The sequence below is a fragment of the Emys orbicularis genome, chromosome 1, assembly GCF_028017835.1.
Source record: "Emys orbicularis isolate rEmyOrb1 chromosome 1, rEmyOrb1.hap1, whole genome shotgun sequence".
Classification (NCBI taxonomy): domain Eukaryota; kingdom Metazoa; phylum Chordata; order Testudines; family Emydidae; genus Emys; species Emys orbicularis.
Window position 1 is genome coordinate 354,261,782 of NC_088683.1, and position 71,773 is coordinate 354,333,554.

At 45.2% G+C, this 71,773-nt stretch overlaps 1 protein-coding gene across 8 annotated transcripts; it reads left to right on the top strand.

The window, feature by feature from the left end:
- The first annotated feature begins 805 nt into the window (after positions 1 to 805).
- PAK1 (p21 (RAC1) activated kinase 1) lies at positions 806 to 52,558 on the top strand. Of its 8 annotated transcripts, XM_065407098.1 has the most exons (15): positions 806 to 995; positions 6,341 to 6,478; positions 7,304 to 7,311; positions 9,357 to 9,504; positions 11,178 to 11,215; positions 17,868 to 17,984; positions 18,672 to 18,849; positions 22,281 to 22,344; positions 23,257 to 23,305; positions 26,312 to 26,424; positions 36,715 to 36,832; positions 40,401 to 40,500; positions 48,257 to 48,453; positions 50,633 to 50,770; positions 52,472 to 52,558. In XM_065407098.1, the coding sequence occupies exons 1-15, from the start codon at positions 806 to 808 to the stop codon at positions 52,556 to 52,558; spliced, it is 1,683 nt and encodes a 560-aa protein (XP_065263170.1). The 8 variants fall into 8 exon arrangements, with proteins under 8 accessions (XP_065263170.1, XP_065263180.1, XP_065263188.1 ...); XM_065407108.1 differs by lacking the exon at positions 7,304 to 7,311 and having other exon boundaries at positions 6,341 to 6,441; positions 9,324 to 9,504; XM_065407116.1 differs by lacking the exon at positions 7,304 to 7,311 and having other exon boundaries at positions 6,341 to 6,441.
- Positions 52,559 to 71,773: the final 19,215 nt, after the last annotated feature.

Below are 71,773 nucleotides of genomic sequence, written 5' to 3' on the forward strand. Positions count from 1 at the left end.
TCATCTGCCGGAGCAACTCAGAGATTTGGAAGCTGTAAATTAACTTTGCTCTGATTTTATTTTATCACTTTTTGGAGCTGGGCTTTTCCTAGGTATTTCCTGCTACCAAATAAAAGGACTCAAATTAGGAGTTGTTTTTTTTTAATTGTTTGTGAAATTTGAAAAGTTATCTGGTTATTCTGAGGAATAGGATTGGTTTGTTTTACAGCTAGAGTTGGTCAGAAATTGTTTGAATTTTTAATGAAAAATGTCAGCATTTTTCAACAAGTTCTATGTGCAGTTGGGCTGTATAAAGATTGCTTTTGGTCTCACTTGGTGAGAGGAATGAGTTAATTGTGCTGCTAATGGTTTATTCTGCAAGTACAGTAGCTTCTTTGTTTAAATCTACACTTTAAGGATGATTTACATGAAGAGTTACTGTGTACATGTGGAGGATCCAGTTTTATTTTACCAGCTCAATGAAATGAAATACCCCTAAAAAGGCTGGGCATGATGGTCAGTAACTCTGGAAGAACCTTTAAACTTTGTCTTTGTATGGGAAATAATTAAGAGTTGTGTTCCGAGTGCCAAATCCTGATTGCTAGTGAATAAATGGGAATTTTGGCATCCACTTCAGTGGAACCATGCGTTGGCCCCCAGAAGAAATTTTTTATGCAAGTTTTGTTATCTGCAGGTAATTAACATAAACTAAAAGACAAAGCTGATGCACAATTTATTTGAAGGATCAATTTGCAACTGTAATTAAAAATGCACAAAAGTGATTATTTCTTTTTCCTGGTCCTAGTAACAGCTTCTTTTGCTGAAGATGTCTAATAATGGTGTTGAAGCCGAAGACAAGCCTCCAGCCCCTCCAATGAGAAATACCAGCACTATGATTGGATCTGGAAGCAAAGACACTGGGACTTTAAACCATGGCTCAAAACCTTTGCCTCCCAACCCTGAAGAAAAGAAAAAGAGAGACCGATTTTACCGATCTATATTGCCAGGAGATAAAAGTACAGTATTTTGATCTTCACTATAGTTTCTTCTTTGCATGTTGCTGGGGAATGATGTTAATGATTCTTTAGAATTTAGAGCATGGTTCACAAGGTCTAATACTTCACATAATTTTTTTTGGCCATACTGGGAATATGGGCTGCCTGTGGTGGCTAGCTGGGTATCTGCTTTCCTAATTAATTCCATTCCCCTCACAAACTCCCCATTCCTTCTCATAATCTGTTGATTGTTAAAGTGTGTGTGTGTGTGTGTGTGTGTGTGTGTTTCTGTGAGATCTGTGATTACCAGTGTTCAGGGACATAGACACTGTAATGTCCCTGTTCTCAGGGCCTGTCACAGCTACCTTTCCAAAGTTCAGTGAGATTTGTTTTTTTTTTTTTGGGGGGGGGGGGAGGGTTGGCCTTAGTTTTTGCAACCATTGTAGATGGGCCTTCTGAAGAAGCCCTGCTGGCCTTCTGCGTTGGTGAAACTGAAAGCAGGCTGGAAGAGTGCAAGTATGTCTAAAAGACCATTTCTTACCAGTCCTGTCACATGTTGCTATGTGGTCCATAGCCCTGAAGAGCTTAATGTCTAAGATGAGTCTTTGTCATCCTATTCTATTTCAGAATTTTGGATCCAACATTGTCCACTGCTAAAAATAATCTATCTCTATAACTTCTTGCACATTAACTTGTATTGAATGAATTCTTTCAGCTATAATAAGGAATGTAACAGGCAAGCTGGGAATAAGGGACAGAACTGATGCACTGTACATGCAATTTTAATTTCTACCATTAGTATATTTTGAAGGTTGTACATTTATCACATGAATCAGTTGCAATGATGCAAGAAATTCTCTAGTCCTTAATCTGTGCCGCTTCCTTTTATATCTCGATTTACTCTGTTTGTAAGGAACCCATCTCTGTGATATATTTATCTCCCTTTTTCAGTCTCTTTTTAAGGATTCATAGTGTTCATCGCCATGGTAGTTGGGTGCTAAATAAATAAGATCTTTCTCTAATTTTTGTATCTACATTCTCAACTGTTTCAATAAGGAGTCAGTCTCCTAAATTTTTGCTAGAAGGAAAGGACTAATCCTAGTTCTGTGGCTTAAGAGCAACTTAATTGCTGTTTATACTATTTAACCTGCTCTGGGAAGCAGACAGACAGTTTCATATCTATTATAGTGCCAATCTCCAGTAAGGCTGTAGGTATGTTAAGGATGCGTGATGCTGTTAAACATGAATGCAAAGCACTTGATTAAAAGTGAGTCAGTTCACATGCAGTTAGGTGAAAATGAGCTTTGGATGTCTTAACACGTCTGTAACTCTTCCTTATCCCCCCTTTACCTGCAAAAATAACAGGAGTACTTGTGGCACCTTAGAGACTAACAAATTTATTAGAGCATAAGCTTTCGTGGGCTACAACCCACTTCTTCGGATGCATATGTCATGCTCTCAAACGTTAATAAAATATCATCTACTTATTTTTTTTTAAAACTGGCCCAGGTTTCTCTCTCCCCCTGTGTATACAATGGTAAGTACAGTGTTTGGTATCAGAGCACCAGATACGTAGTTCTTTTCTACCAACAGGCGACAACAAGGTAATGGAGCCTTTTGAGGTTATGTAACTTGTTCCAAAGGAGCTTTCCAGATCTCAGTCCTCTGTAGTGTTTGTCTCTATCAGATGGGAGAGTACCCTTGCTATTGGCTGTTGCAGCCTTGTTTGCTGACCAATATCTGCGTACTTTCCATAAAAGGGTTACGCTACCAGGTCTGTTTCTACACTGACATGATTGTTTCCTTCCTCTCCCACCCCCCCACCCCAAAACTTGGAGCTAAAGAGGAGGAGTGCCATAATGTGATGTTTCAGCAGCTCTGGGTTCTCTTTGCATCAAGGGTGTGATCCACCTCCAATTTGAAGTCAATGAGTAGACTGCCATTGAAGTCAGTGGATGTTGGCTTCTTGTAGACATTCCAACATGGTAGCCACTCAGGCAAAAGAGAATCATTTCCAAGGCCAGAAGAGTCTTCTGTTGCAATGCACCTGCTCGAACCAGAGTGGCAGCCTTCTCCTGCTGCCTCTCTGAGGCCTTTTAGCCTGATTGCCACCCTGGCTCCTGGTAGGACGACTGACAGACCAATATGTAAGTTCATTCAAGTAATCCCTGACTAGCTACCACACTCCTGACGTGAAGTGCTGATGAATTGTCAATAGAAAATCCATTGGCTGATCAGCCTTAGAGAATCTCCTAATGCACGAACTTATTTACTACAAGAACCCAGCTTGATTAAGGCTTACAGTTCAGCTACTGAGTTGACTGGAGTAAAAGAAGGGTTAATTCAGGTCGGGTATAATCTCTACTGTGATGGAACTGCATAAAGACTGTACAGCTCTGGCACACTGAGGAGCAGGCCTGACCGATAATATTGGACTTTAGATTGATTTTTTTAAAAATACTATTATAAATTGAGGATTGCAGAAAGCAATATTGGCAAATACTTCGGTAGCAAGTCATATAAAACAATTTTGCAAAGAACCTCATTGATTCCATGAGCTGAATGTAAGACTTGGTGATGGTTTCTCCTTTGCAGTGCTGTGCCTGCTGTATGACTACAGTAGCACCACCTACTGAAACGCTAGAGGGGTGGGAAGTGTTTCAGGTGACTTTTCCAAGTGGCTCAGGAAGAGGTGGTAAGATCACTTGAGATTCTATTGGGTGAATCTGGAGCTGTCCCTGGTGGAGCGCCAACTTAGAATGCCTGGCAGCTGTGGTGTTGTGTTGCTAGCTTTTCCATCGTGGGAGTCGGGTAGCATTGTGGAATTCTGGCCTCGTTGCTGGGTATTACGGCTTCTGACATAATTCTGGTGTTTGAATATAGACTTAACAGTGAGGTGGCCTCATGCCTAGACGTGCTGATCCACAGCTTCATTGTCTTCAGTGAGAGTTGTGGGTGCTCAGCATCTGTCGGGAGACATTAGTTAGCTGGAAACACTGTTATTGTCTTGGAATTCTCAACCGAGGATTTTGAGTTCGCAAGTCCCCCTTGTATTGAGAGAGAATTATTGTCTTCATCTGAGGAACTCATACCCAGCGTCTGGCACATTACAGAAAAAACTTGCTAGTTTATGAAAGGTTCACTGGGAGAATGCAATCATGGACACTCACTGAAATTTTTCAAGCATACATTTCAGTTTACTTTTATTCCCCAGAACCTTACAGTTTAATGGGGCATTAATGGAAATAAAGTAATCAACAATAGATGGGTGTTTCTAGGAAGACTGTTTTTCTTCTGAAACTCCTAAAGCGTTTTCTCTTGTCCCATATGTGCCATTACAAGGCCCAGGGTAAGATATCCATAAAGACTATAAAGTGGGATTAAAGTGTAGAGCAAGGCTGGCAGTGCCTTTAAATCTAATCCTTTTTAGCTTATACCTCATTCTGTGATATACAGTATCGTCAATGAAAAGCAATTATAGTGTTAATATTTTAATGCATTTATGCTTTGAGATCTGTTTCTCCGATTTGATCAGGCTCATATGTGCTTAGAATCAGAAAGCCTGTTTAAGCATTTGAGTGCCTGTTTATTTAAATCAGGTCTTGAAGTAGTTATTCTTATTTTTACCACTTCCAAAGGGGCTCTACTGGACAAATAGAAGAATGTGGGGCTTGATTCTAATCTTGCTCACATCAGTTAGGAATAGCACAGATTAAGTGAGATTAGAATGAGGTCCTTGATGGTTGCCCCAAAGAGTTTACAATCAAATTTGTGACGTGACGTGACGTCAATGGTGGGGTTGACAAGCAGTAGGAAGCAGGTGCTTTGAGGAAAGACCAGTGTTAGAGCCATAAGATCACATGGTTACTCACTTCAGTTACGTGGGCATCAAAAGAATCGTGAGATTCCCAAGAAAGATTACAATTCACGTCCACATGTATACAAAGCATAATCATTTTTACTATAATGAGCAAATGCGGCTTTATCTCCAATTTAATCTCTGCATGAGAGCTGGATATTGAGAGAACTATGAATTTTTAATGCAGTAGATGCAATTAAATTATTTAATTCATTACTGAAAACATTGTTTACCAGTCAGTGTACTGAGGCTTATCCAAGCTACAGCCCTGTTTATTGAGGCTTCTTCTTGAATATGCATTTTTGTATTTAATATGAATTTGAAAGCAGTAGCTGCAATCAGTGGAGCAAAGCTTGACTTGCTCATTATGCTGTTTGAAAATGGATGCTGGAGATGTTGGGTAGTGAAAAGTTGTATCCTTCCAGATGCAGAATTTAGGTATTTAGCAGGATATCCTGACCTTCAGTAGATCCAAATATAGAAGTCAAAAAGTTCTGTGCCTTGAATTCTGGACAGTAAATGTTCTAACATTCTTTAATGCTCTAGTAGTTCACACATCCATTTCAGTTGTCTTAGAGTTCCTGAGCCGCCTTGATTGATTGGTTTTCTCAGCATCCCTTTGTCTCACTTTCCTTCTCCCAGCCCGCAACTTGCAGCTTCCTTTGTATTCCTGCCAGTTGCAGCCGCTAGTCCCCTCTTTGGTTGGTCTGCATGCTGCAGATGCTCAACATCTGCTAACCAGAAGATGCTTCTGGTTCCTCCTAGTTTCTCTCTCTCTGTGGGATCCTCCAGTGTTCCATCTGCCCTTCTCTCATTCCGCTCTTTTCCAAAGCTGTCACTATTTAACACTCTTTCCACTTAAACTGAAAAAACCCCAAGGACTTATTGTTGTTTTAGACAAACCTTTAAGGCTATGTACCTTATTCTGCTCTGTTACACAGTCCATGGTAAATCTGGAGTAACACCATTAACCTCTATAATGTTACTCTGGATTTTTATGGATATAATTGAGCGCAGAATCTGGTCTTATGAGCACAGGACTCAAATAAGACTACCCGGTTAAACTTGGAAAACGCAATACATGTTTGCAATATAATGGGTTAAAATGGTGGCTTTTAGGGTAGGTGGGTGTCTTTAAAACCTCCATTTTGGTGATATGAATACTTTGGGGAACAATGTCTGTCTATATAGCTAAGTAGCATTTGTTTTGCAGTTGACAAGACAGCAGCTGGAAAACATAAACTACATGGGACAGTCTCTCCCATTTGTGTGTGGACTCGTCACCCTCTCTGGGCTCTGTGTGGCCTACAAATGCAAATATCAAGAATATCAGAATATGGTTGTCCCATAACCTTAAATCTTTATCAGTGTGCAGTCAATCTTTTTCACATTGCCACAGATCATATGTTTTTGTTGTGGATTTGGTTGCAGAGGATGTACTGTGAACTGCCATGGAAGTATTCTTTGTTCTTGATGTTTTTTTTCTCTCTCTCTCTCTCATATGCAGCCAATAAAAAGAAGGAGAAAGAACGCCCAGAAATTTCCCTCCCTTCAGATTTTGAACACACAATTCATGTTGGATTTGATGCTGTCACAGGAGAATTCACAGTAAGTGATTCTGGGGGGAAAGGAGGATTACACAGTTGTTTATCATTAGTGGAGCTGGGACATATTCATCCTTCATAAAGTAATGCCAGAAGGGACCATTATGATCATCTCGTCTGATTGCCAGCATACCACGGGCCAGAGAATCCCACCCAGTGTAATTCATGTGTAGAGCACTCCTGGGGGAATTCTGTGCCACTGTGCGGATGCAGAATTCAGGTCCCTCTGCAGATTTCTTTGCTTTCCTGCAGAAAATGACAGGGAAGCAAAGGGAAGCCTCAAGAGCAGTCATGCACCCATGTAGTTTCTGGCGTACAGAGCAGCGAGTTTGGGGGAGGCATTGCCCCCGCCCTCCAACGGAGGCAAGGCGTGGGGGAGCATGTGGGGTCACATGCCACTCAGGGCCGGCGCTTCCACTAGGCGACCCTAGGCGGTTGCCTAGGGCGGCAGGATTTGGGGGGTGGCATTTTGCCATCCTTGGCGGCAATTCGGCGGCGGGGGGTCCTTCCACTCCGTGTCTTCGGGGCGCTTCGGCGGCAGGTCTTTCACTCGCTCCGGGACCCGCCGCCGAAGCGCCCTGAAGAGGCTGAGCGGAAGGACCCCCGCCGCCGAATGCTCTGAGGAGGAGCGCTGCCGCCTAGGGCGGCAAAAATCCTGGCGCCGCTCCTGATGCCACTGCCTCCCATGGGGGGGGGGGGGGGGGGGGCATTTCTGCGAGAGCAGACCTACCAGACCTGCCTGGCTGAAGGAAGGTTCAGCTCCTGCTGCTGACTCTGCAGCTGGACGCTGCCTCCTGGGTCCTAGTGCTGGTTGTGCTCCCCTTCTGTGTGCTTGGGAGCCTTCCTGTTTTCTATACAAGGGTGAGTGCCCTCAGTGGGGCAGGGCAGTGTGGAAATAAGGTGGGTGGAATAGGGCAGGGGGAGGGGAATGTGGGACTGAGGGGAGAGGGATAGGGGCAGTGGGGAAGGGGGATGGAATGGGGGTGGGAAGTGGAAGCCCGGCATGCGGTGTCCCCTCAGCAGCAGCATCCCCACCTTGCTGAGCCTCTCCTGCCGCCGCCAAGCCCCAACCACCTTCACCTGGACCCCTCTGCAGAGTCTCATTCCCCCAGCACCTAGAACCCCCCAATGAGCCCTTGTGCATCCACATCCCCACTGAGCTGCCCACACCCAGATTGCCCCACATAGAACCCTCTCAACCCACACTGAGCCCCTCCACACTTGGATCCCGCTGGGTTGAGCCTGCCTGCCCACACCTGGTGCACCTGGCACAGAGGGGCAGGGCCCCAGGGTATTTCTGGGGAGGCCTGGCCCTTGCGCTGTGTCAGGGTTAGGTGCAGCCTCACTGCCGAGTCCCTGTCCTGGGGCAGGGGCTGCAGGGTGATATCCCATCTCTGTACAGCCCAGTGGCCTGTGTTTCCCACTGCCATGCTGGAGCCTCCACATTGATTTATTGACAAATAAAATTTGCAGAATTTTAAAATGTTGTGCGCAGAATTTTTTTTTTTTTTTTTTTTTTTTGGCACAGAATTCCCTCCGGAGTAGAATCATAGAATATCAGGGTTGGAAGAGACCTCAGGAGGTCATCTAGTCCAACCCCCTGCTCAAAGCAGGACCAATACCAAATAAATCATCCCAGCCATGGCATTGTCAAGCTGGGCCTTAAAAACCTCTAAGGATGGAACCTGGTTACTGGACGTTTTGCCTGGTTGTCAAACCTGGCACCAATACACTCCAGAAAGATGGTCTGTGGGCCAGTTTTTTACTACCTGTTCTTAGTTGAAGTGGACAGTGAACCAGCTTTTTTTTTTTGCATTGCTGGGCCAGGGCGACAGAGACGGTTAATCTGTCCCTGACAGTTATGTCTCACTGAGCTCCAGACCTCTCCTTTAGGAAGCAGTCAGCTCCCCACAAACACTCATGCTAGTAGGAAAGCACATTTCGCACAAGACTAATGGCATCTATTTCGCATTATCCTTTTTATTGATGTGCAGAATATTGGGAGGCCAGGTTATGCTGTAATCTTGCTTACAGTAGTAGTTCGTATGGCTGCCTCTGGGGCTCTCCTGAGCTAACCAAAATGCAACAGTTTGTCACATCTGACTAGCAGATTCGCCAATCTATTCTTGAATGTAGACTAGCTGTTGAGGCGGGAGGAGCCATATCTTGAGGCCAGTCTGTAAAGTCCCTAACACACTGGTATGAAAAACAATAATACCAAATTATTCAGTGTCTTTTGTGAGCTTGACAAATGTGGTCGCCAAATTTATTTCACTTGTGGCTAAAGCCATGTTTCTCTGTTGAAATTCTGTTTTTAATGTTTGGGAGACACTCCGTTAGATGCTGTTAGAATTACCACATGGTCACATCCAGCACTGGGCCAAAATATGATTTGGTGCCTATCAAAATATTGCATTACAATAGCACCAGGAGGCCTGAATCAGGATCAGAGCCCCGATTGTGCTGGGTGCTGCGCAAATATGTGGTAAAAGAGCTTACAAACTAAATTACCACGATAGTCCTCTTACAAGTGGATAGTCACATAATAGTACATTTCTTATATTGCATAGAAGACTTACTGAACCAAAACACTGGGTCTGCCTCTTCCTCTTTTGAACTTTGGGAGCTGGATCTGAACTTTGGGATTCAGAGCTCCGGGGCTATTCAGAGCCCGCTGATTTCAGTTAAACTCCACATGAGCATGAGAATTCGCCTGCATGGATCGGACTGCAGTATCTGGACTTAGATTTCAAACCTAGGTTGCTGGGCGATGAGAAGGGGTTAATCCAATGAGCTCTCTCGCATACAATGAAAAATCCCAGAAACTGAGTGGCTGAACTAAATGTTTTAAACAACCTTAGGCTGAGTGTAGACTGCATCCAAGAGTGTGGTGGTAACTGCTTGGAATGTCTCAAACAGGGTATGCCAGAGCAGTGGGCTCGGTTATTGCAGACCTCCAACATCACCAAATCGGAGCAGAAGAAAAACCCCCAGGCCGTGCTCGACGTGCTAGAATTCTACAATTCCAAAAAGACCTCCAACAGTCAGAAATACATGAGTTTCACAGGTATGTGGTAAATCTCCGATTCTGCATTACTGAGTGTGACTCCCTGATAAGTCCTTGTGATTTTTCTTTTAAAAATTAAAATAAACAAACAAATGCCAAAACACCTTGAGAGTTGTTTTTACAAAGGAAATGTGATTTTCTTCTGCTCTGCCAGCAGCCTTTCTCCTTTGAAATCCAGCTTGAATGTCTCCTCTAATCCCTTTGCCAAACTGCTGCAGTTGTGAATGAGGAAGTCTGTAAGCTGGGCAGGTCCCAAAACACATAGTGCTTTATGGGCTAAAACCAACACCTGGAAACTAACAGGCAGATCTGCTCCCAGTCAGAGACTTCCTTTAGTAAGAGGGCAGCTAAATTCTGCACCAGCTTTAGTTTCAGGATGGATTTAAGAGGGATGCATTGTGTACACTATGGTTAAGGCGTCTTAAGCGCAGGGCCCTAGGACGTAGCTCCAGGGGATTGCACCTTTTTACCCCAGGGAGCAGGGAATTTGTCCCCATTATGGTTGCAGAGTTTTAGATTTCCTGTTTCCTTATCTCACAGGTGGCAACGTGCTGGGGGAACTCGCTAACCTTTGTCACACCTAATTTCCTCCAGAAACTTTTCTTGGCATGTGAGGAACCTGGACAAGTTCCCAGCCATATATCACTCATAGGTAGCAACCCCAAAAAAGTCAGGAATCTTGAAAAATAGCCTTGTGTTCTCTTAAACTTAATTGGATTTGAAATGATTAATGCATTTCTGTGGCAGTGAGGTTGGGGCTGGGGAAGTCGTGGTTCTGGGGCCTCTTTTCAAAACTGGTCAAAGAAGCAAGCAATGTCTTGGAATTTGTAATAGCTTCCCCTGCTGGTGTCTGTGTGCTCCGTGCTCAGTCCCTTGGTTTCTTGACTTCTTCTGCACAGACTTTTGTTCACTGGCATTTTTACCCTTCTGGAAAAGCCTGCATAAAGCCCTGGCTACATGTATTACGCCTACAGTAGGGGCTGGTTTACATAGAGGATCAGAACCTGCTGTTGCTACCAGCTAAGGTCACAGGCTTGTTACCCACCAAACACCCCTGGTGGTGGCTCAGCATCTGAGATGGCTACATTCCAGTGCCGGGTGAAGTGACGTGTATATCTTGGAAAGCATTTCTGGACTTTTCTGAACAAAAGGTGTCACATTAGTAGTGGGACAAAAACATGGAATATCTACATCTGGAACCATACTTTAAGCCTGCTTCACAATACTCTGCCCTTTTTAATTTTTTTTTAAGTGCTAAGCTGTTCCTGATCATCTGCTAACCTTGCATTCTTTAGAGGCCAGAGATTGAAGAAAAACACCTTTGAGCACTTCTGAGTTTTCCATTTGTATTAATGGGGCTCAGTATGCCAGTCTGGAGTCTTGTGGCTAAGGCACTGGACTGGGACCCAGGAGATCTGGGTTGAATCCCTGGTTCTGCCACAGACTTGCTGTGTGATGCAGGGCAAGTCACTTAAACCCCTTAATCACTCTGTGCCATGATTCACAATCTGTGAAATGGGGATAATACTTCCTTTCCCCTACCCTCTGTTTAGCTTGAAAGTTCTTAGGAGCAGTGACTGTCACTATGGGGTCGTGCAGTGCCTGGCACGCTTGGGCAGCAATCCAAGTAATTTATAATAATTCCAATTGTATCTGTTCTGTTTTGTTTTCAGATAAATCTGCAGAGGAGTATGGTTCATCAAATACATTGGTGAGCTTTTTGTTTTTTATTAATGTTTCTTTCATAGAATCATAAAATCATAGAAGATTAGGGTTGGAAGAGACCTCAGGAGGTCATCTAGTCCAACCCCCTGCTCAAAGCAGGACCAACCCCAACTAAATCATCCCAGCCAGGGCTTTGTCGAGCCTGACCTTAAAAACCTCATATATTTCTTATATTTTAAGTTTAAAAATGTGCATAAAATAAAACTGTAGCTGTAGAGACATTTTTATATTTAATGTAAACATCCTCTTTCACTTCTAGGCTACCCAAAATGTGGCTAAGCAGCTAAGTTCCCTCTAAGCTGTGAGCCGCGTGGCCGTGCAGCAGCCTATTAAGCGCTGCACAGGCGCTCACGGCTGCGGTGGGGAGAGATGCTTCTCCCCCAGCCCTGGACCTGCAGGGGCACCCCCGACCCAGCCCGGCCCAGCCAGTGCCGGGTTTATCATGGCGCCATGGCGCCGGGCCGATGCTCAACAGGGGCCCCGCGGCCCGTTGCTCCACTTCACTTGTGCTGCGGCCCAGAGAAGCGCCCAGCCCCAATAAGCCCAAGCCCGGAGCTGCTGCGGGGGGAGAGTCCTCTCTCTCCCCCACTGTAGTCCCGGACCCCCCTCCTTCACTCCAAACTGCTCATCCCCGGCCCCCCCCCCTGAGCCCTCGCCTCCCCCCCCCACCCCCTGCTCCAGCCCCTGAATCCCTCATCCATGACCCAGTCCAGAGCCTGCACCCCCAGCCAGAGCCCTCATTCCTCCACACACCCCAACCCTCTTCCTCAGCCCTGAGCCCCACCCCAGAGCCCGCACCCCAACCCTCTGCCTCAGCCCTGAGCCCCTCATCTCGAGCCCCACCCCAGAGCCTGCACCCTAACCTGGAGTCCTCACCCCCCCCACACTCCAACCCTCTGCCCCAGCCCTGAGCCCCCTCCCACACTTTGAATCCCTCGGCCCCACCCCTGCCACATAAATTTTGTTATGTACACCAATATGAAGGTCAAGTATCAGAGGGGTAGCCGTGTTAGTCTGAATCTGTAAAAAGTAACAGAGGGTCCTGTGGCACCTTTAAGACTAACAGAAGTTTTGGGAGCATAAGCTTTCGTGGGTAAGAATCTCACTTGCATCTGAAGAAGTGAGGTTCTTACCCACGAAAGCTTATGCTCCCAATACTTCCGTTAGTCTTAAAGGTGCCACAGGACCCTCTGTTACTCAATATGAAGGTGTTACACATCACCTCCATATTGGTGCACATAAAAAATTCATTCCGCACATGCATGGGAAAAATTAGAGGGAACACTGCTAAGCAGTATTAATTGTCATCTTAACTTTTAAAAATTGATATAAATTGGGGTGCCTGTCATTCTGGCCTACAAGTGTTTCTTTTCCTTTTCCTGTAAACTCTCTGCTATTGAGTTTACTGCTTTATATTCCAAGTGATTTTTGTTAGTGAATATTGCTGCGTTCACAGAAACAGATCTATTTCTGGACTCTATATTAATGAACAGCAGTTTCTCCTATGCAAAATAATCTGGAAAATGAAAGCCAGCCTGCTTTTTATCAGGTATCAATAAATGTTTATGATCTGACCAAATTTAATTATTAGCATGCAAGGTCTGATTAGTGAACCACTGTTGATGATTAACTAAATTAATCTTGACAAATAAAATGAAAGGTCTTCTCTCTCCTTGACCTGTACTCCAACCATTACAGCACAAGTTCAGCACCTCCTTTTACTGAGAAGATACAATTTAAAAGTTTTGCTATTTGTCGGACATTGGGTATGTGTGTGTGCGGTATTTTTTTAAGTAAGCAAACACAAAAAGATTTAATAAAATCATTTACAAAAATATAAAACCGCTCCATCATCATCTTGTATTTCCTCACTACAATACCTTTATCTGGAGCGAGTTTGCTGTCTCTTCATCCAGAGGCAGTGCATCCTTATCCAACTCTGTTTGGGTCTGCCTTATAAAGGAAAAGGAAAACTTGGCATTGTAAGCTTTTGTAACTGTTGCCTCTTGTTGTAAAAATATGTCTGTCCTTAGTAACTTAAACAGTTCAACTGCGCTAACAATCTAATAAGGAAGCCGGAAGCTGTCATCTTGCCAGGCTGTTGACCTGGGGCCTGATTCTGTGAAGTACTCAGTAGTCTTATCTTACTAATTTTTTAGTCAGAACCTCCTCAGGTAACGTTCAATGCCTTGCAGAATTAGGCCCCCAAATTTTGATAAAGCAAGTGCCCCTCAGTATTTGAATGCATGAGGGAGGCTGGAGACTTACGGTCAGTTAAACTTACGAACTTTTACAAATGTAACTTTGGTTTAATATTGTCATATCATTGTCTCTCTGCCAGCTCTAAGGAACTGGTGGAAAACTGAACAATCCGAACCTAAAGCATGAGGACAAGTGTGTAACTGTTGTGGTGGGTCAGGGGAAATATACACTTTGATACAGTCACTATTTTGTAAAGTAATAGACTAGATTTAAAAAGCATAGTATTTCAAAATAATAAATAAAAGTAGTTTCAGGTTCTATTCTTCTCCGTGAGGAGCCCTTGCTAATTTTTGTGGTTTTTACAGTCACACTTAAAAAAAAAAAAAAAGTGTCCCATTTCTGTCGCACACAAATAGGAAAATGACAATACAGGGAAACTGTGAAATTGACTGTACACAAAGTGTGCTCAGATACACAAAGGAAACTGGAAAAATAGAGAACTTTTGTTTTTACCAGTCTTTATTATAGTCAGTTTAGGGTGTCACGTCTATCAATAGTAAGTTTAAAAAAAATTCAGGCAGAAGTGATTTTGGTTTTTGTTTGTTGACTGTGTCCCTTATGTAGGAAGGGATTGTGAAGTGTATTATTTTTCAGTTATGAATATATAGAAATAAGGACTCTCTATCAGATTTGAAAAGGCTTTATAGATCCATATAGATACTGTATCCTGTATGTATTACTTAAGTAGGACCTATCAATATTGAGCCTGATCCACAACACTAAATCTGATAGCCTTATCCTTTAACTTTGGGAAAGTGTGTGGATCTGGATCCAAACATCATGGCTTGGACCCAACCCTTTCCATAATATGGAAAGGGGTGGCATACAGACCTTTCAGAGCATCAGTGCAGGGGACAGTGTCTGACTGCTGCTGGAGAATATGGTATCACGGTAAGGATATAGAGCCAAGGCCGCAGTGATCTCAGCCATCCATTTAGGTGAGAACAAGCCAGTCTCATTTCTCAGCAGGTGAGACAATAACAAACACAGTGCAAAGGAAGTTAATCTGTACCCAGAGCCGTGTTATTTATTACTCTGGTTATTAAAATCAGTGTGGTGCTTCTGCCAACGCTTGTTTTGTTGGCACAGCAACATGCTTTAGCTGTGCTAACAATCTGCCCATGATCTATTCCCGTCACTTAGGGTTGTCCCAGAGAGAGAATCTGCTGGAAAAGGTGTTTTTTGGGGGGGGGACACTAATCACAGGTGTGGTCGCCATTTTTAATAATATCTTCGGTAAAGAAGTAGTGAGCCTGTTTGTTTACTTGCCACACTTAGGGAAAAACTCACGCAGTCCCTAGACTTGAAGTGTACCTTCCCTACAAAACAAATCTGAGGCCTGAAAACTACCGTCAGCTGTAGCTGGGTGACATGATGACTCAGGAGAATGGTAAATGAAGAAGGAGCCCTTTATTTTCTAAGAGCCCTATTCAGATCTGTCCCAGATCATTATCATCTGATGACTGTTGGTAGACTTGGTTCAATTCCAAGTGGGACATGTGTCCTAGTCACAAAAAATACCACCAGTGCTCCATTGTTAGTCGTCTTCTCAGAGAAGGAAGAGATTAAGGTGTCTGGACACTCAGTGCTCCATTGTTAGTCATCTTCTCAGAGAAGCAAGAGATTAAGGTGTCTGGAGACCAAACCACTTTCTGTCCCCTCAAGATCAGACTGGTTGAAGGCATGTGACACTTGGTGGGGCAAAGGGCTCTGCTCTGTGGAGTATCTCTTCTGAGCACTCACCGCTCAGTGACCTACTGTGGTTTGTACACCACCCCTGCTGCTTCTGGAAAAAATGTGGGAGGGGAATCAACATCCTCCTATGTGTAAACTCTCCTCCTATTCGGCCATCCTCACTAATGACAAGTGCCCGATAACTCTGCCCATACCCCTACTGTTGTTAAAACCCTCCTACGTCCCCTAACGGCAGGTATCTCTGGCTTGCCTAGCTGTCAGACCTTCCCCTCCACTAGCCCAGACCGGTATGCTAGTTATGGATGTCTGCCATGCTTTACTTTGCATAGGACTTCCAAGAACCTAAGGGAGAGCCTGGACATATTTAAAAAATGGCAGACACTCACAACTGACCCTTCCAAGCCACATGTGTGTGTGAGAAGCTTACACTGCTGCTGCCACCACCTCTGCCAGAGGACCCATTCTGACAATTAAATAGAGAACTTCTGTCTCCAGAGCTGTCAGGAAGGTACTTTTCCTGATGCCAACCATCTGCTGGAGAGAGAAACTGCTTGCTCTACAGAACGCTCTTCCAACACATGGAGTTAGCTGGATTTTCCTGGATGGGGCACTTTTCAGATCCAACAGTTTGAGTATTTTTGTTTAATAATTTTTTTTACATGGTTTTCACGTAAAAGGAGTAAGGCCACTGCTTATAACACAGGACAAAAATGCTAATGATCATGGAGGTGGATGCCTTCTGGCACGGCGGGGAGCCTGTATATTTCATAATGAGGTCTTGGATATGCACGTCACCACTAGTTGCTTTGATTTGGGAACATTTTACGCCTAAATCGTGCTGCTTTCAGGGACATAGGTATTAAGCACATATAGACCAGATTAAAAACAAGTCAGATATCCACACTGCAGGAGCTGTATAAAATATGGGATCTGGACATACTGTTGTTAAGTCCAGTCCTAAAATCGGAAGCCTCTTACCTAAAATTGCAATGTACTTTGTACTAGATCAGATTTAAATGACCTGAACCAAAACATGGGAGCCAAACACCCCTGAACTATGCAGTTTGGATCTACATCCAAAATTTTGTTTCCTGGACACATCTCTAGATCAAACTGACTTCTATCCTGTGAAATTCAGTTTTGATCATTACAAATGTGCAGTGAGAGACAGTCCCTGCCTGGAGCACCTAGAGCCTAGTCAGATGAAAGAATATTATTATTGTGGTGCACCGAGAAACTTGTTGGAATTGCAAGCTATCACTTTGAGTGGTGTGTTTCCTGCTCCTGCTCGTAAATTAGGGGGGTCTGTAGGGAAGCATACAATCAGTCATCAGTCTGCAGAGAACAATTCTAGAACAAGGTGGGGTGAGTTGTGCCTTGCTGTCTTATGGAGCAGCCTGCTTTGTCTATCTCTGATTTTGCTTACTGTGTGTTATCATTCTGGATTCTAAGAATAAAAGTAGTTATGTTGCAACTTTCCAGAAAGACAAAAAAACATAAAATACTCTGACTTTTGTTTGTATGCCATGAGCATAAGTTATCCCCATTTTATAGAGGGGAAACCGAGGCACTGATCGCTTTAATGTAGAAACAAGCTTTTCCTGCTTCTAAAGATCAGTCTCTTCATACAGCCATGTGCAGTTGCAGTCACTTTTATCTGGCTTTGTGGTTTCATTTAATGAAAAAAAATAATGTAGCAAAGTATAGTTTTGACTTAGCCGCATTCTGCAATCTGACCATGTGTAAAGCTTCATCACCTTCGATGACACTTCATACCCCTGTTGATCTGAGCAGCTAGTCAAAGTTTGAGGCCCTGGGGCTGTTCCAGTTGGGAATAGAAGTCAGTGATGGAGTCTGGTATTTTGCAACATTGTTTATTTACAAGGAATGCAGAAAATCCTGTTCCCCTGAGAATGAATCAAACAGGGGACAATGTTCTGGCTCTCAGCACCTAACTACTCTTTCCAGTCAGTACCCCAAATCTCTCTAGGTTATTTTCAGGATTAAGTTGCCAGCTGCTTACTCAGTGTGTCTCCCATGCTTCTTTCCTACACACCTTTGGTCAAACCATACCCAGTGGAACTCTCCACCCACATGATGCCAATTTCTGGGCAGGCGTCTCTTTTAAGTGAGGGCTTCTGATAAACTTATTTGAAATGGAATGTGTTGGTTAAGCTTGTAACAGGTTCCCTGCAGGGACATTTCAGGATTGGAGCCTTAGCTAGTAATTTATGATGCAATACTATTTCTATAAGCAACCAGAAATATCTGATATTGAGGCGTTGCTGCATAATGCATCTCAAATTACCCCCTGATTCCCACACCTCCAGTGTGCATCACTATCCAACAGGGAATGTTTGAGCAAGACTTCAAGAGTCCAAGAAACATGGTTCATGGATTTTTTTAGGGCCTGATCCTGCAAACATCCATGTGCTCATGTGAATAGTTCCATAAATTTCCTAGTGGGTTTAAGTGTTTGTACGCGTAGGACATCAAATTGTCACTTTATAGCATAGTCCAAGAGATCTGACCACGGTTTCTTGTCAAACCCGTTTTGATGATAATTCCTGTTGTGATTTGAAGGGATTAAATGTTAGAAGCGTGATTCCATTTCTGTGAGGAGTGATTTAAAAAATTCTGGGACTCCAAAGGGTATCTTTTGTCTTTTAACCAAAATGCAGAATGTGAAGGCTGTATCCGAGACCCCTGCAGTTCCGCCGGTTTCAGAAGATGAAGATGACGAGGATGATGCTGCTCCACCCCCAGTGATAGCTCCACGACCTGAACACACAAAATCAGTGAGCAAGCTAGGAATCTTCCTACAGATTTCACCACTGTGGGCTAGACTGCAACTTTAGTCTGGCCAGGGAAAGGGGTGGTGCACAACTGCACTGCCCCAGGAACATACTTGAGAACAAACTGTGACCCAGAGTCACAGAGTATGTCTACACTTTGAGCTGGAGGTGTGATTCCTAGCTTGAGGAGACATACTCACGCTAGCTCTGATTGAGCTAGCATGCTAAAAATAGCAATATGGCTGGGGTGGCAGGAGATGGAGGGGCTAGCCTCCCCAAATACGTGTCTATGGTCTCAGATGGGGACATACTTGGAGTACCTAGCCCTCCCGTTGCACGTCACTGCAGCCAAACTGCTATTTTTAGCATGCTAGGTGATCCGAGCTAGCATGAGTGTGTCTCCTTGAGCTGGGAAGCACACTCCCCACTCAAAGTGGAGGCATACCCATAATTACTTCCTCCTTGTTCTGGGGGAGGAGTAAATTACTTCATACCTTTTCATAGAGCAGCTTAATGGAGCAGCCTCCATGCATCCAGCCATGGAGCTCTTAATGTAGTAATGCTACTTACTGTAGTAATATTTCTTTCATTGCTTGGCACATGCTACTGCTAAGGACATACATCTAGTGCATAGAGGTCTTTTATTTTTAATCTTCCTTTAATAAAACATATTTCTCCCCCAACACAAAGGTATACACCCGTTCTGTGATAGAGCCCCTTCCACCACCTCCTACCAGAGATGTGGCCACCTCGCCTATCTCTTCACCCTCTGAAAACAACACAACATCCCCTGACACAATGACCAGGAATACAGAGAAACAGAAGAAAAAGCCGAAGATGTCAGATGAAGAAATCTTGGAAAAATTAAGTATGTCATCTTTTAAAATCCATATTCTGATTTATTTGGTGGCTTAGAGGCAAATTCCATTCCCAAATCCTTACTAAGCAGAGATCCTGTGACAGTTACATTCTGAGATTTCTCACTTCAGACTTCACTTTATGACTCAATGTTTGTGTTATTCAGTGACCAATTCAAGTGCAAATTTAAGCACCGAGAGCCTTATTTTCAGGCATGCTGAGCACGATGATTGCAAGTGAAGCCCAGTGGGAGCTGCAGATGCTCAAACCCTGTGGCAATTAGGCCCTGAATATATACATATATTTTTTTTTTTCCGTGTGAAAGCTGAAGCCAACCTAGATGTTGCTTTTTCTCAACTCTAGGATAATTATAATTAACTTTGTTAGGCTGAAGGTGAGCAAAGCTTATTACCGTGACTACAACTCAAAAAAACCCCACCAAAAAAACCCCTAAATAAAATCAGCAAAAGGATCTAGCTAGAAAACTTCCTCATTGCTCTCCTCCCATAGAGACCATGGCCTAAAGTGACTGGTGCCCATCATGAGGCAGGCACCTTTTTGAAGGGGACTGATGGTCAGCGGGTCGGTTGCTCACTCACCACTTTCTGTAAATCAGGCCGTGGTAAGGGGTCTCAAAAATCGAGATGCCCCAAATTACTGGTTGCTTTGGAAAATATAGGCCCAGCTTTCCAGCATGTCTCCAAATGGTTTCAACAATTGCTTTCTATTTGTAACATTTTAAAAGCATTCTGGTACTGTGGGTGCCTTTATCATTAGCAATACAGTACAGCTGAGACCACCAGCAACCCTCGGAAAATCTCCCCCCATCTTCCCAACAAAACCAAATAAAAGGGACTTTCCTCACTAAAATTCCCACTCCCTTAAACACAAGCTTTTACCAGGCCCTGCTCCCTTTAAACACCTGGGTAAAATTGCTATTGTGAAGGTCCCCAACCTCTGACTTTTAAGTAGTCAGTTGGCACAAGCAAATTTTAAACATGTAAGACAATACAACACAACTTGCAGATCAACTGTAATACAAATATGAATCATAATGAAACCCAGGACCAGCTCCTCAGCTGGTATAAATTAGGGTAGCGCCTCTGAAGTCAATTAGGAAAAAACTTTCTAACTATAAGGGAAGTCCTGCTCTGGAATAGGCTTCCAAGGGAGGTTGTGGAATCCCCATCATTGGAAGTTTTTAAGAACAGGTTGAGTAAACACCTGTCAGGGCTGGTCTAGATTGACTTGGTCCTGCTTCAGCGCAATGGGCTGGATTAGATGACCTCTCGAGATCCCTTCCAGCCCTATATTTCTGTGATTACTGTTATTTGTATTACCATGGTCCCCAGTAACGGACCTGGACCCCAGTGTGCTCGGTGCTGCACAAACAAAGGGCCAAAAGACACTCCTTGGCCCCAAAGAGCGAAGGAGTGACTATTGTGTAACAAAAGGCTACTAAATGGAATCACTTGAGTAATTTAAGGTAATGTGAGTGCAACACTTGCAAAGTCACTACAGCTATGTTGTATAAATGTGTCAGCCTTGCTGGATCTGCTTTAAAGGGCCACGTGTTCTGCACTGTGTTAATTCTCTCACATTGGTGCCTTTAGCAACACCCTCTGGCAGCTGCAAGATTGGTTTTTTGCTGGAAGTTTGCCATCTATTGTCTCCCCAGTGTAATTCTATTGAAGGGCGCAGAGTTGAACTTGCTCATACTGGGGTTCAAGTTGGCTCATAGATGGGTCTTCTGACAACCACTTAAAGCTCCTGCAAACATAATTAAGAACATAAGAATGACCATACTGGGTCAGACGAAAGGTCCATCTAGCTCAGTATCCTGTCTACCGACAGTGGCCAATGCCAGGTGCTTCAGAGAGAGTGAACAGAACAGGTAGTCATCAGGTGATCCATCCCATCACACTTTCCCAGCTTCTGGCAAAGTTTAACAGCTTTTCTTGCAACTACAAATATAGAAAGATTTTAAGAACTTTTAGCACATATGCAGCACTTTGAAAACCTTACTAATCTTGCCAACCTCCTGTGAGGCAGGGAAGTATTATCCCATTTTACAGATGAGGACACTGACACAGAGATTAAGGCCAATGTTTAATAATATCACAACTCCTCCTAAATCCTGTCATTACCCCTCTCTAGCAGTTATCAAACTTACAGTCTGAACCCAAGGCCCATGCCTTACACTTGAAGAGAGGTTTCTTGAGCCCTTGCCCAGCAGTTCATCCTCAAGGAGCAAGGGTCATTTCTATAATTGTGGTTTCAATTCTCGGTTTGAGTAGTTGGGCTGCCCCCTTGTTCCTCTCCATTACTTCTGTCTGCCCCAGATCCTGTGGTTTGGCCGTGCCCCAGTGATGTCTGAAAATAGCATGTTTTTACATCGCTCGCCACTGGGTTTCCAGGCCTCGTTACTAAATGCAAAGTGGTCTACAAAGGCTACTATGCATCTAATTGGTGTTGCTCAGTTCTGGGTACTGGTGAAAATCCCACCATATGCTGACTGCTCAGGTAACTTGCAAACACTAACTTTGAAAAACCCTTATGTTCCCAATTCCCATATTAAGCCCTAGAATGGCACCTCTTTGGCTCTTTCCATCTGCCTGAGCTTTCGGAAAGGTTGGCTTTAATTTCCCCTCTGATTCCTAGGGGGATGATGATACTTCCTTACCCCTCAAGGGTGTTGTGAAGATCAAAGCTCTTTGCAGACAGTAACTGGAAGGACAAGTAAAATTGAAATCAAAACACTCCACTGCTTTTTGACAAAGGTCCTCTAGAAACCAGGAAGGTTTCTCTCAGAACCCTGCTTGGTTTCCTGCCAGGTTGCCAGCCAGGCAGACTGCCTTGGAACCAGGCATCCCCAGGGCTTCCAGGGTCTGTAGCTTTGGGGCAGCCCACCAGGCAATCTGCCCTCAGCTGGGACCCCCTGGCTTCCAAGGTGTGGCTCTGGGGCAGCCCCTTAAGCAGTCTGCCCCATGGTGAGGGTTCTGTCCTCTTCCATGGAGAACTTCAACATTTGGGGGCTTTGTTCCAAATTGGAATGAAACCAGATCTCCAGCTATCAAAATCCTCTGTGAAATGGAATACTTTCCTCTGCCCAGCTCTACTAAATACAAATCCGTAACCTCTACACTCTGCCCTCTCCCTGCAAGGGAGCTGAGCAGCCATGCTGCTGGGAAAAGTATGAGCATCCACTGCATGTTAACTGTGGTGACAATGAAGCTTATGGCCTTCCAGCAAACTAATTCTCTTTTAAGCCCTGATCTTGCAGAGAACTCCCTGTGAGCAGCTCCTGCATCTGCCCGGTGCAGCTGCAGGCATTTACCCATGCAGAGGTCATTTTGAGGTTGGGGCCTTGATGCATAATGGATTGCTCTTGCATTGGTGTATAATGAGAATTTTAAATCCCCCCCCCCTTTTTTTTTAAAGGAAGTATCGTGAGCGTGGGTGACCCCAAAAAGAAATACACACGGTTTGAGAAGATCGGACAAGGGTTAGTATATGCTGCTTCCCCCCCACTCAGTATACACACAGCAGAAAACCCAAGCTGGGTTTGTTTGCTGGAAACACTATCATAACATTTTTCCTTCCTTCCCCCTCCCCACATACTCTTGAGTCATAGTGACTGTGAGGTTTTGTGTGATTGTTTAATATTAAAATATATGTCATTAGATGACCGTGTTGCTAAATATATCTGTGTGCAGGGAAAGAACCGCTTATTTCCAGTGCACAAAACCTCTTCAAATTACAGATTTGCTTTCAGAATTAACCCTCTCTGCGCCGCGTTGGTTTTGTGTCCCCTCGCAGTGGGGTGTAGGAGAAGGCGTATCAGATGTATTACCTCTTTCTTTACTGAAAGTTGACTCCATTTTTTAAGATGGCTGTTGATCTATTGTACAAATGTTTTCTCCCAGTAGTGAGTGTACAGATAGTTAACTTTTGTTCCATTTAAAACTATGCAGGCTTTTCTCTCTCTCTCTTTGGGCCATTAAAGACAAGGGAAGATTGCCATGTCTGTCTTGCCTCACTGATTCAGTCTACCCTTTAATCTCTGCCATGTTGGGGAGCCTTGGTGCTGTCATGTCAGTTTAGATGGGATCAAATCATGTTCCAAATTAGTGATTTTTTTCAGAACAAGGTTCAGTCCAAGACCCTAACCATGTCAGGAGATTGTTGCGTTATAGCCAGTTCCTCAATATATTCTATATCACTCCTTAGCCATTGGGGTTTGCTCATAAATATTTCAGATTGCTATTTACTCTTGGAAATGTTGTGTGGAAACAGAGTTGAAATGAAATGTTCATTTAAGAAAAAAATTTAATGGATTGGAAAATTCTTCTTTTATGTAAAGATATCACTCTTGCTGTTTAGCACTAATAATGTGTTTTCTCTCCTCTTTGGTTAGCGCTTCAGGCACAGTATATACTGCAATGGATGTAGCTACAGGTCAGGAGGTGAGTGCTGCCAGATTATTTCTTCACATTGACACTACAAAACATAGAGCTTCTTTCAAAGATTCATGACATTTAGCTTTTAATGAGAACACTTGGTTTAATTTAATGAGGGGCCTGGGCTAGTGGTCTGAGCATAGGACTGGAAAAAACCAGGTGCTCCTAAATTCTACACCCTGCATAACTTCACATTTGGAAGCATTTTTTTTTTTTTTTGCAGCCATGAGGGTGTGTGTGTGTGTGTGTGTGTGTGTGTGTGTGTAAAAACATACTCATTATAGGTGATATTAACATACATACTGTATATTTACCTATATAGTTCATTTTCCCTGAGCTCTTCCATAGAAGGCCCCATCTACTCTATCCTCATTTAAGTCCCCCTTAAAGACCCACTCTTCATCCACTGCCTACAGTGAAACTAATTGACCTGCACAGAAAATCTTTGTTTCCCTTTCCCAATACAATCTCTGTCTACTTGCTTGTCTGCCCTAAGGCTGATAGATCACTGAGGCAGGTACCATCCCATTTTGAATGTCTAGAAAGCATCCAGCACATCATGGGCAGTACCATAAACTAATGACGATGGGGTCACAGCACCTCAGAAAATAAGGTCCTATATATTACATGTCTATTAGACAAATAAGAATTTTGCAATGATAGAATAATGTTCATTCTAATAATACTGAAGCTAGTATTGAGATAAACAGGAAAGTTTGTAGTATTATTGGTACATGAAATATGGGTCCATTTTGCAATTATACAAAGCCAACAATTAAATACCAGTAGTCTTACAACTATCTGCTTTTTGCTGACACTGTATTAGGGACTGAAAAGGGGTGAGATGACAAAGCACTAATAAAAGTTTGACTTCACATTTTTGAAAAGGGGAACCATGTTGGCTGCTGCTTGTTTCTTACAATTCCTTTGGAAAAGTAGTCTGAAAGTTTATTGTGCCTGTATGTTGCCTCTTAGGATCCCTTAGCTGAGTTCCATATTGATACTCAAACCCATTGTACACAACTGTGTAACTCATGGACTTAAATGACTTCCAGTAACTCCTGGTTCTCAACATGGTGAGAGCACGATCAGGCCATAGACTTTACATTCCTGCAATCCTTAACCATTGTATTCTGTTAACCAATTCCTTGCTATGCTGAGTTCAAGTCATTTTTGGACACTGGTATCAGTCTTTCCTATTATTCTGAAGTTCATTGACATTGAATGGCAGCACATTTAAAAGTAATAAAAGGAAATATTTTTATTATACAATGCATGTAACCTGTGCAACTGCTTGTCACAATATACAACAGGCCAAGAATTTAGTAGGATTATAAAAAGACTCTATATCTATACGGATAACGAACATCCAGAGTTACTATTGTATGAATTAAAAACAAAAGATGAAACCAGAATTTTGGAAGGATTGGATGCTTCGGTGCATAAGCCACACTCTGACTAATGGATTAGAAAGAAATTTTCCCAGGGGAGTGCGGGGGCAGGCTATCCCATAACTATGTACTTAGAGGCCTTCTTTGCTCTGAAGCTTCTGATACTGGTTACTGTCAGACAAAATAGTGGGGCTAGTTAGTTGGACCGCTGTTCTGATCCAGTCTGGCAATTCCTGTGCTCCTAGGTTCTCACCAGTTCTTCTTTAGATCCAGGATGGCTTCTCCTCTGGCTGTGTTCTATACTCCATGTGTCATAAAACTGTCTTGTTTGTAAAAGGAATCTCTTTGACTGTTAGGCTGTTTGTTATCTAACAGATATATGGGTGGTTAAAATCCCCCTGATCTAGGGATTTCTTGTCTTCCAGCTCTGTGAGGTCTGGAGCAGATGCCCTCTGTTTTTCATTCCTCCTGTCCTAAGGGAACAAATGTCACCACTGCATGTTTTACTGTCAAACTGCAGTTTGACAGCTTTGTAAACACTGTTGACAAGTAGCATGTTCTCTCTATTCTCACCTGTGTCAGGGTTTCCTGTAGCATCTATCACCATAATATATAAGCGCTGATCGTACCTATCTATACTGGCATTTTCCTTGCTGGCTCCCATCCATTAGAAATGCTGCCTTTTCTGCAAATAGCTCTTCGCCATAAAGGCATAACTACATTCCCTTCACTTGATCTTTGCCTAAATATTGTACAAAAAACCAACACGACGTTAACACAATCAAACTCATTCTGCCAGCTTAGTCGTGCTGAGCAGTCCCATTGATTTAACCGTTACATGACTATACTATGAGTAAGAGTGCCTGAATTGGCCTTTATATACTGGTATTGTGACTATTTGGATATAATGGCAAAGAGCACATTGCATGAGATCTCTGTCTACTTTGTCTGTTTATACACACACACACACACAGAGATTTGTGTATGTGCAGTGATGCACTGCAGAAAGATACAGACCAAGAGACTATAATAAGAGTCCACTCCACCCCCAAAGTTTTGGCTAGAGATGGGCCTGAACCAGACTCTCAGGTCTAAACACCACCAAACTTTGGATCTGAACACTGCTGCTCACCGTTGTAGCTCTAGTTATAACAGAGTGAAATTAGTACCTTGGAAAACTGCACTTAAGCTAAATGAATTTGTCCCACAAATTTCTTGGAGCCTGACTTGCATTTGAAAGAAGATGCTGATCCAAAATAAAGAGAGCCGGATTCCTTAAAGAATGAGCTTTTTAGAGAAATCAATCCATGTTGTAGTAAGGAGCTATTTGTTATTTTGCCAAGAGCACTGCAAGGAGCAAGCCTGTCCAGCTATGACGCAGGCGTCTAGTAGGAAAATACTTGCCTCTCCATATTTTTTTGCTTGCGACGCTGTACGCTTCTGGAAGTGGACTGGATGAAAGTACTTGCACTGTTACAAAACAGCTGAGTACCCTGAGATAATAAAGTGGTGTTAAACTTTATTTGAAAATTGGACTTAAGTAGCAGAGACTAGCAACTGGCAGATTGTTAGGGATGTTAGTATATTAATGCTTTATATATTTTTTCTCTCCTACTTTTAGGTTGCAATCAAACAGATGAATTTGCAACAACAGCCCAAGAAAGAACTTATAATTAATGAAATCCTTGTAATGAGGGAAAACAAAAACCCCAACATTGTCAACTACTTGGACAGGTATGTTCTGATTTAAAAGATAGGCTGTGTATAGCCACTGCCCTTCACCTTCCTCGGTGATCCTGTTTGAATCCAACCCAGGGTGATAGTAACACTGTATAGTAACTATGTGCCAGGAGTTTGGTGCTCTCAGTCCAGTTCTTAGTGGGCAGGTGTCTGCATCAAACAGCCTCCACTGGCACTCGCTTCACTGTAAAAATGCTGGCATGGAAGGCTTTAGTGCTATACAGTCAGGATTCCAAGTTGTATCCCTCTCCTTTGCTGCATTTTAGACACTGAAAGCAATTTCCTTCCTGCCACCCGAGGAGAAATGGAAACTAAGCCATACTATGTACATTTTCCTTCCTCTTCCACTTGAGCCTTGATGTAAATGGTGCTGACATCCAGCTTGCAGAGAAATAAGGATCCCAGGGAACACTGTCCTTTAGCAGCTTCTTAAGATGACTGTTGTTCCTCCTTGAGTCAGGATACAATAGTTTAGCTACTGAATAGAAAACATACTCAGGGCTGGGCACAATCTGGGTATGAATAGTGGAGTGCAAGTGGGTGCAAGGAGCCTTTCTCCCCATCCTACACACCCCTTCTCTGGGGCTGGATACAATCAAAGCCCTTCTGCTCAGGGAACCCCCGGGCTGAGCAGCGCTATTGCCTAGGGTGGCAGTAACCTCTCCAAAGGGAGCAGGGCTCTTCCCTTCACAGAGCTGGCCCTCCTGGGGTTGGGAGCACATGCTGTGCCCTTTGGAAGCGCACATCAGCTGCTGCTTTCCTGTTCGATCCCTGGAGGCACTGGCCTGCTTCAGACACGCCATCTCCTGGAGCTCCCACTGGGCTGTTGTGCCTCCGCACCACCTCTCGTGCAAGGCTGTGCCTTACAGTTTGTCTGCAGGTACTTTTTGTACTAGTTTAGCTGTATGTATTTCTAAGCCAATATTGTTAAATCTGTACAAAACTGTGTAGACAAGCCCTGAGACACAACATTCTGGCTGTGCTGTGTGTTCTGATACTACAGCCACAAAATCCACCTTTCCACCCAAGTTAAGCTTTCACCTTAAAAATTGTTTCTAGTCCTCATGACTCTGAAAATCACCATGTAAATGTGCCCAGTGTGTAAATCAATGTGGTGATGTTTTCCCGTGCCTGTAGACCAGTGGTCTCCAGCCTTTTTACGCCCAAGATCACTTTTTGAATTTAAGGACAACCCAGGATCTATGCCGCCCCTTCCCCAAGACCCCACTCCTTCCCCGAAGCCCCGCCCCGCTCACTCCATCCCCCACTCTCTCCGTCGCTTGCTCTCCCCCACCCTCACTCACTTTCACCGGGTAGGGGGTTGCGGTTCGGGTGGGGGTGAGAGGTGCAAGCTCTGGGAGAGAGTTTGGTTGCAGGAGGGGGCTCCGGACTGTGGCAGAGTGTTGGGGCGCAGGAGGGGGTATGGGGAGGGGGGTCAGGGCTGGGGCAGGGTGTTGGGGTGAAGGAGGGGGTATGGGATGCTGGCTCCGGGAGAGGGCTCAGGGCTGGGGGTTGGGGTGTGGGCTCCCACCAGGCAGCACTTACCTCTGGCGGCTCCCAGTCGTCGGCGCAGTGGGGCTTAGGCAGGCTCCCTGCCTGACCTGGCCCCACTCAGGCACATCGGCACCTCCTCCCTGTCACGAGCCGGGCCCACCCCCCGCCAGCCAGTAGTGCACCACGTGGCTACACTGCTCCCGGAAGGGGCCAACGCGCCTCTGTGGCCCTTGGGAGGCAGCACGTGGCTCTGCGTGCTGCTCCTCTTTGCAGGCACCGCCCCTGCAGCTCCCATTGGCCACAGCTCCCTGTTCCCGGCCAATGGGAGCTGCAGGGGTGGTGCTTGCAGGCAAGAGCAGTGCGCAGAGACCCCTCCCCCCCGCGGGTCATGCTGGCTGCTTCTGGGAGTGGCTTCTGGGAGTGGCGTGGGGCCGCTGAGGCTGGAGATCGCAATCGACTGGGAGAGTGTCCAGGATCAACCCATCGATTGCGATCGACGGGTTGGTGACCACTGCTGTAGACAATCTGAAACACATCTGTGAGAGCCATGAACTGCCCCTAACACGGTGTTCACCTAACGATCATGGTAGAAACATCAGCATTGTCAATTGTTTTATTGTTGACCATTTTAGAAGGAACATTCAGTTAAAAGGCTTTTACTCTAATCCCAAACCGCCTTCCCAATTGCCAGAAACCTCCCTTGTCTCCTTCCCAGCTGCCAGAACCTGTAACCTCCCCCAATAACTATCAGGATGCAATTATGAGCTGTCAGAACAAAAATGTGTGGCATATCCAAAACTGTGGGGACTGCATACAGTGACATGCATTTAGTATCAAACTAAATAATCTGGAGCACTGTGTATTGATTGTATTAGCCATTTTCATACGTCATTAAAGTTCTCCATATTCAACTTCAGTGGAGCTGCCACAGAATTAAGGTCCAGGTTGCTGCAGAGCATTCAGGACCCCGAATACAGACCCTTGGCTCTGGACCACACACTTAAATCTTGACTTACTCCAGCCCTTCAAAAGCACTGTAGGTAAATAGCCATGAAGTTTGTTTGTGGGTCTTTCAGATTAGACTGCGTAACAGAATACGCATCTGCTCTGCACAGATATTAAAGTCCCCAGGACCTTTTCTTAAGGGGTCTGCCCGTCTTTACCCAAAAATGCTGCTCCTCACACTTTTGCATCTGTGAGCTGCAGTTCAGTGGTGCTGTATGTACTGCAAACTTGTAAAGCATTTTAGTACCTTTAGGGATGACAGGTGCAGCTATATAAATGTAAATTGTTATGAATAAAACCAAGGGTGTGTTGACATGGAGGGTTATTTTACCTTCAGCTTTTTCCCAGTGTGTATTTGAGACAGACACCAGTCCGTTATTGATCAGTCTAGCTGTTGTTGTGCCTACAGTAGAACCTCAGCGTTACAAACACCTCGGGAATGGAGGTTGTTTGTAACTCTGAAATGTTCGCGACTCTGAACAAAATGTTATGGTTGTTCTTTCAAAAGTTTACAATTGAACATTGACTTAATTCAGCTTTGAAACGTTACTATGCAGAAGAAAAATGTTGCTTTTAACCATCGTAATTTAAATGAAACAAGCACAGAAATAGTTTCCTTACCTTGTCAAATCTTTTTTTAAACTTTCCCTTTATTTTTTTAGTTGTTTAACACTGTACTGTACTGTATTGGCTTTTTTTGTTTCTGCTGCTGCCTGATTGCATACTTCCAGTTCCAAATGAGGTGTGTGGTTGATCTGTCCGTTTGTAACTCTGGTGTTCATAACTCTGAGATTCTGCTGTATCTGCTTCTCTCAGCACATCGCATATGATAATCCTCTAAATCACACACTAGGTACATTCAAATAAGTCCTGAGAATCCTTCCCAACCACCGGCACAATCACTAGAACCTTCAGTCATACCACCGACCAGACCCTGTTTGTACAGTTCTCCCCATGATTCCAGGAAAACTTGGGAGAGGACTGAGCCTTGTAGCACATCCTGATGGGATTCTGAATCCAGGTGAACCGAGGCAAGAGAGGGGATCCAGACCCCTCCACCCGGTTACCAGCCCTCTCACAATTAAAACAGAGCTGTTAATTCAAGCCCTGCAGAGGACTGAACTGTCCCACTATTGAATGGAGAGCATTTATTTTATAAATATTTGGCCATCAGTGACTTGTAATGTGACTTCCAGGGGTTAGTTCTTGACTGTTATTTTTTTTTGGTTTGTCCTTTAAATGTCTCTTCCCATCTGTGTAGATTGTTGCAAAGAACACAAGATTAAATGCTATGAATTTAACTTGGTTGATGGAGAGCAGTGTGACAACTTCCTTTGACAATAAGGTTGCTTAAAGGAGGCATTGATTATCTAATTAGAGAAGCTGTGCAACACTACATGTACTGCACTTGCCTTCTCCATTAAGAAAATCTGGGCTATAGGGTAATTACATGCCCTGTCTTCTTGTTTAAATGCCTCCAGTACATGAGCTGCCGCTTTTGTCGTCGCCCTTCTTTCAAAAGATATCTTGAATAGAACTGATCATTCTACTGCTTTAGGCAGTGGGCAAAGCAGCTCCCAAATAGTTCTGTAATAGTTACAAGACGGGGGAATGCTATGTACAGATTAGATACTTTAGTTTTGCACCAGTGTGAACCTGGGGTTCTGCTGGTGAGTAAAAAGGGAGTAATGTAGTGGTGAATCAGGCCTGGCCTGGCCTGCCCTATTCCCCGTCCTTTCTCGGACACTGAATGCATTTCCGATTGGAACCCAAATTTGCTTTAGCAAATCTATTATTACAAAAGGCAGCATGGGGAAGGATACCCTTGCAATTAGGTGACTGGACTAGGGAGAGAGGGATCTAAGCCCCTTATGGATCTATAGGCTTCCAACAGCTGTGTGAAAACCAGATCATAGGCCCTTCTATTGCCCCAATTCCTCTGACTGTAAAATGGGGCAAATCATGCTTTATCCACTTTTGTATACCACCAGGAACTGCATCTGAAATGTATTTTATTACAGAGGTGCCTAGAGGTTCCAACCAGATTGGGTCCCCATTGTGCTAGGCGCTGTATCAAAATACTATGCAAGTGCAATGTATTTTTTCCTTTGAATCTCAATCCTCCAGTGCTTTGCATATGAGTGAGAACATAAAGACCATATTGGTCAGACCAAAGGTCCATCCAGCCCAGTATCCTGTCTTCCGACAGTGGCCAATGCCAGGTGCCCCAGAGGGAGTGAACCTAACAGGTAATGATCAAGTGATCTCTCTCCTGCCATCCATCTCCACCCTCTGACAAACAGAGGCTAGAGACACCATTCCTTACCCATCCTGGCTAATAGCCATTAATGGACTTAACCTCCATGAATTTATCGAGTTCTCTTTTAAACCCTGTTATAGTCCTAACCTTCACAACCTCCTCAGGCAAGGAGTTTCACAGGGTTACTGTGCGCTGTGTGAAGAACTTCCTTTTATTTGTTTTAAACCTGCTGCCCATTAATTTCATTTGGTGGCCCCTAGTTCTTATATTATGGGAACAAGTAAATAACTTTTCCTTATTCACTTTCACCACACCACTCATAATTTTATATACCTCTATCATATCCCCCCTTAGTCTCCTCTTTTCCAAGCTGAAAAGTCCTAGCTTCTTTAATCTCTCCTCATAGGGGACCCGTTCCAAACCCCTAATCATTTTAGTTGCCCTTCTCTGAACCTTTTCTAATGCCAGTATATCTTTTTTGAGATGAGGAGACCACATCTGTACGGTGGACCCCTGTACCTATGCAGAGCCCCAGTGAGGTAAACATAGAGAGGCCTTTTGTTTCTCAGCATTTGAGAGAAATCTCCTTTAAAAACAAACAAACAACAAAACCAACCAATCAGCTCCACAGAAATAAAAACCTTCAGTTGTAGTCACCTATATGGAAAAGCCCTATGCAATTGAATAGGAGTAGAATCACAGGGCTACACAGAAATGTAATACTGTACTGTGCACCTCTGAAATTTAATAGCTAATACTAATTTCACTATAAGATTTAAAAAAATTAATAGTGCTCTATAGTAGGAATATAACTTTGTATCAAATACTATGTGATTGTCCAAAAACTGTGTAGAAGAGCTGTCATTTTCTACTGAATTCTATAGGGTTTTTCACAAGAGCAGGTTTATAGTGATGGTTGGTGTTTATATGTTGTCTTCTATAGAAAAATCTCAAAGTACTTTGTAAACTGTAAGCCTGAGAGAAACACATCACTGTTCTACAGCTGGGGAGACAGAGGTACAGAGAGGTTCTGGGCCCGATTCTCCCACCCTGACTCACGCTGAGTAACATCTTGTTGCATAAGGAGCCCCATTTCAGTAGGACTACATAGCGTGAGTCAGGGTAGTAGAATTTGACCCCAAGTAATGTGCCCAAGGTCATACAGCAGGTCAGTGGGAGGGAACAGAACTTGGTCCTGTATCTGTAATCACAGTCCCCTTTGCTGTCTCAGAAACTGCCCCCCCCCCCAAGGCATTTGAAACGTATCTGCAATAAACAATTCAGTGACTAATACTGGCCTCTGCTGTGGTTAAAGATCAAAATGAGCCTGGAGGTGGCACCAGCCTGCTTCCTCAAATCACATTTACGCAGCTGGAGCTGGCAGGAAGCTTGAATTAATTCTGCGTCCTTGCAGGTTGTGTAAGATCTCTGGTATTTAGGTGCCCAGGCTCTGGCATGCACATACGGCTGCTGATGGCATAGCTTCAGATTCCCAGCATGCTTCTTGGCTTGCTCTGTCCGCTGCTCAGAATTACTTTTCAGCTTCCAGCTGGTGCTCACTGGGTTGTGCTGTGTATGGTCATGCGGGACATGTGATCTTTCTATCTCTTGCCCATTTGGCAAGCTGAGTTATGCTGCAGAAGACACTAGTGGCAGGGAAGGAGAGTGCCACTGATCAATTAAAGGTGCTGATGAAATCTGCAAGGCAGCCATGTCTAATTGTACTTGACTGGAAAGATGATGATGATGATGATGGGTAAGACACAAAACCTTAAAAGTGGGTGGGGGGGATTTTGGGATACAATAGCTTTGGGGGTCCATTAGGAGGAGGATAACCCAGTTTCATAGGGTCAGCAGGAATATTCGTGAAGAAAATTGTACTGTTCCAACTCTATAGTCTCCTTCAAGAGGGAGTTATTGCACAGACAGCAGAACCAGTCTTAGCCCAGTTCCTATGGAATCTGTACTGCTGGGAAGAGACTCCAAACAGAGCAGCAAAGGGGGCATTGCACCACAGCTTCCTTTCCCCATGGATGTCTGGTGTCCGGAGGCTGTGTTCTCTGCACATGCAGGAAAACATAGGCCAGTCGGTGAATGTTCCTGGGCCCTGTGTACACTCCTGCAGGATTCTCAAGGGATTTGCCCTGTACTACGCAGAGAGTCATTGGTGAGCTGGGATTCTGATCTCCTTGGCTCCTAGTCACCTGCTCAGATGACTAGACCATACCTGTCCTCATTTAACTAGAGTCTCCTTTAGTGCAAGTGTAAATGGTCTGTGTTACTTTGGAGTAAAAGCCCACACCCCAAAGCAGTCCTGTGTGGCCTCAGAATCATTACTGTCTACAGTAACTCCTCGCTTAACGTTGTAGTTCTGTTCCTGAAAAATGCGACTTTAAGCGAAACGATGTTAAGTGAATCCAATTTCCCCATAAGAATTAATGTAAATAGTGGGGGTTAGGTTCCAGGGAAATTTTTTTCACCAGACAAAAAACTATATATTATATAGATATACACACAGTATATGTTTTAAACAAACAATTTAATACTGTTCACAGCTATGATGATTGTGAAGCTTGGCTGAGGTGGTGAAGTTAGAGGGTGGAAGAGGGTGGGATATTTCCCAGGGAATGCCTTGCTGCTAAATGATGACCTAGCACTCCGCTGAGCCCTCAAGGGTTAACATGTTGTTAATGTAGCCTCTCATCAAGGAAGCATGAACAGGAGGGAGGGGAGACAGCATAGCAGACAGAGACAGACACGCACCTTGTGTGGGGGGGAGAGAGAGAGATGCACATTGCCCCTTTAAGTAAGCTGACCCACTCTTAAGTGCATTGTCTTTTTAAGTGGATCAGGAAGTTGAGACAGCAGCTGCTGCCCCAAGCTCCCTCTGTCTCTCTCTCTCTGTGTCCCCTCCCTGCTCTATATGGAGAAGAGGTAAGCGGGGTGCAGGAGCAGGGGGACATTAGCCCCCTCCCTTCCCCTCCTGCACAGCAAGCAGGAGTCTCTGGGAGCAGCTCCAAGGCAGAGGGCAGGAGCAGCGGGGGGGGGGGGGGAGTGGGGGGAGGGACAGCTGAACTGCCGATTGATAGCCTGCTGGGTGGCTGCAGCACAGAGAACTTAGGGGAGCGGGGAGCTGATAGGGGGCTGCCGGTCCACCCTGGTTCCAAGCCCCCAGCAGCTAGCTGCAACAGGCTGCTCTTCCTGCAAGCAGTGGACAAAGCATGTTCCCTAATTGATCAGCAACGAAACAACGTTAACTGGGACGACTTTAAGTGAGTTACTGTATTTTAAAGCCAGAATATGCGTTAAAACTTCTTGATTCTCCTATTTGAAAGATTTTAGCTAATCATTGAACCAGACACTCACCTTGCTTTCTACCTCTGACAACTTGGAGAATTATTCATTACTTTGAGACTGTCTATTACATTTTCCTCTGGCTCTCAAGATGCAGTAGGATTGGTCATCTGATCAGACTGAAGCGTTCTTTAATCGATGCTAGTGCACAATGTCACCACCAGCACAGAAGCTCTTAATCTGATTTGAGTTCTTGTTTTTCTGTCTGCTGGTCACGTCTGCTTTATAGACCAACAGGCTGCAAAATGTTCTGGTAATAAAATGTGTAAAGCTGACCACATAGATTTTTTTCCTCCCCTCAAAATTAACTTTAAAAACAGAGGAGGGTAGCAGTGATGAGATGGAAGTTATAATTGGCATTTACTGTGAGGATAACAAATAAATTAAGCTTCCCACTATGGGCCTTGTAAAGGAAGGTAGTTTCTCATGTTACAGATGGGTAAACTGAGGCAAAGAGGTAAGATGACTTACTGAAGGTCACACGAGCTAACGCCAGAGATAGCAGTTCTTCGTCCCAGTGTCTTGTTTATAACCTCAAGAGCACATGTACTCCTTAAAGAGACTAGGATTTCACCACAGCCCCCTGGAAGAGGGAAATTGTGAACTGGCCAACAGAACCAGGTCATATGCAGCCATCTCTTTCCCAGCCCCTGTCCTATCCTGTTGTGGACATACCAGGAAAGGGTCAGGACAGAGCCCTGCTGTACTAGATTCACAGCTGGCGTATGGTCCTTTAGCTCTAATTTAATGCCTGGGCCAGGGCAATTTGAGAATCAGGCAGCCATAATCAGCTCCCCTGTGGACATGCCCTTTGCCCCTGCACCAAGCAGCTCTTGATGCGGGTGAGAATCTGGCCCAAGGATGGTCTTGTGATTAAAACACAGAACTAGGAGCCAGAAGCCTGGTCTATAAGCTTGGTCTGCTACTCTGTGGTGGTGTTTGGGGAAAATCTGTTTAACCTCTCTGCCTTCACTTACCCTCTGTGTAAAATGGTGATAATGCTTGCGTATCTTGCAGGATACTGTCATTCTCAAATTGCTTTGAGATCCTTAGGTGTCATAGGAGCAAGGAAAAAATTAATGATCAGACTTTAAGAATGTACAATATTGTCGTAAAAATGACTCTACTTAGTGGGCACACAGCTGATCCATGACAAAACAGGAGCATATTACTATCTCCCCATCCTCCCTTTCCCCTCCCACACCTTTTATTTTCAACTACATGTTCTCTCTTGTCTTAAACTAAGATCCAAGCTCTTTGGGGCGGGTACATCAAATAATAAATCATTGGAGTACCAGAAATAATATCTGAATAACTTAAATCTCTAGCACTGCTAAATTAACTGTCTGTTAACTAATAGCTGAAAGCCCATGCTGTCGCAGGGTTAATTCATAGTCACGTATGTCAAAAATAAAACAAAAGGATGAAAATGGCCGAGAACTTAAAAATTGGATATAACAGACAGCAAATTCCATGTGTATGCTGGTTATGTCGTGTGGGTGGTTGTGTTGATTTGTGTCTCTAGGAGGGGTTGTGCTAGAATATTTGTTGATTTGTACAGGTGGTGAATGAAGGGAGTGTGCTGTGGTAAAGCGGTGTGCGCATTTTTGGGCTTATTGTACGTGCTGGTTGTGGTGTTGTATGGGTGGTTGTGTTGTGCTGGGAGAGTTGTGTGGGTTTATGTGGTGGCAGTTAGGTACAGAGGTGTGGCGATTTGGCCAAGTAATCCATCATCTGTGCAGTTTCCCTCAGACAGCCAATGAAAGTGTTGCATGTTAATTAGCTGCAGAGTAAGGGTGGTGATTGGTTGAGTTACCTCTCATATAACAATGGTCTGGGACTCTTGGCATGGCATAGATACATGCATTACTATCGCTGTTCACCACAATGCATAAAGTAAAAATGGCCGAGAACTTAAAGTTGGATGCTAACAGACTGCGAATCCGAGTGATGATTCAACCTGGTGATATTCTGAACAAAAAAGAGCTCTCAGCCATGCTTGTAAGCTGTTTCCGTCACTCCACACTGACTCTCCAGGCATTTTGGGCTTTAGAATGAGGCACAGATGCCTAGTGGCCCACTACATTTTAAAAATAGCTTTACTCAGAGCTTTTTTGGCTAAAGAAATACAACTACCGTCTGTTTTTTTTTTTTTTTTGGGCCCTTTATAGTTACCTCGTAGGAGATGAACTGTGGGTAGTTATGGAGTATTTGGCAGGCGGCTCCCTGACGGATGTTGTAACAGAGACCTGCATGGATGAAGGACAAATAGCAGCTGTGTGTCGAGAGGTAAGATTATGCTCTACTCGTCAGAACGAGTGCTTAGCGTGAAATGTATAAATAAAATTAAGGTTTCCACGAAGTGTCATGGTTTTACAGTATGACTTGGAGCGAGACATTTAATAGTTCCATAGGACATAGCTTAACTGCGACAGAAACATTTAAAAGAAATATCACCAGTGAATTGAGCACAGAAGGAGCATGCCACAGTGCTGTGCAAACATTAGCTAATGGATGCAGTCCTGTTAACAGAGTAAATCTTTAACAATTTGAATCTCTGTTACCTAAAGTTCTTTGTTTGAAGTAAGGCCTGCCTACCAGTGTCTGCCTAGGGACATGGTGGATTCTCCATCACTTGCAATCATTAAGTCAACACTGGATACCTTTTGAAAAGCTGTGCTGTACCTCAAACAAGTTGTGGGCTTGATGGGAAAAAATACTAGGCACAGTTCTGTGCTCTGTGTTAATGCAGGAAGGCAGATTAGGTGATCACAATGGTCCCATCTGGCCTGAAAATCTTAATGTCATTAATTCTCTGACTGATTCAGTGCCCCCATTACATCAGCATAAAATGACTTTATACTGTTTTGATTTGCCCCAGAAACCAGGCTGTGAGGGGCGAGCAAATGCTGAATGAAGGGGGAGATTTTCAAAGGCACAGATGGGAGTTAGGCTTCTGACTTTCCATTGACCCAGCTGCCTTCTTTGCCTTTGAAAAAACTCCCCCCATATTTTTGTACTGTCCCAGAGCCTTTACTTTCCTCCTGCCCTGGAAGGTGAATTCCATTGGATAATGGAATTCCTACTTTTTAAAAGCAGAAGAAAGAAAGAAGATGCTCCTTCTGGAGGGGCAGGTGGAATTTTAAGGCCTCGTTAAGATAGGCCCCACGGAGTGCCCTGGTTGGTTCCAGGCTTCCTGTGGATGTTCCTAAAAGAGCTCGTTCTGGCACACTATACGTGGGGAAGGGGGTGGCATTCCTCTTGAACGTAAAGCTGCTCTTTTCCCACTTGTGGTGCAGTTCTCAAATCTCTCTCCTTTTCAAACGTTGTTTAGAATTCAATAATTATACTGAAGAAACTTTGAAAACCATGCATCAGGTCGAAGAACTGTGGAAGCTCTGTTGTTGCCTAGGCCTTTATGGGCCAGCTCACTATTACAAAGGAGTTTTCTGGTAGTGCTCGTGTCATATTGCAGAACGATTTATTCCGGGGTCTGCCAAAGGAACCCATACACAGTGTTTATTTTTTAAATTTGGTTTGACCTATTTCTTCACAGCCTCATTAGTGGATCCATCATCTCAGTGTTAATATTCTGTTTGCAGACAGGCTTGCAACCTATTCTGGAGTTTCTAGGATAGTCCCTGTTTTCAGGGCAATCCCAGATCCCACATCTAGTTAATGGGGCTCAAAATCACTTTTAGGGCTCCCAACACATGAGCCCTTGCAGCATGGTAACATTTTGATGCCTTAACCCTCAGATCTAGAGCTAGGCAAATTTTTTCGGAAGTTTCTTTACTGAAAAACTCAGTTTGGGGTGAGGTGAAGCTATTTGCAAATTTGTGTTGAGTTCACCAACCAGTTTCAACCAAACAGAAAAAGTTGAAATGTTTCAGAACCATGGAAAGGAATTATTTTGTTTCAACCCCACAACAATTCATTTCAGTTTTCAGGCCTTTTGAAGAAAACAAAGCAAAGGCTTCCCAAAATGGTGGGGGTGCCTCCGTTATAATAGCCCTGTGGCTAGAGCAGTTACTTGGGATGTGGGAGACCTGGGTTCAGTTTCCTCATCTGCCTGATGCCGAGCAGGGACTTGAACTTGGTTTTCCCAGCTCACATTTTAAATAAGTGCCCTCACTGCAAGGCTGAAGGTTCATTCTTCCTCTCTTTAGTCAGACTTGATGATATGAACAGCTCCTAGCCCATGAACAGCCCCCAGTCCTGAATTTTCCCAACTCTGAAATGTCCAGCCCTTTCCTGGACTATTCACAGGAATAATAAAGCTTGTTTGCTCCAACTCATCACTTTTTAACTGGAGTTAACGCTCACTTCAGTTCAAAGGCAACGCTGGGTTGGGTTAGATTAAAAGTAAAACAAGTTTATTAACAAGGGGGGATAGGATTTTAAGTGAGTTCCAATATAAAGAATAGAGCTAGAAATGGTTACAGGCAAATAGAAGTGAAAAATGCTTTATTCTAGCAGCTAAGACTTAACAAAACAAGCTACAACCATTGTTCAATGTACCAATCTACTTTCCAGCAAGATGGCTGACCTCCCCTCTGGTCGGGTTCTTCCACAAAGTCCATGAAGATTGTCTTTTTAGATGGAAGATAACTTGGGATTTTTTTTTTTGCCCCTCTCTTTTATAGTCCAGTGAACTGTTGCAATGGATTTTTCTGAAGGTTAATGTCCCCAAAGTAAAGTTCATTCAAGCTGCGAGGAAGGCAACATGGAGTCTCCTGGTGAAGGAAATTTCATGCTGGTTTCTTCCCCTGCTGGTGTTTGTTAAAATGCAAATTGATCTGTTTCTTGTAGTCTGTCCCCCCCCCTGCCCCCCCTGCTGTGATGCTGAGTGGTTATATCCTCCCCTTGTTTGCTTAATGGTCCTATTAACTTTCTATGTAAATTGCATTCCCATTGTCACTTACTCAACCTTGGAAGTACCTTCGAGGTGGCAGAACCACATTCCTTTGTCTAGTGTGGGGTAACTTCAACTCTGCCTGGCAGATACATGTTAAGACCATTAATTCCCCACGTTTGTAAATTTGAATTTGTCCCCTGTACATACACCCTCAATAGTATTAAGTAACTGTAATGCATTAGCTTTCTATTGCTATCGTAACCTGTCTCTAAAAGGTGTCATGTATGTCATTAATGAGTTGGGGTACACACAACCGGTCAGGGCAGCTGAAACTCACTCCCGGATGCCTGTGAGCCTCTTGCACTGGGATGCTGTTAGTCACAGTTTCCCACATTCCATGTGGCTGCTCTCACCAGTGGACAAAAGCTTATCAGGGAGGCTTCACCCAACCTCCTCCTTCCTATTTGAGAATCCTTTCCTTTGCTTTTGTCAAAACGCCTGACATCGGAAACAAAAGGTTTTGGGTAGAAGCTAAACATTTTTTTTTGACATTGAGACATTTTGTTTAGTTTTGACTTAAAAATTTTTTTATTTTGATTTGCTAAAAAGTTTTAAAAATGCCTTTTTTGGTTTGACCCAAAAAATAAGTTATTTATGCATTTGTTTATTTGGGGAGGAATTGCCAATGAACAGAAAAATCCATTTTTTGCCCAATTCATAACGATTAATTCCAATTTGGGTCTGTTGTTTGTACCCAGATCAATCTCCATTCCACACAGATTTGAGATACTCTGACATATCACTTGTGTGTCACATAGAAATACAGTCATGAAACTGTGGAGATATAATATGTTGCTTATAGTAAAGAAACTAAGCCCATGTTGTTTAAAAGTGCATGTCTTCAGATTCGACTAGTTGGTCAGTTGCCCCTTTTCTAATGCAATTTCAAAGGTTGTTGAATGGCTTTATTAAAAAAAATACTGTGTTGTTTTCTCATAGTGTCTTCAGGCTCTGGAATTCCTGCATTCAAGCCAAGTTATTCACAGAGATATCAAGAGCGACAACATTCTACTAGGAATGGACGGCTCCGTCAAACTAAGTATGCAGAAGGCAGCCTTGATGATGACTCTAATTATGAGCTTGCAAATTTAAAGGGCAGGTTGTCCTTCCAAGGCACAGTTGTGTTGTGAGGATAGCCAATAGGCAGTGGCACCTATTTGTGTTAATGGTAGCTGCAGGGATAAATCGCTGTGCTCTGAGACCATAGCTTTAAATATGGTCGGGCTAGATTAAAAAGGATGACTTTAGGTGGGTGGAAGAGATCTGGTTACTTGCAGACTGAGCACAATTAGTATGCAAAACAATGAACTAGCATTCTGGGGTTCCATGTTTTCCATCTTTACAAACTGTCAGCCATGCCACTCAGCCTGGGCTCTGAGAGCCAAGCTAAGTTTTTTCCTTCTTGCACATTATCACCAGCAATAAAGATTCTGCGTGCCACATTATGTCCTTAATGTCACCTGTGCAATCATATTGCTTTCTGTGGGCTGGCACAGGGGTAAATGATTGGAACCCAGTAAAGAACTCTGTTGATGGTGTACTGGATGGAAGAGAAACCTGCTCCAGGGTTAACAGGAGACATAAACCTCTGCTTTAGTCAGTAACGTAAGCAGATATAACTCTAAATTCACTCCAGGAGCAGATCTGCTGAGTAAGAAGGTATCATTTATATTTTTTACATAAATCCCTTTTCAGAGTAGAACTGCACTTCAATATCCCACGGTTTTGACTTTGTAGCAAGCTATGAATAGCTAGCCAGAGGCAAAGATGCTGTGTGCATTATAGAATTTTTTTTTAAACTGCATTCTGATAGCTGCCTAATGCGGGTTAAGTTAGAAAAGTCTCTCTGTGAAAATGGTGCAGTATGCTTTCAGGCTGATTCTCTCAATGGCTCCAATACAAATTTACTCAGTTATAACGCATAGATGATTTTTCTAGCTGTTAGCCTGGGTGCAAGGCTCAACCTGGGATCTAAATATTAAGCTGTATGTGTTCTCCCCCTTACCTCAACCTGAAATAAAATTCTACCGGCAAAAACTTTGCTGGTAGTTATGTTTCTTCTTCGAGTAGATGCAGATATATATTCCAGTTAGGTGTGCATGCACCCAGTACACCAGAGCTGAAGAAATTTCCCTAGCAGTACCCATAGGGGGTGGCACTCATGCTTAGTGACCATAACCCCTCCCTTAGCTACATGAGGCAGTGTTGTCCTGACCCTCCCTCAGTTTATTCTTAGTGCCTGTGGCTGGAGTCAGCGCCCTGTGTGATCTTAACCTCGTTACCTCTCAACTAGTTTACTATTTTCCCTTGTGTGTAGTTAGAACATAAGAACGGCCATACTTGGTCAGACCAAAGGTCCATCTAGCCCAGTATCCTGTCTTCCGACAGTGGCCAATGCCAGGTGCCCCAGAGGGAATGAACAGAACAGGTAATCATCAAGTGATCCATCCCCTGTCGCCCATTCCCAGCTTCTGGCAAGCAGAGGCTAGGGACACCATCCCTGCCCATCCAGGCTAATAGCCATTGATGGACCTATCCTCCATGAATTTATCTAGTTCTTTTAGTTAGTAGTACCTGTAGTGTTAGAGTAGCGTTAGTTGTAGTAGTTTGTTTCCTCGGTGATGCCCCCACCGATGTTTAAACATTGTCCTTTCTGTGGAGGAGTGATCCCCACGTGCAGTGCTTGCTCTGTCTCGATGAGGCCCACATCAGAGTGTTGTGTGATCAGCAACTCGTTTAAGAAAACGGACTCAAGAGGCATGGGACATTTGCCTGAAGCAGCACCTGCTCGAACAGGCCATGCAGCCTGCTTCGGGACCAGGGCCCTCACTGGGTTGCAGATCACCCTTGGGTTCTGAGAGTGCTGCCACTTCATGTTCCGGAGCAGTCACCTCTCTGAAGAAAATGAGGAGCTGTTCCCGCTGACAGCGCCGAGGAAAAGGTCCCATGACACCACCTGAGATTGTTTCAGGTCTGGGGGTGACTCTTCCACCTGACCCAGGAAAAGCACGGACCAGCACAGAATTGGTGTCAGTGTGCGGGATGGCACAGGTACCTCTAACCCTTCCCTGGTACTGAGTAGGAAGGCTAGAAACCCTGTACTGTTGACTCCGGTTCTGGCATCTTGAGTCTGGTACCAACGAGGGAGATACTGATACACCAATAAATGTGGAAACAGTCGGTACCAGGCAGCTACAGACCTCCTCTGCCTCTTGGTCACAATCTCTCCATTGGTCCAGGACTTCGCCAGGACTGCATCATGTATAGCCCTGTTGGCTGAACAAGTGCTGAAACCTCGGGTCTATTGGCACCATACCCCAGTGTTCCCCTTCCAGGGTCGGTGCCAGAATCGGTACAGGGACCTCGGTACCAGGAATCTGCTCTGCACAGCTACGGTTGGCTCTGCAAGTGCTTCCATGGCAACTTTCACCTCCCTCAACGTCAGTACCGTCAGACAGTCTGGTACTGCTGCTGACTTTGGGATCGACAACGCTTCCAGAACCAGCATGCTCAATACTGATGGTACCGTTTCCATGGGCAGCACTTCTTCCTGCCTTGTTCTGGACGGGGGATGCGTCAGACGGGTTACTTGTTCCCTCTGGTCTCGCTCCACCCTTTTTTCCAGGATCCCGAGGCTCCTTGGCATCTGAGTCGGGGTTGTCATTCTCCTGCTCTCCATGGCCTGACCAGCATCGGGGCCCTTTGATGGAACGTTACGGGTATCAGGATTGATGCTTGTCTCATGGTCAGGAGGGAGGCCTGTGGCCTGGCACTTACTGGCCACCAATGCGTTATCCATGTCAACGGCCTCCATGGAATCCATGGAATGCTCCTCGGTTGCAGAGGTCCCGCTCTTTGTTTTGTTTGAAGGGAAAATTGCTGGCCAGGTCTGCAGCGATGACCATCATAGTACACTGCAGTCCCAGGCTCTGGGGGTCCTTCTCCCTGTAGAGCCTCCGCAGTCGTCCCGTCCGGGTCCATCAGCCCTGGAACAGGATCCGGCTTAGGCTCAGGTAAGGGGCCTAGTCTTCGTTTCTGGAGGATTCTGTGCTGCCTGGCTCATCCTGGCCTTCAGTACCAGAGGATTTTAAGGCATACCAAGAGCTTTTGCGGGGCATAGCTTCTCCCCTCAGTATCCAAGTGGAGTTCTTGCAAGAGAATACCCACAAATTAGTGGATATCCTGCAGCCGTCTGCTCCTGGGAGAGTCGCCCTCCTATTAAGGATGTGCTCCTTGAACCAGCTAAGGCGCTCTGGAGCATGCTGGCTTCGGTACCACCTGCAGCTAAGCGCATGGAAAAGTGCTGTTTCGTTCCCATGCAGAGATTTGAGGGGTTTTACTCCCATCAAGCCCCAAATTCCCTAGCTGTATCTGCGGTGAACGACAGAGCCCAGCAGGGCAGTCCCCTAAGGGTAGGGACTCCTCTTCCTTATGGATGCGAACTAGCAACCCTTGTGGTCCAAGTATGATTTTGTTAACTGGACAGATGTGTCAGAGTTCACAGACCAGCTGCCTTGTGAGAGGAATTTTGGACATTTGTCTCTGAGGGCTGCTTGGTGGCTAAGGTGTCCTTGCAGCCCATGCTAGACATCGTGAACACTTTGGCCTAGGTGGTGGCCTCTGCAGTCACCATGAGGAGGGCTTCCTGGCTGCAGAGTCTGGGCATTGCCCCTGATGTCCAGCAAGCCATTGAGGATTTACCCTGCAACAGCCAAACGCTGTTTTTTACAAAACTGACAAGAAGCTGCATTCCTTCAAGGACTCCGGGGCTACCCTGCGGTCCTTGGGGGTGTACATGCCAGTGGTGCAGAGGTGCCACTGCGGCGTTCAGCAGCAGTATTGTCCATAGCACACGTTTGGCCAGCCTTGCCCTCCTCCAAGGCAATGGGACAAACCCAGAAAGGAGGGATAGATTCAACAGGAGAAAGCAGTTGGTCTCGGGGTTCGGCCAGTCCACACACTGTCCTCCAAGCGCCCATTTTCCTCTTTGGTCCAGAGCACTGTTCCAGTCATTGCTCGTCTCCTGATCTCCCCGCTTTGGGGACAGGCTGGCCTGCTTTCACAATGCTTGGGGCTCGATCACCACCCACAGCTGGGCCCTAAGCACCATCAGATTGGGTTATGCCATCCAGTTCCTCTCCACAACTCCTTCCCACGCTCCCTCCCCATCCCCCTTCAGGGCCCCCTCTCACGAGATACTGCTCTTGGAGCAGATCCGCTCTCTGCTGGCTTTGGAAACAACATGGTTGTGGAACAGCTGAATGAGGAGGAAGAGCCGTGTTTGGTGGCTGTCCAACAAATCCTCCTTAACAGTAGAGGACGTTCCACCAGGGTGGCCTATTCAGTGAAATGGAAGCGATTTTCGGTGTGGCCGTTAGCCCGCAGAATCCAACCATCGCTGACCGCTGTCCAGGGCATTTTGGAGAACCTGCTGCACCTTCTGTCATTGGGGCTTGTGTTTAGTTCATTGAAAGCGTATTTGGCAGCGATATCTGCATTTCATCCCCCCCCCCCATTCAGGGAAGATCCGTCGTCTTCAATGCCATGGTAGCAAGATTCTTAGAAGGGCTCCTTCATCTACATCCTCCATTCCTAGAGCCAGTTCATCTGTGGGACCTTACCTTATCCTAGCAGCCTTAATGGGACCTCCATTCGAGCCCCTGGCATCTTGTCCCTTACCGCTTGTGTGTCAGAAAACTGTATTCCTGGTAATGATCACATCCCCAAGGAGAGTGTCGGAGTTGCAGGCTCCGATGGCAGAGCCTCCTTATACACAATTCTCCAAAGACACAGTGACCTTATGGCCTGCATCCAAAAATTTTGTCTAAAGTGGTTTCTCAGTTTCATTTAAACCAGGTGATGTATATACCTGTGTTCTTTCCTAAGCCACATTCATCTCCAAAAAGCAGCGTCTCCATATCTTAGATGTCAGGCTATCCATCTGGACAGGCCTAAACCATTTCTTGCTTTGCCTCGTTTGTGTCATATGCAGATCGCATGAAGGGTCAAGTGGTCTCTGCAGAGACCATCTCCAAATGGATAACCTCCTGCATCACGACTGCGTAGGAAATGGCTCTGGCTACCCCCTCTCAGTGGGTGCAAGCTCATTCTCTTATGGCGCAAGCAACATCCATAGCGTTCCTCCGTGACATTTCCATATTGGACATTTGCAGGGCTGCTACGTGGTCATCAATACATACGTTCACGAACCCTTCTGCCATAACCGCACGTTCCAGGGTGGATGCAGGCTTTGGTAGAGTGGTCTTGGAGTCACTGTTTAGGTAGACCCTGAACCCCGCCTCCTGGTGGGGTACTGCTTGTGAGTCACTCAAGTGGAATACACGGCTGTGTCTACTTGAAGAAGAAGAAATGGTTACTTACTGTAACTGTGGTTCTTTGAGATGTAATGCAGTCATGTATTCCATGACCCAGCCTCCAGCCCCTCTGTATTGGAGTCTTGTTTCCAGGCATTTGGTGCTAAGGAACTGAGGGAGGATTGGGACAGCGCTGTCCCATGTAGCCAGGGGACGGGCTATGGTGACAAGGCGCAAGTGCCACCTCTCTGCCGGTACTGCTAGGCAAATTTCTCCAGCTCTGGTGCGCTGGGCGCACACGCACTTACGTGGACTATACGCATCTATATCACATCTTGAAGCATCACAGTTCCAGTAAGTAACCATTTCTTATGGTGCAGGAGGCATGAGAGAAACCAGCTTGCTGGGTTGGCTTTGCAAGGCAAACAGGAGTAAATAGTTGTTTTAATCAGTAAAATAAGCAGATGAGTTGAAAAGACGTGGGGATCAGAAATCTTCCCTTAAAGGTTCCATTCCTACTTTTGACCATAACTGAATTTAAATGTCTAAAAGTAAATTAATTTTAGTATGGACATAAGTGTTCACACTGTAAAGCAAATCCAGCTAGATGGAATGACATATCTACTGTGGAAATAACACAACTGTGACGCATCTGATGAGAAAAAACAGACCTAATCCCAGATCAGACTTAGCATCAGTTAACTTTTCCGGCAATGTCAACTTAGAATAATGACATTTAGAATGTACAGCATATATAGTGCTTTACACTTTCAACGTGCTATAAGGACACTACTTTTTCAGGGAGGTTGTGAGACAAGAAATACTGTCCCCATTTTATATGTGGTCATGGAGGTGTTCACTTGTCCAACGGCATTACAGTGAGTCATTACAGTAACTCCTCGCTTAATGCTGTAGTTATGTTCCTGAAAAATGCGACTTTAAGCGAAATGATGTTAAGCGAATCCAATTTCCCCATAAGAATTAATGTAAATGGGGGCGGGGGTGTTAGGTTCCAGGAATTTTTTTCACCAGACAAAAAACTATATATACACACACACATACACACACAGTATAAGTTTTAAACAAACAATTTAATACTGTACACAGCAATGATGATTGTGAAGCTTGGCTGAGGTGGTGAAGTAAGAGGGTGGGATATTTCCCAGGGAATGCCTTATTGCTAAATGATGAACTAGCATTCGTCTGAGCCCTCAAGGGTTAACACGTTGTTAATATAGCCTCACACTCCACAAGGCAGCACGAATGGAGGGAGGGGAGACAGCATGGCAGACAGAGACACACCCTGTGTGTGGGAGAGAGAGAGATGCGCATTGCCCCTTTAAGTACGCTGACACCACTCCAAGTACATTGCCTTTAAAAAGATCAGGAAGTTGAGACAGCAGCTGCAGCCAGCAAGCTCTCTCCCTCCTGAGCCCTGTCGTCCCCACCTTGCCCTATATGGAGAAGGGGTAAGCAGGGGGCAGGAGTGGGGGGGGACACCCTGACGTTAGCCCCCCACTTCCCCTCTCCCCCGCACAGCAAGCAGGAGGCTCCTGGGAGCAGCTCCAAGGCAGAGGGCAGGAGCAGCACATGGCTGTCGGGGGAGGGACAGCTGAACTGCCGGCAATTGATAGCCTGCTGGGCGGCTGCTGCACAGGGAACTGGGAGCTGATAGGGGGGCTGCCGGTCCACCCTGGTTCCAAGCCCCCACCAGCTAGCTGCAACAGGCTGCTCTTCCTGCAAGCAGTGGACAAAGCAGGCGGCTCACAAACAACGTTATAAGGGAGCATTGCGCAACTTTAAACGAGCATGTTCCCTAATCGATCAGCAATGTAACAACGAAACGACGTTAACCGGGACGACGTTAAGTGAGGAGTTACTGTACAGAATCCAGATGCCTTGTGTCCTAACCACATAACTATCCTTCCTTCCATAACTGCGGCCATAGCTTACATCAGCTGATGCATAATATGAAACCCATTTTCAGCCTTGTTTTTACTCAGTTCTCTGGCATTAATGGCATTCTCATAACACAAGAACTAGGGGTCACCAAATGAAATTAATAGGCAGCAGGTTTAAAACAAACAAAAGGAAGTATTTCTTCACACAACGCACAGTCAACCTGTGGAACACTTTGCCAGAGGATGTTGTGAAGGCCAAGACTATAACAGGGTTGAACTAGAACGGTTCATGCAGGATAGGTCCATCAGTGGCTATTAGCCAGGATGGGCAGAGATGGTGTCCCTACCCTCTGTTTGCCAGAAACTGGGAATGAATGACATGGGATAGATCACTTGATGATTACCTGTTCTGTTCATTCCCTCTGAAGCACCTGGCTCTGACCACTGTCAGAAGACAGGATACTGGGCTAGATGGACCTTTGGTCTGACCCAGTATGGCTATTCTTATATATCTTTGTGAACAAACTAACTTATCTTTAAAATGTCTCCTTGCTTCCCCCACCCCCATTTTCTCTTCCAGCTGACTTTGGTTTCTGTGCCCAGATAACACCAGAGCAGAGCAAACGCAGCACCATGGTGGGGACACCTTACTGGATGGCTCCTGAAGTGGTGACGCGGAAAGCTTATGGGCCGAAAGTGGACATCTGGTCTCTGGGAATCATGGCTATTGAAATGATTGAGGGAGAGCCTCCTTACCTCAATGAGAACCCCTTGAGAGTAAGCTAATGCTATGTCACTGGAGTGCCGTGTGAGAGTCAGCCAGACGTGTCAAACCTGGCTTCGCTTTTGTGATAGTTACTGTATAGTCATACGTTACTAAGGAAACCTCAGAAGTTTCTGCATTAGGGTGAATGGATGCATCCTGGATGCCTCTCTGAACTTCTCTGCTATATTAGGCCAGAAGCAATGCAAGAATAGCCTTTCGTGCCATTTCTCTCAGTCCCTATCCTGGCTAGAAACTAGAAATGAGGAAAATTCTGACCATTTCAGAGTCTGAGTTTGGTTCTAGATAGTGGAGGCCTGTGGTCTCGTTTTTGTGAAGTGATTGAACCGTCCTTCGCAAGCTGTCTTTCCAGGAATACCTTTCCAGTGGCCCACTTCAAAGCATGGCAGACACTTTTGTAGACTCACTCCTAAGACATTGAGGGGCAGATTGTGGGTAGTTACTTGCTATCCCAAGTTGTGGGCGTGGGGCAGCAGGAGCACCGCTAGGCATAGTGTTCTGTAATTGTGGCTGGCTTCTCAAATCCTCAAGCCCAGCCCCTCCTGTGCAATCCCACTCCATTTCACTGCCTGGTTCTCATACTGTGGCAGTGGTGGATGGGTTGCAAAGGCTGAGCCCAGGCAGTGGATGAGCTGCAAGCATTGCAGGAGAAGTTTCAAATCCAAACACATTCATCAACTATTAAAAAAAAAAAAATAGAAAATGTTTCTGTTAATAGTTTTGTAAAATGTTGGGGTTTTTACATAATCTAAAAATGTTGGGTCTAACCTGCCTGACCTTGTCCTTTTCCGTATATGATAGACACCAGACCTTCCCTTATTCATTTGGGATGCAGATGACCTGCAAAGTTAATCAATGGATCAAATTATCCCTCTGTCAGATGTGACTCCTGAGAGGATGAGAAGAGTCTAGCCCAGTTTGTTTAACGTTTGTTTCCAGTGCAAGAGACGAAGGCCTTGTCTATATGTCCAGCGCTGCAGCTGCGCTGATACAGCGGTGTCGCTGCAGCGCGTCTGGTGAGGACGCTCTGTGCTGATGGGAGAGAGCTCTCCTATGGGAATAAAAAAACCCACCTCTGCGAGTGGCAGAAGCTGTGTCGGTGGGAGGAGCTCTCCCGCCGACATAGAGATGTGCACACCAGCACTTACGTTGGTGTAATTCATGTTGCTGGGAGGTGGAATATTCACACCCCTAAGCGACATAAGTTTTGCTGACACAGGCTGTACTGTAGACATAGCCTAAGAAAAAGCCCAAAGGGAGGGAGGCAGTGAGGAGGAAAGAAGGGAAAGGAAGTGAATGTTACTTAACTGGCCTCATTAACTTAACACTATGGCCTCATTTAACTCAAGGTGCTCCAGTTCCCAGGCTGTTGAATTGCTCCCCTTAGGTTCAGGGGCTCTGAGAAGCCTTCAGACTGCCTGGGAGCACCAAACTGATTCTTGCCTTCTTTCTGTTCAGGTGGAGACCTCCTCCTCCAGAAGGATGGTTCTCATTTAAATCAAATTCTCTGAGCCCATTGGTTCTTAATTCCCTCTGTTTGGAGCAGTCTGACTTTACCCTGTCATAGTGGGAAAGCTGGTTGTTCTTGCAAGGTGCTGAGTGCCTGAGCTATTGCAGACAGGCACTCAGTGTCATACAAAAGTGGGCTCTTTGGGTTTGTGTATGCAGGGACATTTACAGACATAACTATGCCAGTAGAGTTACGCTGGTGTATTTATAGCGGTATAACTCCCTGTGTGGACATTCTTCTTGCAGAATAAAAGTGTCCACTCAAGGAGTTATACCAATATAAACCACAGTGGAGTAATTATACTGATATAGTTATGCTAGTAAACTCCTCTGTGTATAAAAGCCCTTAGACAAGGCATGAAATGTTTTTTCTTCCTGCAAATCCCTCCAGACGACTACAGGATCCAAACCTGGATTAATAGGGTAAAATACTAGAGGACTGGATCCTGTCCATTTAAAAATAGGGCAGACAGCAGTGCTGTTTTATAATAAACATGGATGGACATAAGCATGTATGAGTCATGCAACAATTTGTTCCTAACCGAATGTGCAGGAAAAATAGAAGCCTGTGTAATCTGTAGAAGGAGGGATCTTGCTCAAACAAGGGGTGAATCTGAATGGCCCTTCTTTTCCTTTTGTTTCCTTGGTGTTCGTTTCCTTCAGGCCCTGTATCTCATTGCCACCAATGGTACTCCAGAGCTGCAGAACCCTGAGAAGCTTTCGCCCATATTTCGAGACTTCCTGAACCGCTGTCTCGAGATGGATGTAGAGAAAAGAGGCTCTGCCAAGGAACTGCTACAGGTAACCACTGGGAGGGGGGTGGAGAGGCGAGCTCAAGTCAAGCCAGCACTCTGGCCTCTACTAAGGATTTCTTTCATGTTTAAAATGGCATGGCTGATGGCACACGCATGTCTGAGGTGACTTGCCCGAAGGGGCACAGGGAGTGGATTGATGAGGATTTTTTACTTTAGGACTCTTTCCCTGGTTCCCATCCCTTTTTGTTTTAGCCACTGTCTAATGGCAACAGCTGAGTGGAATATTCTGTAACCAAATTCAAAATGCTCACTCTGGGCCTGGCCCTCCAAGATGCGGAGCCCCTTACTCCCATGGTTTCTCCACAGCTGGAGCCCAACTCTGTGTGTGTCAGCACTCTCCCTCATTGCTCAGACTTCTCTCCCTGCTCTTCTTGGCCTTGTCAACTGAATGATTCCCCACGACAGCCCTTCTGCTGCAAGTGTCTTTTTATACCATATCTCAGACCCTGCCGTCTCTCTCCTTTATTCACCTCAGCTTGGCTACAAAGGGGACTTCCTCCCTGTCCATGCTCTACTAGTCTGCCTTACCTTGTGTCTGCTTCCCCTGAGACGCCTCTACTCATGCCTTAATCGCTTAATCTCACTGATGCTCTTCCTAAATCCCTGCTGTCTCTGTTTCAGAAGCCTGGGTGTTGTAGCCAAAATGCTTCCAGGGAGCAGAACAGTACTGGCCTCTCACCCACCTCCCCTCTGTTTCCATGGATGTCCAATTCCAGGACTGAATTCAACCCCATCCGTTTGCGTGTGTTCCACTCCCACAGAAGTCCAGTGGGAGTTGTGCATGTGTGACTGATGGGATGGTCATGTCCCTCAATTCATCAATGGCTGGGCTCTACTTGATTTCCCTCACTTGAGATCCACTTAAATCTGCCTTCTGCTCTCCTCCCTTGACGCGCTATGGTCGGATTGGGCATTAGAAGCTTTACTTGTTACCCCCTATACATGGAATTATTTCCCCACTGCTGCAGGTATTGCCATTTCTTGAAATTTACCTCAAAACCCACCACCTTCAGCTCAGGATGAACTCTGCATACAGTGCTTTGTGGCACCATGTATAGTGTGATGGATGCGCGACCATATCTGGGTTGCATTGTAGTAAGTGGAAGGTGTCCAGCAAATGGACGCCTGGATATCTAGTAAATGACTTGGATTGCCAGTTTGACTATAGCTGTGCCAAACTCCAGTTCCGCTTTGCAGATATGAATAGATTGAAAGGCCGGAAGGCACCATTATGATAATTGAGTCTGACCTCTTGCATGACACAGGCCATAGAAAATCACCCAGTGACTCCCACATCCAGCTCAATAACTTGTGGGTGAACTAGAGCAGATCTCTGTGTCTTGGTTCTGTCCAGGACTAAGATCCTCTAACTTTCAGTTTATATTTTTGAATTAACTCCGAATCCATGACGAATTTCCTGAGTTTCAACTAGTTTTGTGTTACAAGCCACAAAGCTGGGAATTTAGCCTGATTTTGGTGCAAAGCTGGAACTCAGTCCAGGCTTGCTTGAAAGGTTTGTGACTTCAGCAAACCTTTTAGTTTAACCTGGTTTGAGTTTTGAGCCTGTAACTAAACTAAACTGCAAACCACTTGAGCTCTGCATGGCTTCAGTGCAAACGTTTCACTCTGTGGTGAGACTTGACCTCAAAGGTGTCGTCAATAACTTAGTTTTCTCCTTCTCTCCTAGCACCAGTTCCTGAAAATTGCGAAGCCCCTTTCTAGTCTCACTCCTCTGATTATTGCCGCAAAAGAGGCAGCGAAGAACAACCACTAACGCGGAATCATCATAGTCATCGTGCCAAGTCTTTTCTATGTTCATTTCAGACCCTGAATACCTGCCTTCCTGCTCCTTGGGGGTGCCCAAAACTTTGATCCCCTGAGAGTGGGCCACAGAAGTAGTATTTGTTGAATGTTAAAGGAGGCATTGCTGATCTAAAGCCGTGAACAGCCTTCTCACCCTCTTTGTGGGAGAAGACTATTTTGTATGGTTGACACGGTCTTTGTGAGAACCTCTGAGCCTGATGTAGCAAAGCCAGTTTGATTTCATATCTCTTAATGTGTTTATTTTTTAACATAAGTGTGGAGCCTTAGACCATGTTTATCTTAATAAATTAAATCTCTCGCTGGCTGCATTTTCCCTGCCTCTGCCCAGCTCAGTTGTTACACTACTGAAACTCCTGCATGCTTCGGATTACTTGAATAAAGGAGCAGCCAGCAGAAATCTGAACAGCTTTAATAACTGAAAAGGGGGCTGCAAGAGTATGCAGCACCCGAACACTTCCTCAGTGCTGCCGGACGCCTTGACAGAGAGAGCTGAAATATTCCGAATGAACTTTCTGCAACCATCGGAGGATTTAATTCATGGATCACCTTTGTGCTACGTCTTGTGACTCAGCCTCTGATTAAAAGATCCTCTTTCTGTTTTCATCTCAGATTTGTAGGCTTCAGTTTTCAATTCTGCTAATTATTAGATCACTTCCAGAAAATAATATTTCTGGTGCGTTAGAAGGTGAATCGCAGAAGAAGGTGGCAGGTCTGTTTTTAAAACTATTTCATTTGTAAAGCACAGCTTGTGTTAAAGAAATCACTGTTCTGTATCATAAAACACTGATACAGTGGTCACCATTACAGTATCACCATTTGCCCACAGTTTGCCACAGTGGTATTTGAGAAAGTATAATTTCCTATGCCAAGTTCAGATGCTGTTGGGTATGGGGTGTGTGTGTCTGTCTGTGTGTCTGTCTGTGTGTCTCTGTGTGTCTCTGTGTGTGTGTGTGTGTGTGTGTGTGTGTGTGTAAGCTAAATAATCTGTTTTCTTTATCCTGTGACTTATCTGGAGAACCAAGAGGGTTGTTAATTCCTCTGGTTGCCACAGTTTTTAAAGCATCAGGAAACTTGGAACTGCATCTGAGTGGAGAAATCTGTGTCCTAAACATGGACTATAACCAGCTGTATGTTGATTTTAATAAAAACTGCTGCATTTCTGACCTCAGGGTGGGGGAGAGAGGATTTAGAGGATTAACTTCAGTCATAAACACAATCCTCTCAAATTGGACTACTGTTCATGCTATTCTTTGTTTGCCACTGGGTGTCCAGAGGTGATGGCTAAAGTGGTACGTGCAAACTAGATTATTTTACACTCGGAGTTCCCTAGACCTGCGTATATCCAATTATGAACATGATATGGAGTCTAAGCGGCTGTAATTTCCATACTGAGGAGCCAGAAGATCGTGTAAAAAGGCATGCGTTAAAGTCAGGTGGGAGCTGCTGTCTCACACTCTGCTGTTGCTTTCCTTGCCACGGCCTCCTCTTCTGGCCCCTTATGGTATAAATTAAACCAATGTATGAGGGCTTAAATGATGGAGGAACCTCCAGGCCTCCAGCAAATGGTAATAGTGCATAGTAGCTCAGTCCAACTCCTAGGTGAAACCTGTAATTGACCCTCTCTGCTTGGATACCAATGGATTTTTCTTCGTCTTCCTCACTCTGGTCTCTCCCTCTTCCCTTGTTGCATAACAAGTTACTGTGTTTAGCCATAATATCTGCCAGTTGTACAGTATTTGGGAGATGGAGGACCAAGAGGGTTGTTAATTCCTCTGGTTGCCACAGTTTTTAAAGACAGGTTTCAGTTTGTTAGTCTCTAAGGTGCCACAAGTACTCCTGTTATTTTTACAGTTTTTAAAGTATCAGGAAACTTGGAACTGCATCTGAGTGGAGAAATCTGTGCCCTAAACGCTGGACTATAATTTTCCAAGTGAACTTTAATTTCTGATGCCTCATCTTTTTAAAAATTGGTTTGTATAGTTCAATCACCATCAGGTACATACACATATCTCCTGATGCAGAGCACTTCTGCTTTTCAATATCTTATGTAAATTCACTGTCATATGAAAATGCAAGCAGTTCCTTTGCTGGTATGAATGTATCTACACTAGAGGCTTTTGCCAGCACAAATCACACCTTACACATCCTTGTCTGACATAGTTATGCCTGCAAAAGTCTGTAGTTAAAATCTCGCCTAAAATAATCTGGGTTAAGATGCTTTCAGGGCCTCGCAGCTCGACACAAGTTAAAACAGGTTCAACTAAAAGGATGATCCGAGTCACTATTTTCCCCAGCCCACCAGCTGAATGTTCACAGCATGTTCACAGCTCGCAATAAGATTGTAATTTTAAACTCCAGTCATTAAAAATCCCATTTGTTCACCTTTCTGTGATTAAGGATTTCCCTGGACGTCTGTTTCTGACTAGCCTTGGATTTCTGGGTGAACACCTAGGACAAAATGGACAAAATTTTGTCCTAGGTGTTCACCCAGAAATCCAAGGCTAGTCAGAAACTAGAACACCCCAGCCCTAGGGGAAGTCTGATCAGATAGACACTCCCTGGGGAATTTGGACAGAGGTTGAAGGGAAGTAGCATTGCCTTGAGTAATTGTTGGATAAACGAGGGGTTTATTTATATTTTCCCTGGCACTGTCTTATTGGCCCATGTAATGGGAAATGGACTACAGGCCACATCCTCAGCTGGTGGATATCCGTGTAGCTCCACTGATTTCAATGGAAATACATTGCTTCATGCCAGCTGCCCGACATCACTAAGACAAAGTCCTTGTAAATAACAGGGATTAGAACCTGATCCGTAAAGGCACTGTGGGTTCTTGCCTCACAATGGGAGCCCAGGGGGTTGAGGAGCTCTTTAGCACCTCACATGATCAGACTCTATCCATGTTGGCTGATACCATAATTGAGCATGGGTGCTGGTAGCAGGATTGCAGCACAACTTCCCCTGACCAAGGATTACTTCTTATAAATAACCATGTTAAATCATGCTTCAGGCTATCCATCGCCCAGGGGGGACTACAGTCAGAAGGAACCATCTATTCTTTGGCTTCTGTCCCTCAGCTAATTTCTAATCCATGGTGGTGCTTTGCCTATGATTCCATCATCACTACTTAGTTTTCTTAATAGCTTTGTGTGAGAGATTTTGCCAAAGGCTTTTTGAGGCCCATTGATAAATTGTAGGATTGTGACATCAGAGCTATGTCATCTTCTAACATACTACGTTCTAACAGTCTGGCTTCATTGCCCTGATCTATTGACATGAAAGTCAGTGGTGCAGAGTACAATGGCTGTCTGTCTGGGCCTGATTTAAGTTAACTGCCTCAGGTACGTCAGGTAAATTCTTCTGTTTGAGTTCTCGTGTAGTTTAAAACTCTGGTATCTGCCTTACTTTTAGCACTTGGTTGGACTCATGTATCAACATGTTGCCTTTCCCATTCAGTCATCGCCTCCCATGTCCTGGGCTCAGTGCTGCTTCAGTTCATGCATATATGATTGGCTAATGCCCATGTACAGTAGAACCTCAGAGTTACAAACACCTCGGGAATGGAGGTTTTTCGTAACTCTGAAAGTTTTGTAACTGAACAAAACGTTATGGTGGTTCTTTCAAAAGTTTACAACTGAACATTGACTTAATACAGCTTTGAAACTTTACTATGCAGAAGAAAATGCTGCTTTTAACCATCTTAATTGAAATGAAAGAAGCACAGAAACAGTTTCCTTACCTTGTCAAACCTTTTCAAACTTTCCTTTTTTAGTAGTTTGTTTAACACAGTACTGTACTGTATTTGCTTTTATTTTATTTTTTGGTCTCTGCTGCTGCTGCTTGATTGCGTACTTCTGGTTCCAAATGAGGTGTGTGGTTGACAGGTCTGTTTTGTATCTCTGAAGTTCTATTGTACTAGAGTAATAAATCTGGTCCGATTTTATGGCCATCACTCTCTGTCTTGGGAGCAATGCTTTCAGAACTTCAAGAAGTTAAAACTTCTTCAGTTCACTTTGAGAACATTTTCATTACACACATATTTAAAAATTAAAAAATGCTGGGAAAGCTCTTTCCGATGAAGATAAATCTGCATCGTTTTGATAATCGCTTCTTTGGTTTTTCCATACTATGGTCTTTTCAAGGTAAATGCTAGTCCTTCAAATGTATTGTCAACAATCCTCGTGCCTGTTTGTGAGCCAGATTCCTCAATTATGCCACTTAATTAGTTCCCCATTTAATATATATTTATATTTAAATGGCTCCTTTATATTAGCTGCTTGGAACATAACTTAGTAGATTCTTTGTTTGCCTACTACCCACCCTCTGAAAATCAGTCCGCTTCAAGGTGTCTTCATCGTGTCAAGTACATCAAGGAATAATAAGGACTGCTCACCGCTGCAAATCAGTGACTCGCAAAAGCTTAACAAGAAATTAGGCTGACATCAATCTAGGCAATCAAGGCCCGATCCAGAGTCCACTGGAAGTGATGGAAAGACTCCCATTGACCTCAGTGGATTTTGAAACAGGCCCTTGAAGAATAGCAAATCCAAAGGATTATCCCTCTCCCTAAAACGTAAGAGGCAGATGGGAACTTACACAATATGCTTCCTGTGTTTAACTGTTACAGTTAAAATGTCTTTTTCACTTAACTCCTCAATGTTTATAGAAATAATTTATTTTAATGAGTTTCTAGGATTTTGTACCCAAGAGGGAGAGAGGTAGGGGTGTGTGTGTGTGTGTGTGTGTGAGTAAATTCTTTGTGTGCCTTTTAAAAGAGAAGGCTTGTAGCTGAGGAGGAGAATGGGATTGAGTGAATAGCAGCCCATTGTTATGGCTTTGATAGCACAGCTTCACTCTTGGAATGTCTTAATTAAAGGGACATATCTGTACCGTTTCAGAACATAAATTTGCTCTATTATTTGTTACTGCTTGAGACGAATTATTTATGTCCCTGGCAGGCTGGAATATCCCTTTAAACAAAAGTGGTGGGAGTTCTTCTTGAGAAGACCCAGGTTTCCATAGAGACACTTCTGCTCTTTTATTTGCCTTTTTAACAGATCTTGGTATGTTCAAGGCCAAGTTTAAGTAAAGACGTGGAGAAAGCCCTTTACATCCACACAAAGGCCAAGATTTTACAAAGGTGCAAGTGATCTGAGGTGCCTTAGTTTGGTAGGTGTCCCAACTTGAGATCCTGGTTTTCAAAAAGCTCTGAAAAAGTTGGGCAACCCAACATTGAGGCACTCGAGATCAGTAGTCACTTTCGTAAATCTTGGCCAAGAACACAATAGCTATGATAATACACATAGGCCGTATTTACAAGGTATTTATGATGTGTGAGAACAGACTGATTTTATGACCTGTGAGTTAGCTAGATGCAAGTTTTAAAGAATGTTTTGCCTGTCACTTGTTGACATAAAGCAGGTCCGGACAAAGATCCCAGAAAAATGCTCCACTTTGAATTGATTATATGAAATAAAATGTTTTACAGCAAAGCATGTGAGCTAACATAACCCACAAACAATGTGTAACAGCATATTTGATCATGTACATCTCCTAAAATTTAGTAGAGGTGAAGTCAGGCTTACAAATGACCTGGCTAACATTGTTTTTTGGCATGGTTTTTGATTTGTTTCATTTCCACAAAGCCCACAATTTCCTCTCTGAGTCCAGAGGCCATCAGACTGAGCACATGGATAATTCCCTGATTCAGGACCTGACCTTGCCAATGAAAGTGTACAGAATCAAATATGGGATCTTAGAGAAACAGCTCCCAACCTTGATACTGAAAAGCAGGAGCTAATAAAATAAAATAATTGATGAAAGACCTGGACAGAAACTTGCAAGCCAAGATAGACTGTTTCAGAACAATGGTGGAAGATCGGCAAAGAGGTGGAGAATGTCAAGGAGATTCTGGGACTAAGGGAAGTAAAGATTAAACATTTGGAATTCCAAAACAGGAACTTGGAAAGAGCCAATGACCAACTGACTGATGAAATAAAGGGAATGTGTCTCCAGATTTCTGCATATCAGGATTACAAATCTTTTCAAGGAGAGAGATCCGGTATGGGAAACGTAACGTCTGAAATCCAGAAGTGCTTGAAACAACTTCATAACAAGCTGGAGATTGCAGAGCAGCAGCATAAAGAGGAAAAATGCCAGGCATCCAAGTTAAGGCACGTGCTGGAAGGATTTGAGCAAATCTGGGAGGTTCAGAAAAATGCCATAATCCAGCTGAAAGGATAACTGGAAAATTCAGTGCAGGAGACTGGAAAATGAAGACAGAGCCCAGGTTCGTTCGTTGTTGCATAAAATTGTGGAAGCAAAGCTGGTGCAGGATTCACTGGACAAGAGAAACTTTCTCAATTGCCTTTCAAAAGGTGTCTGGCTTGTATTCCCCTTGCTCCTATGCTTTGGATTTATGACCACATCAGTCATGCTATATATCTTTATATTCAACAAAGATTTAAGTCCGTCAGTCGTCAACTGCTGTTTTCTGACCACAATCTTGAGTTTGCTGAGAAACCTGTCTCCATATGCTATCTGGAAATATGATGGCCTGTGGCCGTTTTAAAGTCAGCTGTTCAGCCTCTCTTCCATCTCTTCATATCAGCTAAATTAACCCTCCTTCAATGCCTGGATTGTTTCTTCTTGATGTATCAGCTCAATCATTTTTTAAAAAATGCTTCTTTAAAATAAAATAAAATCCAAATAGATTGTCCGCTGGTTCTCCTTTGTGCTCTATTTGGATGACTGATTTCAAAGAGTTCCAATAGATGAGAGAGGTGTAATTTTCCTTTGAGCATCCACACTCATTATTGTTCCTATTACTATATCATGTTTGTCTAGGTATTTTTATAACTCTTATTTAAACTAATTTACCTGCTATTGACGTAAGGCTCACTGGCCTGGGATTCCCAGGGTTGCACCTACCACCTCTGTTAGTTGAAAACTTGTTGAGAGAAAACATAATTGCTATATTGATCATGATCCTAAATGCCAGTATCTAATACAGAGGCACCAGATAAGAGAGAGGAAGGATGGGCTTGTGGTTGAGAACTGGGACCAGGGAAATCTGGGTGCAGGTCCCAGCAAAATTCTGCGTGACCCTGAGCAAGTCACTTTCTCTTTCCCTGCCTCAATTCCCCCTGTGTAAGATTCTTCCGTTGTCCCTCCCCTGTGTGTGTCTTTTCTCTTTGATTGTAAGATCTTTAAGGCAGGGATTGGACCCTGATTGTATTTGGGGCCGGCAGGTGCTCCAGCTGTACAAAGAATAGATACTGACAAAGATGTGATCTAATACTTGCACAGTGGAACAGGAAAGCAGTTTCTCATATAAGGGAAGCCAGCAGCAGCCTGGCCTAACCAAAGCAATGCAGTTAATATTGTGCATGTCTCACCATGGCATGCCTGAATACTTTATCCTCCTGAAGTTAAATGAACCAAATGAAATGCCTTGAGGGATTTCACAGGCTTGACTCCTGTAGCAGAAGGTGAGAAAGAAAAGCTCTCCTAGCGATGCCCTTACTGGCAAGGTAGGCAGTTCACAAAACACAAGATGGGAACAGCTGAAACCCCGTTGGAATGAAAGGTAAAACTGACCCATGGCACTAACAATTCCTTGGTAAACAAGCGCATTGTACGAAAACATGCACATAGGGACCTACATAAGGATTTAAGGCTGCAACTTAATCCTGTTAATCGGCCGCTATGTAAATTCATACTGCACCATAACTGGCACTTTCATCTGCAGATTGCTTTGCTAATTAATCCTTAACATGTGCCTCCCTCACCGGGGTGTTCATCTCCCTTCTAGAGATGGGCAGGTGTGTGCGCGAGCATACACACACAGTTAGAAGTGAAACACCCAAATGTGAGTCCCACTCAGGGGCTAATCTCCTCTACAGGGTGTGGCCATTGTTCTTTCCCCACCTTGCCAGCTGAATCAGTGTTAGCTGATCCTCTTAACTTCCCTTTCTCTGAGAGGCTAGAGATCTTACAAGGCGGAGGACCATGTGTTACAGAGAGTGCTGTATCCCCTGCAATCTTCTTGTGCCTGTGGGTTCCTGGCATGGCTAGTCCTGCATTGTTTATATTATGGCACCACCCAGTGGTTCTAGGTGCTGTGCAAATCTATGGGATGATGTATAGTACATTTGCAACTGGAAAGTATTATTTAACATTTATATTGTGCTAGTGCCAAGAGGCCAAACAGGTCAGGGCCCTGCTCTGTTAGGTACTATACAAACAGATAGCTCTGACTGTAAAAGTAACAGGGCGAAAGTACAAATCACTTCCCCGCAGCAAATACCTGTGGGTGAGGGGCAAGAAACTCTGCAAAGATCCCTCAATGAGTTCTCTTCAAATTCTTCCATTAATGTGTGTGTGAGGGAGGTTGCTCCCCCTGTGGAAGAAGCACAAACCCTACTGATCCTGTGAGACCCACAAAGCCCTGTGCCTCCGTAAGCCCCTCTCATACACATGCTTCCTTCATCACCTCCCATTAAAGCACACACTAGCCTGATTGTGCTTGGCTTAGAAAAGACACTGGCGCAGGAGCCCAGCAAGAGGCAGTGTAGAGTTAGAATACAAGGCCTGGTTCTGTCCTCTGCTGAAGACGGGCCTAAAATGAGTGAAACTGCCTTCTTCACAGGAGAGCAGCAACTATCTTGCAGATTATTGCTCCTCAAGTTCTCTGTGGTAGAAAGCCTGTGTGGGGCGGGCGGGCGGCGGGGTAGTGCTCAGCAAACGATACTTGACTGCATTGAAATTGTGATAAGCTCCTGTTGGTGGAGCTTGTTCATTTTGGCTAATGCACTGGAAGGAAATGGTAGCTAGCGACTTGTGAACCATAGGTTACTGAAAGTTCAGAACGGTTTCTGTTTCAGAGTGAAGTAGAACTGGTGCCCAGTCTTTTCAGAAGCTCAAACACTTTCCACTGAAGGTTAATCACTAGAGCATCAAGCCAAGATTTTCAGAAGTGCCTTGTGATTTTTGGGTGCTGCAAGTGGCAGTGACTCATGCACGTGACTTGTGGCTGCTGAAGTTTGTGGGAATCCAGCATGAGACACCTTTAAAGGAGCATGATTTCCAGACAGAGCTGAAACTCGTAAGAACGGCCATACTGGGTCAGACAAAAGGTCCGTCTAGCCCAGTATCCTGTCTTCCGACAGTGGCCAATGCCAGGTGCTCCAGAGGGAATGAACAGAACAGGTAATCATCATGTGATCCATCCCCTGTCGCCTATTCCCAGCTTCTGGCAAACAGAGACTAGGGACACCATCCCTGCCCATCCTGGCTAATAGCCATTGATGGACCTATTCTCCATGAATTTATCTAGTTCTTTTTTGAACCCTGTTATAGTCTTGGCCTTCACAACATCCTCTGGCAAAGAGTTCCACAGGTTGACTGTGCGTTATGTGAAAAAATACTTCCTTTTTTTTTGTTTTTTTTTTGTTTAAACCTGCTGCCTATTAATTTCATTTGGTGACCCCTAGTTCTTGTGTTATGAAGAGTAAATAACACTTCCTTATTTACTTTCTCCACACCAATCATGATTTTATAGACCTCTATCATATCCCCCCGGTCGTCGTCTCTTTTCCAAGCTGAAAAGTCCCAGTCTTATTAATCTCTCCTCATATGGAAACAGTTCCAGACCTCTAACTCACGCTCTGAAAATCAGTCCCCTTTAAGGGATTTCAAGTTGGGCACCCGAAGTTGCTAGTCCGTGCTCTTTATATTCCTAGGCAGGTTGGTTTATAAGAGCTAAAACAGCAGCTCATAATGTGTTCACTCTTTTCTCTCTTTAATTATTGGATTGTACAGGGCAGGTTCTTGATGGAATATTAAATAGGGTATAAAAATGCACCCCAGGAACATTTTGCGTGGAAAGATAGTCTTGCAGAAGGCATGACCTGGGAGCCAGGAGATCCAGACTCTAATCCAAGTTCTACCACAAAGTTCTTTGGACTTCAGTTAGGGAGAAGTTTTCAAAACCATTTAACTCCTGTGTTGGCAGCCAAATGAAGAGATCCATCTGTCTAACATTCTCAGCACCCAGCAGCTCTCGCTGAGAACAGGAGCCAGGAGTGCTGAGCACGTTAATCTCTGTTGCCTCATTTTCCTCCCATCTGTAGAAAATAGTAATTACCTGCTTCACAGGGTGCTGTGAGGCTAACTCAGTGCATGTTTGTAAAGTGCATAGAGACCCTCTGAGTGAAGGTGCTAGCGAGGGATGAAGTATCACAGGCTGGGTTCCCTTTTTTGAAATCCTTTATAATCCTCATTCCCCAGGTTTAATCTCCGACTCCTGTTCAGTGTGGGTGGGAGTACTGTGCAGAGAGTGAGCAGAGAATGTCGTCTTAGTGTTTAAGTTAATGCTTCAATTCTTGAGTCTATAGTGCCCCCTGGTGGTCGTATTAAGTTTTCCCACACTTTTTAAAGGTTTTGGCCCTTGCAGTTACGGCTTCTTCTTTCATTCTGCCCTTTTACTACGGCTCCTGTTAACCCTTCCTTTGAACTCTGGTGATTATTCACCTAATCAAGGGTGGGGTTGATGGGAAAGCACCCTGCTCTAGCAGATAAAGCAATAGAATTGGAGTCAGCTAGACTGAGTTTGATACCTGACTGTGCGACCCACGGGGGGATTAAGGTTTCATGGGCCCCTGGGCCAGAGCAAGTGGGGGAACCCCCTCCCCCTGCGGTCCCACCCCCATTCCACCAGTTCCCCTGTGGCCCCGCCCATGGCCTCACCCTGTTCTGACCCTTCCCCTGCGGCCCTGCCCCTGTTCCACCGACGGTCCCACCCCATTCCACCCCCCTCACTGCAACCCGCAACCCGTTTGCTCCTTTCTGCCCCCCCAAGACCAGAGAAGTTCTGTCCCCCTCCGCCCCCCCACCATGGCCTGGGGCCAGAGCGGGAAGTGAGCGCTCCTCCAGCCCTGAGGCAGTGGCAGGGAGCGAGAGCTCCTCCAGTCCCAGGCCGCAGTGGGGTTCCGGGCGCTGGGGCCTCCTCCGCTGCACCGCGCTTCTGCTGGGGAGCAGCGGGGTTGGGGCGCGGTGGCTTCCTCTGCCACGCCCATCCACTGCTGATACTGGGGTCGGGGCCTGGGGGCTTCCCCTGCCTGCCCAGCACAGCTACTGGGGTTGGGGCGCGAGGGCTGCAAAGTGCTTCTGCCAGGGAGTGGGGTCGGGGCATAAGGGCTTGCCCCACCCAGTACTTCTGCCAGGGCTCTGGGCTTCCACTGCCCAGTGACGGATTTTTTCCGGGGTGGATTAGCCCCGTCAGCCCAGTGGCTAATTCCCCAGTGGTGTGACCCTTGGTTAAGTCACTTTACCTCTCTGTTTCCCTGCCTCTATAAAATGAGGATAATACTTATCCAGCTTTGGAAAGTGCTTGAGCACACAGCAGAGCTGGCACTGACATCCCCATGTCCAATCCCTGCAGTTAGCTCCAGGATGGGAACCTGGAGAGCGGTCTACACTCTCCCATCCCGGAAATGGCCTCTCGAGTCTGAGACATCTTCATGGGGGCTTGTGTGGAGGAACTTGCTCTGTTGGTATTCATGTTGCTTGCTGTAGATATACAGATACTTGTGCTTTCATTGACTTCACTCTTCATCCAGGACCTATGCATCACTCGGTTTGGGGGCAGCACAAACATCTGCCTAACTTACCCTTCCCCGCTTCCTAGACTGATACAGTTTAAGGCCAGAAGAGTCTGACCTCCTGTACAAACCAGACCAAATAAATCCACCCATCTAATTCCTCATATGGCCCGTATCTTGTGGCTGAGCTAGACACATCTTTTAGAAATCCATCCAGTCTCAGAAAGACAGCAATCGTTTCATTCTGGTTGACACACACATCCCTGTTTGTGCTGTTGAAATGTACAAAAAAGTCACCTCCTGCTCCTGAGCTTTTCTGTCCACCACATTGCTCCCTGCCCTCTTCCTCCCTGTTTGTGTTCTGTGCCAGCCACTGTTCTGCTGGCTGGTTCCCCACAAGGGGGAGCTCAGTGGCTTTCCTGCACCTGCTCCAGTGCTGCTGCTGCCCTTAGCGGGGCAGAGCAGAAGGAGACTGAGGAGAGCAGCAGAGACGCGAGGCGTTACTTGCCTGGGCCTCTCTGAGGCGGTGGAGTGTTCCCTGAGCTTGAATGGGTTGCTACACAACAAAGACATGTAGCAGTTCCTGAGCTGCTCCCCTCGGAGGGGCTCTAGGAGCACTGCAGGTGGGCGACTGTGGGCCCAACTAGAGGAGTGCAGGCAGCCAGCAGCGCAAAGGTCCACAGCCACTAGTGGTTGCCACTTCCTCCTCCTCCTCCTCCTCAATCTAATGCAGGGCCATCTGGAGCTGCTTCCCCCCAACTACCTGCTGCACCAGTGCCCCAGCCTGCGTGAGAGAGAACAGTCCAAACTCACACATTCTTGTCAACTGTTTGAAATGGGCCACCCTCGTTACCACTACAAAAGTGATTTTTCCTCCCTTGGTATTCTACTGTTAATTGAATTGTCTCGTCAGACTGACCCCCCTCCCCCACTTGGTAAGGCAACTCTCATCTTTTCATGTACTGTGTGTGTGTGTGTGTGTGTGTGTGTGTGTGTATATATATATATACCTGCTACTGTATTTTCCACTCCATGCATCTGATGAAGTGGGTTCTCGTCCACGAAAGCTTATGCCCAAATAAATTTTAGTCTCTAAGGTGCCACAAGGACTCCTTGTTGTTTTTGCTGATGCAGACTAACACGGCTACCCCTCTGAAATTTGTTGACTTACTGTCCCTATGGGAGCTCCATGTTAGGATGGGCACATGTCCGTGCCCCCCTTGCAATTGAAAATTTTCATCAGCAGTGCCATGTGCCTGCCCCCTATGCTTTCTCATGCTCCGGTACAAGGATATATAGGGAAGGGCAGATCCACCACCACTCCCGTTCTTCTTCAAATTGATGCAGCTATGTATTCGGTTTGTGTGTGTGCACGCCTAGCGCACTGGAGCTGGAGAACGTTGCCTAGTAGTATCTGTAGCAGGGTGCACTCGCACCCTGAGGTCCTATCCCTTTCTGGGCCACAGAAAGGGGGTGCTGCCCTGACCCCCTTAGTGCCTTTTCCCCACCCATGGCTAGAGTCGGAGCTCCGTGTGGGGTTTCCCATCTTGTGCTTTTGGTCTCGGTCTCTGAGAAATGTTTTCTTGTATATAGTAGTTCATAGGACCTTGGTTAAATTTCGTGTTAGCATATTATTAGAAGTAGTTGGCTGCCCTGTGTGATTGCCTCTCCAGGGTTCAAGCATTGTCCATCATGCAAGGGGCATCTCTAACAGTGATTCCCACACAAGGTGCTCATTGGGTCGTGGCGAAGGACACATTTAAAGAGGCGGGAGCCATCTGCAAATTGTTCACAAAGGGGACTCAGGCGGCGAGAGACTTGCAGCTGCATCAGTACCTGTTGGAGCAGGCCATGAGGCAGTCACCTTCGGATCCGGGAAGTGATGCTGCTCTGTGCCGAGGCTCTGGTGTTTCCCCCAAGAGGAAGAGGGGGTATTCTCCCGCTTCTGGTTCCATTAAGAGGTCCCATAAAAACAATTGGGCTTGGAGAGATTCCTCCTCCGCTTCTCAGAGGTGTGCTGACCAGCACCGTACTCCTCCGGCACGCAGGATGGAGCAGGTCTGTCTAACCGCTTCCCGGTACTGTGCCGAGAGCAGCGAAAGCCCATACGGTCAACTCTGGTTGCGGCCCTGGGATGTCCATTGAGTCCAGTGCAGACTGTCGCCAGACTGGTGACGTACCAGATGGCCTCAGACCTGCTTTGCCTCTTGGTCCTGGACTCTCCACTGCTTCCAGAGAGCTCTGGTGGCATGGTTTTTTCCACTTTATCCTCCGTTGTGCCCTTGGCACCTTCTGGCTGCATCGCAGAGCTCGTGGGCTCATTGGCACCACAGGTTGCACTGCCTGGGCCTCAGATGGTGGAGTCGAGACGGACGCCAGGCCCAGCACCGGATGTCCCCTCGACGTTTGCCTCTTTCAACGCCATCATTGTCTTGGCAGCAGATCCCTTCGTCCAGTTCAATACCACTCTTAGCCTTGGTACTGGTGCCTCTCCCAGTGAAGGGGTGGGAGTCTCTCTCATTTGGTACCACCAGTGCCTCGTTCCTCTTTGACACCAATGCTGCCCCTGTACTGGGCTTTAGATGAGTCTATTTGCTTGTCCCATTGGGGCTGGCTCCCCCATTGTCACCAGAGAACCTCCCGGGACTCCTCAAGATCCAGGTGGGGGTTGTCCTCCCTGTCATCATTGGACAGGCACCAGAAATCACCCTCGGATTGCCATTGGTACTAGGATTGGCATCTGTCCCGCAGTTGGGAGAGGGGCTCCTGGCCCTAGTGCCTACTGTCCACTAATCCCACCCCTATCTATTGTCACTGCACCTCAAGGATTGGCTCCTCTATGGGTCTTGGGCTCTAGAACAGGATTGTTCTCTTGACATCAAGGCAGTACTGCTGAATAGCAGAAAAACCACCACCAGGAAACCTTACCTGCAGAAATGGAAGTGTTTCCAAATGTGGTGCACTCCGTCCTCCGTATCTCCTGCTGAGTCTTCCCTCAGGCACATACTTGACTACCTGTTAAATCTGAAAACTCTGGGTTTGTCTCGGAGTTCTTTCAAGGCTCACCTCACTGCTATTACAGCATGTGATTTGATTTTGACAAATAGGGAGGAACTGGTTGAGAATTTGAAAGTGGAAGGCAGCTTGGGTGAAAGTGATCATGAAATAGTAGAATTCATGATTCTAAGGCTACATCTACACTACAGGGGGGGGTCGATTTAAGATACGCAAATTCAGCTACGCGAATAGCGTAGCTGAATTCGACGTATCGCAGCCGACTTACCTCGCTGTGAGGACGGCGGCAAAATCGACCTCCGCGGCTTCCCGTCGACGGCTCTTACTCCCACCTTCGCTGGTGGAGTAAGAGCGTCGATTCGGGGATCGATTGTCGCGTCCTGACGGGACGCGATAAATCGATCTCCGAGAGGTCGATTTCTACCCGCCGATTCAGGCGGGTAGTGTAGACCAGGCCTAAGGAATGTTAGGAGGGAAAACAGCACCCAAAAAAAAAAAAAATGGATTTCAAGAAGGCAGACTTTAGCAAACTCAGGGAGTTAGTAGGTAAGATCCGATGGGAAGCAAGTCTAAGGGGAAAAACAGTTCAAGAGAGTGGGCAGTGTTTCAAAGAGACATTATTAAGGGCAGAAGAGCAAACTATCCCATTGCATGGAAAGATAGGAAGTATGGTAAGAGACTACCCTGGCTTAACCAGGAGGTCTTCAATGATCTGAAACTCAAAAAAAGTTCTACTCTACTACTCTAAGGTGGTTGCATAACTGGATGGAAAACCATTCTCAGAGAGTAATCATCAGTGATTCACAGTCATGCTGGAAGGGCATATCAAGTGGGGTACCGCAGGGATCAGTTCTGTTCAATATCTTCATCAATGATTTAGATAATGGCATAGAGAGTACACTTATAAAGTTTGCAGACTATACCAAGCTGGGAGGGGTTGCAAGTGCTTTGGAGGATAGGATTAAAATTCAAAATGCTCTGGACAAACTGGAGAAATGGTCTGAAGTAAATAGGATGAAATTCAATAAGGACATATGCAAAATACTCCACTTAGAAAGGAACAATGAGTTGCACACATACAAAATGGGAAATGACTGCCTAGGAAGGAGTACTGCGGAAAGGGATCTGGGGGTCATAGTGGATCACAAGCTAAATATGAGTGAACAGTGTTGCAAAAAAAGCAAACATCATTCTGGGATGTATTAACAGGAATTGTAAGCGAGACATGAGAAGTAATTTTTCCGCTTTACTCCATGCTGATTATACCTCAGCTGGAATATTGTGTCCAGTTCTGAGCGCCACATTTCAGGAAAGATGTGGACAAATTGGAGAAAGTCTAGAGAAGAGCAACAAAAATTATTAAAGGTCTAAAAGACATGACCTATGAGGGAAGATGGAAAAAATTGGGTTTGTTTAGTCTGGAGAAGAGAGAACCGAGAGGGGACATAAGTTTTCAAGTACATAAAAAGTTGTTACAAGGAGGAGGGAGGTAAATTGTCCTTGTTAACCTCTGAGGATAGGACAAGAAGCAATGGGCTTAAATTGCAGCAAGGGCGGTTTAGGTTGGACATGAGGAAAAACTTCCTAACTGTCAGGGTAGTTAAGCACTGGAAAAATTACCCGGGATTGTTGTGGAATTTCCATCACTGGAGATTTTTAAGAACAGGTTAGACAAACATATGTCAGGGATGGTCTAGATAATATTTAGTCCTGCCATGAGTGCAGGGGACTGGACTAGATGACCTCTTGAGGTCTCTTCCAGGCCTCTGATTCTATGATTTCAGCCACCAGTTGGCAGATTCTCAGTTTTCAGACATCCTTCAACTGCAAGATTCCTTAAGGGTCCGGCTAACTTTGTTCCATCCAGTATGAGTGCCTATTCCTCCTTGGGACCTTAATTTATTGCTTAACTCCTTTAAAAACCCTCCTTTTGAACCCATGGGGACTTGTTTGTTTCTTCATTTGTCCTTCAAACTTATTCCTCATAGCTATCACCTCTGCCAGTAGGCTAGGGGGGCTTGGAGCTTGTATCACTGATCCACCGTACACCGTTTTCTATCATGATAAGGAGACATTGCATCCCCATACTTGGTTCCTTCCTAAGGTGTCACCAGATTTCCACATCAACCAGGATATCCAGGAGCCGGTGTCTTACCCCGAGCCTCACTCTTTGAGAGTAGAGGCCAGTCTTCATACCCGGGACATGAGAAGAACTCTGGACATCTACCTATATAGGACTAACCCTTCAGGGCTTCTCACAGATTCTCTCTCCTGCTGAGACAATGAAAGGTCACCTAGTTCCCACACAACAACTGTCAAACCAGATTTCAGGTGACATTTTAGCCTGTTACAAGTTTTCTGGGGTACATCCTCCCCCCCCCCACCCTGGTAACTGCTCACTCCACTAGGCTCAATCTACCTCAATAGCCCTACTTAGAAAGGTACCTGTCATGGACATTTGTAAATGCCACTTGGTCCTCTTCACGCACGTTTTCCCAATGTCCTGCTGTGGTGCATGCTTCCCCAGCGAATGCGGACTAGGGCGAAGCTGTTCTCCAATCTGCACTGAGTCTGCCTCCTTAGCACCCTCCTCCATATTGAGATGCAGCTGCAGTGGGTCAGCCCCTCCCTAGATCAGGGGTGGCCACCTAGTGGCTCCGGATCCACATGCGGCTCTTCTGAAGTTAATATGCGTCTCCTTGTATAGGCACTGACTCCGGGGCTGGAGCTACAGGCGCCAACTTTCCAATGTGCCGGAGGGTGCTCACTGCTCTGCCACAGGCCCTGCCCCCACTCTACCCCCTCTTACCCCCTCCTCTGAGCCGGCCGTGCCCTCGCTCCTCCCCCTCCCCCCCCGAGCCTCCTGCATGCCACAAAACTGCTGATCGGGAGGTGCAGGGAGGGAGGGGGAGGTGCTGATCGTCGGGGCTGCTGGTGGGCGGGAGGCGCTGAGAGCGGGGAGGAGGGAGCAGATGGGGGGCTGCTGATGTATTATTGTGGCTCTTTGGCAATGTACATTGGTAAATTCTGGCCCCTTCTCAGGTTCAGGTTGGCCACCCCTGCCCTAGATGCTCTTGTACTACAGCCTGAGGAAATGTAGGGTGCAGGTGTGAACCCATGGGCAGTGCTGACAAAAATCGCTGGTTAAGAGTACACGGATGGGCACAGCCTGAGATGGAGCACCTCCAGGGACAAAACACCTTGAAGAACTCCAGCTACCGGTAAGTAACCTCTCCTCCTGCAATATTAATTCAGTGTCAGTAGATCATGATGCAGAAAGCCCCAAACTTGCTTATTTTGTAAAGACTTTTATGATTGTCTGATCGTTTCTAATGCAAAAGGCTCCATCGATAAATGGCGACTTGTCGAACCAGGGCGGACATCTGAATTCTCTGATTTCAACTGCAAGCACAGGGGCCATTTAAAGTGGTTTGTTGTTAAACCTCGCCGCCTTGTGTCTGAGATGTGAACTGGGGACACTGAGGGGTCCATGGCCAGTCAGCTGTGACACAAGGAATTGGGAAGTTGTGCCGCATAGCAACTAGATGCAGAAATCGCTGGGTGAGCTTCTCTGGCCTGTGTGGTGCAGGAGATCAGATTAAGAACATAAGAACTGCCGTACTGGGTCAGACCAAAGGTCCATCCAGCCCAGTATCCTGTCTACCGACAGTGGCCAATGCCAGGTGCCCCAGTGGGAGGGAACCTAACAGGCAATGATCAAGTGATCTCTCTCCTGCAATCCATCTCCATCCTCTGACAGACAGAGTCTAGGGACACCATTCCTTACCCATCCTGGCTAATAGCCATTAATGGACTTAACCACCATGAATTTATCCAGTTCTCTTTTAAATGCTGTTATAGTCCTAGCCTTCACAACCTCCTCAGGCAAGGAGTTCCACAAGTTGACTGTGCGCTGTGTGAAGAAGAACTTCCTTTTATTTGTTTTAAACCTGCTGCCCATTAATTTCATTTGGTGGCCCCTAGTTCTTATATTATGGGAACAAGTAAATAACTTTTCCTTATTCACTTTCCCCACATCACTCATGATTTTATATACCTCTATCATATCCCCCCTTAGTCTCCTCTTTTCCAAGCTGAAAAGTCCTAGCCTCTTCAATCTCTCCTCATATGGGACCCGTTCCAACCCCCTCATCATTTTAGTTGCCCTTCTTTGAATCTTTTCTAATGCCAGTATATCTTTTTTGAGATGAGGAGACCACATCTGTACGCAGTATTCAAGATGTGGGCGTACCACGGATTTATATAAGGGCAATAAGATATTCTCCGTCTTATTCTCTAGCCCCTTTTTAATGATTCCTAGCATCCTGTTTGCTTTTTTGACTGCCGCTGCACACTGCGTGAACGTCTTCAGAGAACTATCCACGATGACTTCAAGGTCTTTTTCCTGATTAGTTGTAGCTAAATTAGCCCCCATCATATTGTATGTATAGTTGGGGTTATTTTTCCCAATGTGCATTACTTTACATTTATCCACATTAAATTTCATTTGCCCTTTTGTTGCCCAATCACTTAGTTTTGTGAGATCT

What these genes read in the sequence shown, in the direction of transcription:
- PAK1 (XM_065407098.1), top strand. Translation starts at nt 806, where the DNA reads ATGTCTAATAATGGTGTTGAAGCCGAAGACAAGCCTCCAGCCCCTCCA. An exon ending in GAAATACATGAGTTTCACAG is followed by an intron (nt 9,505 to 11,177) that starts GTATGTGGTAAA and finishes TTTTGTTTTCAG; the next exon opens with ATAAATCTGCAGAGGAGTAT. An exon ending in ATGGTTCATCAAATACATTG is followed by an intron (nt 11,216 to 17,867) that starts GTGAGCTTTTTG and finishes ACCAAAATGCAG; the next exon opens with AATGTGAAGGCTGTATCCGA.